At 44.0% G+C, this 72,089-nt stretch overlaps 5 non-coding genes across 5 annotated transcripts; all 5 read right to left on the bottom strand.

Moving 5' to 3' along the window:
- Positions 1-4,368: 4,368 nt before the first annotated feature.
- TRNAV-CAC (transfer RNA valine (anticodon CAC)) lies at positions 4,369-4,440 on the bottom strand. The gene has a single exon. It is a non-coding gene; the product is annotated as a tRNA-Val (tRNA).
- Positions 4,441-6,537: 2,097 nt separating this feature from the next.
- On the bottom strand, positions 6,538-6,609 carry TRNAV-CAC (transfer RNA valine (anticodon CAC)). The gene has a single exon. It is a non-coding gene; the product is annotated as a tRNA-Val (tRNA).
- A 3,048-nt stretch (positions 6,610-9,657) lies between these two features.
- TRNAV-CAC (transfer RNA valine (anticodon CAC)) lies at positions 9,658-9,729 on the bottom strand. Its single transcript has one exon. It is a non-coding gene; the product is annotated as a tRNA-Val (tRNA).
- A 1,417-nt stretch (positions 9,730-11,146) lies between these two features.
- On the bottom strand, positions 11,147-11,218 carry TRNAV-CAC (transfer RNA valine (anticodon CAC)). The gene has a single exon. It is a non-coding gene; the product is annotated as a tRNA-Val (tRNA).
- Positions 11,219-54,348: 43,130 nt separating this feature from the next.
- TRNAI-UAU (transfer RNA isoleucine (anticodon UAU)) lies at positions 54,349-54,420 on the bottom strand. The gene has a single exon. It is a non-coding gene; the product is annotated as a tRNA-Ile (tRNA).
- Between the last annotated feature and the right edge of the window lie 17,669 nt (positions 54,421-72,089).

Below are 72,089 nucleotides of genomic sequence, written 5' to 3'. Positions count from 1 at the left end.
ACCAAAATAGCAAATGCTACTTTGCATTAACATAGCAGAGCGTGGTTTTGATCCCCGGACCTCTGGGTTATGGGCCCAGCACGCTTCCACTGCGCCACTCGGCTTACATGTGCATGGTATGAACAAACTAACTTATATCAAAATAGCAAGTGATATTGTGCATTAATTTAGCAGAGCGTGGTTTCAATCCACGGACCTCTGGGTTATGGGCCCAGCACGCTTCCACTGCGCCACTCTGCTTACATGATCATAGTATGAACAAACTAACTAATATCAAAATAGCAAGTGCTATTTTGCATTAATTTAGCAGAGCGTGGTTTCGATCCACGGACCTCTGGGTTATGGGCCCAGCACGCTTCCACTGCACCACTCTGCTTACATTATCATAGTATGAACAAACTAACTAATATCAAAATAGCAAGTGCTATTTTGCATTAATTAAGCAGAGCGTGGTTTCGATCCACGGACCTCTGGGTTATGGGCCCAGCACGCTTCCACTGCGCCACTCTACTTACATCACCATTATATGAAAAACTAACTGATACCAAAATAGCAAATGCTACTTTGCATTAACATAGCAAAGAGTGGTTTCGATCCACGGACCTCTGGGTTATGGGCCCAGCACGCTTCCACTGCGCCACTCTGCTTACATTTTCATAGTATGAACAAACTAACTAATATCAAAATAGCAAGTGCTATTTTGCATTAATTAAGCAGAGCGTGGTTTCGATCCACGGACCTCTGGGTTATGGCCCAGCACGCTTCCACTGCGCCACTCTGCTTATATCACCATTATATGAAAAACTAACTGATACCAAAATAGCAAATGCTACTTTGCATAATCATAGCAGAGCGTGGTTTCGATCCACGGACCTCTGGGTTATGGGCCAAGCACGCTTCCACTGCGCCACTCTGCTTACGTGATCATGGTATGAACAAACTAACTTATATCAAAATAGCAAGTGCTATTGTGCATTAATTTAGCAGAGTGTGATCTCAATCCACGGACCTCTGAGTTATGGGCCCAGCACGCTTCCACTGAGCCACTCTGCTTACATCACCATTATATGAAAAACTAACTGATAACAAAATAGCAAATGCTACTTTGCATTAACATAGCAAAGAGTGGTTTCGATCCACGGACCTCTGGGTTATGGGCCCAGCACGCTTCCACTGCGCCACTCTGCTTACATCACCATTATATGAAAAACTAACTGATACCAAAATAGCAAATGCTACTTTGCATTAACATAGCAGAGCGTGGTTTCGATCCACGGACCTCTGGGTTATGGGCCCAGCACGCTTCCACTGCTCCACTCTGCTTACATCACCATTATATGAAAAACTAACTGATACCAAAATAGCAAATGCTACTTTGCATTAACATAGCAGAGCGTGGTTTTGATCCCCGGACCTCTGGGTTATGGGCCCAGCACGCTTCCACTGCGCCACTCGGCTTACATGTGCATGGTATGAACAAACTAACTTATATCAAAATAGCAAGTGATATTGTGCATTAATTTAGCAGAGCGTGGTTTCAATCCACGGACCTCTGGGTTATGGGCCCAGCACGCTTCCACTGCGCCACTCTGCTTACATGATCATAGTATGAACAAACTAACTAATATCAAAATAGCAAGTGCTATTTTGCATTAATTTAGCAGAGCGTGGTTTCGATCCACGGACCTCTGGGTTATGGGCCCAGCACGCTTCCACTGCACCACTCTGCTTACATTATCATAGTATGAACAAACTAACTAATATCAAAATAGCAAGTGCTATTTTGCATTAATTAAGCAGAGCGTGGTTTCGATCCACGGACCTCTGGGTTATGGGCCCAGCACGCTTCCACTGCGCCACTCTACTTACATCACCATTATATGAAAAACTAACTGATACCAAAATAGCAAATGCTACTTTGCATTAACATAGCAAAGAGTGGTTTCGATCCACGGACCTCTGGGTTATGGGCCCAGCACGCTTCCACTGCGCCACTCTGCTTACATTTTCATAGTATGAACAAACTAACTAATATCAAAATAGCAAGTGCTATTTTGCATTAATTAAGCAGAGCGTGGTTTCGATCCACGGACCTCTGGGTTATGGCCCAGCACGCTTCCACTGCGCCACTCTGCTTATATCACCATTATATGAAAAACTAACTGATACCAAAATAGCAAATGCTACTTTGCATAATCATAGCAGAGCGTGGTTTCGATCCACGGACCTCTGGGTTATGGGCCAAGCACGCTTCCACTGCGCCACTCTGCTTACGTGATCATGGTATGAACAAACTAACTTATATCAAAATAGCAAGTGCTATTGTGCATTAATTTAGCAGAGTGTGATCTCAATCCACGGACCTCTGAGTTATGGGCCCAGCACGCTTCCACTGAGCCACTCTGCTTACATCACCATTATATGAAAAACTAACTGATAACAAAATAGCAAATGCTACTTTGCATTAACATAGCAAAGAGTGGTTTCGATCCACGGACCTCTGGGTTATGGGCCCAGCACGCTTCCACTGCGCCACTCTGCTTACATGATCATGGTATGAACAAACTAACTTATATCAAAATAGCAAGTGATATTGTGCATTAATTTAGCAGAGCGTGGTTTCAATCCACGGACCTCTGGGTTATGGGCCCAGCACGCTTCCACTGCGCCACTCTGCTTATATCACCATTATATGAAAAACTAACTGATACCAAAATAGCAAATGCTACTTTGCATTAACATAGCAGAGCGTGGTTTTGATCCACGGACCTCTGGGTTATGGGCCCAGCACGCTTCCACTGCGCCACTCGGCTTACATGATCATGGTATGAACAAACTAACTTATATCAAAATAGCAAGTGATATTGTGCATTAATTTAGCAGAGCGTGGTTTCAATCCACGGACCTCTGGGTTATGGGCCCAGCACGCTTCCACTGCACCACTCTGCTTACATTATCATAGTATGAACAAACTAACTAATATCAAAATAGCAAGTGCTATTTTGCATTAATTAAGCAGAGCGTGGTTTCGATCCACGGACCTCTGGGTTATGGGCCCAGCACGCTTCCACTGCGCCACTCTACTTACATCACCATTATATGAAAAACTAACTGATACCAAAATAGCAAATGCTACTTTGCATTAACATAGCAAAGAGTGGTTTCGATCCACGGACCTCTGGGTTATGGGCCCAGCACGCTTCCACTGCGCCACTCTGCTTACATTTTCATAGTATGAACAAACTAACTAATATCAAAATAGCAAGTGCTATTTTGCATTAATTAAGCAGAGCGTGGTTTCGATCCACGGACCTCTGGGTTATGGCCCAGCACGCTTCCACTGCGCCACTCTGCTTATATCACCATTATATGAAAAACTAACTGATACCAAAATAGCAAATGCTACTTTGCATAATCATAGCAGAGCGTGGTTTCGATCCACGGACCTCTGGGTTATGGGCCAAGCACGCTTCCACTGCGCCACTCTGCTTACGTGATCATGGTATGAACAAACTAACTTATATCAAAATAGCAAGTGCTATTGTGCATTAATTTAGCAGAGTGTGATCTCAATCCACGGACCTCTGAGTTATGGGCCCAGCACGCTTCCACTGAGCCACTCTGCTTACATCACCATTATATGAAAAACTAACTGATAACAAAATAGCAAATGCTACTTTGCATTAACATAGCAAAGAGTGGTTTCGATCCACGGACCTCTGGGTTATGGGCCCAGCACGCTTCCACTGCGCCACTCTGCTTACATGATCATGGTATGAACAAACTAACTTATATCAAAATAGCAAGTGATATTGTGCATTAATTTAGCAGAGCGTGGTTTCAATCCACGGACCTCTGGGTTATGGGCCCAGCACGCTTCCACTGCGCCACTCTGCTTATATCACCATTATATGAAAAACTAACTGATACCAAAATAGCAAATGCTACTTTGCATTATCATAGCAGAGCGTGGTTTCGATCCACAGACCTATGGGTTATGGGCCAAGCACGCTTCCACTGCGCCACTCTGCTTACATTATCATAGTATGAACAAACTAACTAATATCAAAATAGCAAGTGCTATTTTGCATTAATTAAGCAGAGCGTGGTTTTGATCCCCGGACCTCTGGGTTATGGGCCCAGCACGCTTCCACTGCGCCACTCGGCTTACATGAGCATGGTATGAACAAACTAACTTATATGAAAATAGCAAGTGATATTGTGCATTAATTTAGCAGAGCGTGGTTTCAATCCACGGACCTCTGGGTTATGGGCCCAGCACGCTTCCACTGCGCCACTCTGCTTACATGATCATAGTATGAACAAACTAACTAATATCAAAATAGCAAGTGCTATTTTGCATTAATTTAGCAGAGCGTGGTTTCGATCCACGGACCTCTGGGTTGTGGGCCCAGCACGCTTCCACTGCGCCACTCTGCTTACATTATCATAGTATGAACAAACTAACTAATATCAAAATAGCAAGTGCTGTTTTGCATTAATTTAGCAGAGCGTGGTTTCGATCCACGGACCTCTGGGTTATGGGCCCAGCACGCTTCCACTGCGCCACTCTGCTTACATTATCATAGTATGAACAAACTAACTAATATCAAAATAGCAAGTGCTATTTTGCATTAATTAAGCAGAGCGTGGTTTCGATCCACGGACCTCTGGGTTATGGCCCAGCACGCTTCCACTGCGCCACTCTGCTTATATCACCATTATATGAAAAACTAACTGATACCAAAATAGCAAATGCTACTTTGCATTATCATAACAGAGCGTGGTTTCGATCCACGGACCTCTGGGTTATGGGCCAAGCACGCTTCCACTGCGCCACTCTGCTTACATGATCATGGTATGAACAAACTAACTTATATCAAAATAGCAAGTGCTATTGTGCATTAATTTAGCAGAGCGTGGTTTCAATCCACGGACCTCTGGGTTATGGGCCCAGCACGCTTCCACTGCGCCACTCTGCTTACATGATCATAGTATGAACAAACTAACTAATATCAAAATAGCAAGTGCTATTTTGCATTAATTTAGCAGAGCGTGGTTTCGATCCACGGACCTCTGGGTTATGGGCCCAGCACGCTTCCACTGCGCCACTCTGCTTACATCACCATTAGATGAAAAACTAACTGATACCATAATAGCAAATGCTACTTTGCATTAACATAGCAGAGCATGGTTTTGATCCCCGGACCTCTGGGTTATGGGCCCAGCACGCTTCCACTGCGCCACTCGGCTTACATGATCATGGTATGAACAAACTAACTTATATCAAAATAGCAAGTGATATTGTGCATTAATTTAGCAGAGCGTGGTTTCAATCCACGGACCTCTGGGTTATGGGCCCAGCACGCTTCCACTGCGCCACTCTGCTTACATGATCATGGTATGAACAAACTAACTTATATCAAAATAGCAAGTGATATTTTGCATTAATTTAGCAGAGCGTGGTTTCAATCCACGGACCTCTGGGTTATGGGCCCAGCACGCTTCCACTGCGCCACTCTGCTTACATCACCATTATATGAAAAACTAACTGATACCAAAATAGCAAATGCTACTTTGCATTAACATAGCAGAGCGTGGTTTCGATCCACGGACCTCTGGGTTATGGGCCCAGCACGCTTCCACTGCTCCACTCTGCTTACATCACCATTATATGAAAAACTAACTGATACCAAAATAGCAAATGCTACTTTGCATTAACATAGCAGAGCGTGGTTTTGATCCCCGGACCTCTGGGTTATGGGCCCAGCACGCTTCCACTGCGCCACTCGGCTTACATGAGCATGGTATGAACAAACTAACTTATATCAAAATAGCAAGTGATATTGTGCATTAATTTAGCAGAGCGTGGTTTCAATCCACGGACCTCTGGGTTATGGGCCCAGCACGCTTCCACTGCGCCACTCTGCTTACATGATCATAGTATGAACAAACTAACTAATATCAAAATAGCAAGTGCTATTTTGCATTAATTTAGCAGAGCGTGGTTTCAATCCACGGACCTCTGGGTTATGGGCCCAGCACGCTTCCACTGCGCCACTCTGCTTACATCACCATTATATGAAAAACTAACTGATACCAAAATAGCAAATGCTACTTTGCATTAACATAGCAGAGCGTGGTTTCGATCCACGGACCTCTGGGTTATGGGCCCAGCACGCTTCCACTGCTCCACTCTGCTTACATCACCATTATATGAAAAACTAACTGATACCAAAATAGCAAATGCTACTTTGCATTAACATAGCAGAGCGTGGTTTTGATCCCCGGACCTCTGGGTTATGGGCCCAGCACGCTTCCACTGCGCCACTCGGCTTACATGAGCATGGTATGAACAAACTAACTTATATGAAAATAGCAAGTGATATTGTGCATTAATTTAGCAGAGCGTGGTTTCAATCCACGGACCTCTGGGTTATGGGCCCAGCACGCTTCCACTGCGCCACTCTGCTTACATGATCATAGTATGAACAAACTAACTAATATCAAAATAGCAAGTGCTATTTTGCATTAATTTAGCAGAGCGTGGTTTCGATCCACGGACCTCTGGGTTGTGGGCCCAGCACGCTTCCACTGCGCCACTCTGCTTACATTATCATAGTATGAACAAACTAACTAATATCAAAATAGCAAGTGCTGTTTTGCATTAATTTAGCAGAGCGTGGTTTCAATCCACGGACCTCTGGGTTATGGGCCCAGCACGCTTCCACTGCGCCACTCTGCTTACATGATCATAGTATGAACAAACTAACTAATATCAAAATAGCAAGTGATATTTTGCATTAATTTAGCAGAGCGTGGTTTCAATCCACGGACCTCTGGGTTATGGGCCCAGCACGCTTCCACTGCGCCACTCTGCTTACATCACCATTAGATGAAAAACTAACTGATACCATAATAGCAAATGCTACTTTGCATTAACATAGCAGAGCATGGTTTTGATCCCCGGACCTCTGGGTTATGGGCCCAGCACGCTTCCACTGCGCCACTCGGCTTACATGATCATGGTATGAACAAACTAACTTATATCAAAATAGCAAGTGATATTGTGCATTAATTTAGCAGAGCGTGGTTTCAATCCACGGACCTCTGGGTTATGGGCCCAGCACGCTTCCACTGCGCCACTCTGCTTACATGATCATGGTATGAACAAACTAACTTATATCAAAATAGCAAGTGATATTTTGCATTAATTTAGCAGAGCGTGGTTTCAATCCACGGACCTCTGGGTTATGGGCCCAGCACGCTTCCACTGCGCCACTCTGCTTACATCACCATTATATGAAAAACTAACTGATACCAAAATAGCAAATGCTACTTTGCATTAACATAGCAGAGCGTGGTTTCGATCCACGGACCTCTGGGTTATGGGCCCAGCACGCTTCCACTGCTCCACTCTGCTTACATCACCATTATATGAAAAACTAACTGATACCAAAATAGCAAATGCTACTTTGCATTAACATAGCAGAGCGTGGTTTTGATCCCCGGACCTCTGGGTTATGGGCCCAGCACGCTTCCACTGCGCCACTCGGCTTACATGAGCATGGTATGAACAAACTAACTTATATCAAAATAGCAAGTGATATTGTGCATTAATTTAGCAGAGCGTGGTTTCAATCCACGGACCTCTGGGTTATGGGCCCAGCACGCTTCCACTGCGCCACTCTGCTTACATGATCATAGTATGAACAAACTAACTAATATCAAAATAGCAAGTGCTATTTTGCATTAATTTAGCAGAGCGTGGTTTCGATCCACGGACCTCTGGGTTATGGGCCCAGCACGCTTCCACTGCGCCACTCTGCTTACATTATCATAGTATGAACAAACTAAGTAATATCAAAATAGCAAGTGCTATTTTGCATTAATTAAGCAGAGCGTGGTTTCGATCCACGGACCTCTGGGTTATGGGCCCAGCACGCTTCCACTGCGCCACTCTACTTACATCACCATTATATGAAAAACTAACTGATACCAAAATAGCAAATGCTACTTTGCATTAACATAGCAAAGAGTGGTTTCGATCCACGGACCTCTGGGTTATGGGCCCAGCACGCTTCCACTGCGCCACTCTGCTTACATTTTCATAGTATGAACAAACTAACTAATATCAAAATAGCAAGTGCTATTTTGCATTAATTAAGCAGAGCGTGGTTTCGATCCACGGACCTCTGGGTTATGGGCCCAGCACGCTTCCACTGCGCCACTCTGCTTACGTGATCATGGTATGAACAAACTAACTTATATCAAAATAGCAAGTGCTATTGTGCATTAATTTAGCAGAGTGTGATCTCAATCCACGGACCTCTGAGTTATGGGCCCAGCACGCTTCCACTGAGCCACTCTGCTTACATCACCATTATATGAAAAACTAACTGATAACAAAATAGCAAATGCTACTTTGCATTAACATAGCAAAGAGTGGTTTCGATCCACGGACCTCTGGGTTATGGGCCCAGCACGCTTCCACTGCGCCACTCTGCTTACATGATCATGGTATGAACAAACTAACTTATATCAAAATAGCAAGTGATATTGTGCATTAATTTAGCAGAGCGTGGTTTCAATCCACGGACCTCTGGGTTATGGGCCCAGCACGCTTCCACTGCGCCACTCTGCTTACATGATCATGGTATGAACAAACTAACTTATATCAAAATAGCAAGTGATATTTTGCATTAATTTAGCAGAGCGTGGTTTCAATCCACGGACCTCTGGGTTATGGGCCCAGCACGCTTCCACTGCGCCACTCTGCTTACATGATCATGGTATGAACAAACTAACTTATATCAAAATAGCAAGTGATATTTTGCATTAATTTAGCAGAGCGTGGTTTCAATCCACGGACCTCTGGGTTATGGCCCAGCACGCTTCCACTGCGCCACTCTGCTTATATCACCATTATATGAAAAACTAACTGATACCAAAATAGCAAATGCTACTTTGCATTAACATAGCAAAGAGTGGTTTCGATCCACGGACCTCTGGGTTATGGGCCCAGCACGCTTCCACTGCGCCACTCTGCTTACATGATCATGGTATGAACAAACTAACTTATATCAAAATAGCAAGTGATATTGTGCATTAATTTAGCAGAGCGTGGTTTCAATCCACGGACCTCTGGGTTATGGGCCCAGCACGCTTCCACTGCGCCACTCTGCTTACATGATCATGGTATGAACAAACTAACTTATATCAAAATAGCAAGTGATATTTTGCATTAATTTAGCAGAGCGTGGTTTCGATCCATGGACCTCTGGGTTATGGGCCCAGCACGCTTCCACTGCTCCACTCTGCTTACATCACCATTATATGAAAAACTAACTGATACCAAAATAGCAAATGCTACTTTGCATTAACATAGCAGAGCGTGGTTTTGATCCCCGGACCTCTGGGTTATGGGCCCAGCACGCTTCCACTGCGCCACTCGGCTTACATGAGCATGGTATGAACAAACTAACTTATATGAAAATAGCAAGTGATATTGTGCATTAATTTAGCAGAGCGTGGTTTCAATCCACGGACCTCTGGGTTATGGGCCCAGCACGCTTCCACTGCGCCACTCTGCTTACATGATCATAGTATGAACAAACTAACTAATATCAAAATAGCAAGTGCTATTTTGCATTAATTTAGCAGAGCGTGGTTTCGATCCACGGACCTCTGGGTTGTGGGCCCAGCACGCTTCCACTGCGCCACTCTGCTTACATTATCATAGTATGAACAAACTAACTAATATCAAAATAGCAAGTGCTGTTTTGCATTAATTAAGCAGAGCGTGGTTTCGATCCACGGACCTCTGGGTTATGGCCCAGCACGCTTCCACTGCGCCACTCTGCTTATATCACCATTATATGAAAAACTAACTGATACCAAAATAGCAAATGCTACTTTGCATTATCATAGCAGAACGTGGTTTCGATCCACGGACCTCTGGGTTATGGGCCAAGCACGCTTCCACTGCGCCACTATGCTTACATTATCATAGTATGAACAAACTAACTAATATCAAAATAGCAAGTGCTATTTTGCATTAATTAAGCAGAGCGTGGTTTCGATCCACGGACCTCTGGGTTATGGCCCAGCACGCTTCCACTGCGCCACTCTGCTTATATCACCATTATATGAAAAACTAACTGATACCAAAATAGCAAATGCTACTTTGCATTATCATAGCAGAGCGTGGTTTCGATCCACGGACCTCTGGGTTATGGGCCAAGCACGCTTCCACTGCGCCACTCTTCTTACATGATCATGGTATGAACAAACTAACTTATATCAAAATAGCAAGTGCTATTGTGCATTAATTTAGCAGAGTGTGGTCTCAATCCACGGACCTCTGAGTTATGGGCCCAGCACGCTTCCACTGAGCCACTCTGCTTACATCACCATTATATGAAAAACTAACTGATACCAAAATAGCAAATGCTACTTTGCATTAACATAGCAGAGCGTGGTTTCGATCCACGGACCTCTGGGTTATGGGCCCAGCACGCTTCCACTGCTCCACTCTGCTTACATCACCATTATATGAAAAACTAACTGATACCAAAATAGCAAATGCTACTTTGCATTAACATAGCAGAGCGTGGTTTTGATCCCCGGACCTCTGGGTTATGGGCCCAGCACGCTTCCACTGCGCCACTCGGCTTACATGATCATGGTATGAACAAACTAACTTATATCAAAATAGCAAGTGATATTGTGCATTAATTTAGCAGAGCGTGGTTTCAATCCACGGACCTCTGGGTTATGGGCCCAGCACGCTTCCACTGCGCCACTCTGCTTACATGATCATAGTATGAACAAACTAACTAATATCAAAATAGCAAGTGCTATTTTGCATTAATTTAGCAGAGCGTGGTTTCGATCCACGGACCTCTGGGTTATGGGCCCAGCACGCTTCCACTGCGCCACTCTGCTTACATCACCATTATATGAAAAACTAACTGATACCATAATAGCAAATGCTACTTTGCATTAACATAGCAGAGCGTGGTTTTGATCGCCGGACCTCTGGGTTATGGGCCCAGCACGCTTCCACTGCGCCACTCGGCTTACATGATCATAGTATGAACAAACTAACTAATATCAAAATAGCAAGTGCTATTTTGCATTAATTTAGCAGAGCGTGGTTTCGATCCACGGACCTCTGGGTTGTGGGCCCAGCACGCTTCCACTGCGCCACTCTGCTTACATTATCATAGTATGAACAAACTAACTAATATCAAAATAGCAAGTGCTGTTTTGCATTAATTAAGCAGAGCGTGGTTTCGATCCACGGACCTCTGGGTTATGGCCCAGCACGCTTCCACTGCGCCACTCTGCTTATATCACCATTATATGAAAAACTAACTGATACCAAAATAGCAAATGCTACTTTGCATTATCATAGCAGAACGTGGTTTCGATCCACGGACCTCTGGGTTATGGGCCAAGCACGCTTCCACTGCGCCACTATGCTTACATTATCATAGTATGAACAAACTAACTAATATCAAAATAGCAAGTGCTATTTTGCATTAATTAAGCAGAGCGTGGTTTCGATCCACGGACCTCTGGGTTATGGCCCAGCACGCTTCCACTGCGCCACTCTGCTTATATCACCATTATATGAAAAACTAACTGATACCAAAATAGCAAATGCTACTTTGCATTATCATAGCAGAGCGTGGTTTCGATCCACGGACCTCTGGGTTATGGGCCAAGCACGCTTCCACTGCGCCACTCTTCTTACATGATCATGGTATGAACAAACTAACTTATATCAAAATAGCAAGTGCTATTGTGCATTAATTTAGCAGAGTGTGGTCTCAATCCACGGACCTCTGAGTTATGGGCCCAGCACGCTTCCACTGAGCCACTCTGCTTACATCACCATTATATGAAAAACTAACTGATACCAAAATAGCAAATGCTACTTTGCATTAACATAGCAGAGCGTGGTTTCGATCCACGGACCTCTGGGTTATGGGCCCAGCACGCTTCCACTGCTCCACTCTGCTTACATCACCATTATATGAAAAACTAACTGATACCAAAATAGCAAATGCTACTTTGCATTAACATAGCAGAGCGTGGTTTTGATCCCCGGACCTCTGGGTTATGGGCCCAGCACGCTTCCACTGCGCCACTCGGCTTACATGATCATGGTATGAACAAACTAACTTATATCAAAATAGCAAGTGATATTGTGCATTAATTTAGCAGAGCGTGGTTTCAATCCACGGACCTCTGGGTTATGGGCCCAGCACGCTTCCACTGCGCCACTCTGCTTACATGATCATAGTATGAACAAACTAACTAATATCAAAATAGCAAGTGCTATTTTGCATTAATTTAGCAGAGCGTGGTTTCGATCCACGGACCTCTGGGTTATGGGCCCAGCACGCTTCCACTGCGCCACTCTGCTTACATCACCATTATATGAAAAACTAACTGATACCATAATAGCAAATGCTACTTTGCATTAACATAGCAGAGCGTGGTTTTGATCGCCGGACCTCTGGGTTATGGGCCCAGCACGCTTCCACTGCGCCACTCGGCTTACATGATCATGGTATGAACAAACTAACTTATATCAAAATAGCAAGTGATATTGTGCATTAATTTAGCAGAGCGTGGTTTCAATCCACGGACCTCTGGGTTATGGGCCCAGCACGCTTCCACTGCGCCACTCTGCTTACATGATCATAGTATGAACAAACTAACTAATATCAAAATAGCAAGTGCTATTTTGCATTAAATTAGCAGAGCGTGGTTTCGATCCACGGACCTCTGGGTTATGGGCCCAGCACGCTTCCACTGCGCCACTCTGCTTACATCACCATTATATGAAAAACTAACTGATACCAAAATAGCAAATGCTACTTTGCATTAACATAGCAGAGCGTGGTTTCGATCCACGGACCTCTGGGTTATGGGCCCAGCACGCTTCCACTGCTCCACTCTGCTTACATCACCATTATATGAAAAACTAACTGATACCAAAATAGCAAATGCTACTTTGCATTAACATAGCAGAGCGTGGTTTTGATCCCCGGACCTCTGGGTTATGGGCCCAGCACGCTTCCACTGCGCCACTCGGCTTACATGATCATGGTATGAACAAACTAACTTATATCAAAATAGCAAGTGATATTGTGCATTAATTTAGCAGAGCGTGGTTTCAATCCACGGACCTCTGGGTTATGGGCCCAGCACGCTTCCACTGCGCCACTCTGCTTACATCACCATTATATGAAAAAACTAACTAATATCAAAATAGCAAGTGCTATTTTGCATTAATTTAGCAGAGCGTGGTTTCGATCCACGGACCTCTGGGTTATGGGCCCAGCACGCTTCCACTGCGCCACTCTGCTTACATCACCATTATATGAAAAACTAACTGATACCACAATAGCAAATGCTACTTTGCATTAACATAGCAGAGCGTGCTTTTGATCGTTGGACCTCTGGGTTATGGGCCCAGCACGCTTCCACTGCGCCACTCGGCTTACATGATCATGGTATGAACAAACTAACTTATATCAAAATAGCAAGTGATATTGTGCATTAATTTAGCAGAGCGTGGTTTCAATCCACGGACCTCTGGGTTATGGGCCCAGCACGCTTCCACTGCGCCACTCTGCTTACATGATCATAGTATGAACAAACTAACTAATATCAAAATAGCAAGTGCTATTTTGCATTAAATTAGCAGAGCGTGGTTTCGATCCACGGACCTCTGGGTTATGGGCCCAGCACGCTTCCACTGCGCCACTCTGCTTACATTATCATAGTATGAACAAACTAACTAATATCAAAATAGCAAGTGCTATTTTGCATTAATTAAGCAGAGCGTGGTTTCGATCCACGGACCTCTGGGTTATGGCCCAGCACGCTTCCACTGCGCCACTCTGCTTATATCACCATTATATGAAAAACTAACTGATACCAAAATAGCAAATGCTACTTTGCATTATCATAGCACAGCGTGGTTTCGATCCACGGACCTCTGGGTTATGGGCCAAGCACGCTTCCACTGCGCCACTCTGCTTACATGATCATGGTATGAACAAACTAACTTATATCAAAATAGCAAGTGCTATTGTGCATTAATTTAGCAGAGTGTGGTCTCAATCCACGGACCTCTGAGTTATGGGCCCAGCACGCTTCCACTGAGCCACTCTGCTTACATCACCATTATATGAAAAACTAACTGATACCAAAATAGCAAATGCTACTTTGCATTAACATAGCAAAGAGTGGTTTCGATCCACGGACCTCTGGGTTATGGGCCCAGCACGCTTCCACTGCGCCACTCTGCTTACATGATCATGGTATGAACAAACTAACTTATATCAAAATAGCAAGTGATATTGTGCATTAATTTAGCAGAGCGTGGTTTCAATCCACGGACCTCTGGGTTATGGGCCCAGCACGCTTCCACTGCGCCACTCCGCTTACATGATCATGGTATGAACAAACTAACTTATATCAAAATAGCAAGTGATTTTTGGATTAATTTAGCAGAGCGTGGTTTCAATCCACGGACCTCTGGGTTATGGGCCCAGCACGCTTCCACTGCGCCACTCTGCTTACATCACCATTATATGAAAAACTAACTGATACCAAAATAGCAAATGCTACTTTGAATTAACATAGCAGAGCGTGGTTTCGATCCACGGACCTCTGGGTTATGGGCCCAGCACGCTTCCACTGCTCCACTCTGCTTACATCACCATTATATGAAAAACTAACTGATACCAAAATAGCAAATGCTACTTTGCATTAACATAGCAGAGCGTGGTTTTGATCCCCGGACCTCTGGGTTATGGGCCCAGCACGCTTCCACTGCTCCACTCGGCTTACATGATCATGGTATGAACAAACTAACTTATATCAAAATAGCAAGTGATATTGTGCATTAATTTAGCAGAGCGTGGTTTCAATCCACGGACCTCTGGGTTATGGGCCCAGCACGCTTCCACTGCGCCACTCTGCTTACATGATCATAGTATGAACAAACTAACTAATATCAAAATAGCAAGTGCTATTTTGCATTAATTTAGCAGAGCGTGGTTTCGATCCACGGACCTCTGGGTTATGGGCCCAGCACGCTTCCACTGCGCCACTCTGCTTACATCACCATTATATGAAAAACTAACTGATACCATAATAGCAAATGCTACTTTGCATTAACATAGCAGAGCGTGGTTTTGATCCACGGACCTTCGGGTTATGGGCCCAGCACGCTTCCACTGCGCCACTTTGCTTACATGATCATGGTATGAACAAACTAACTTATATCAAAATAGCAAGTGATATTGTGCATTAATTTAGCAGAGCGTGGTTTCAATCCACGGACCTCTGGGTTATGGGCCCAGCACGCTTCCACTGCGCCACTCTGCTTACATGATCATAGTATGAACAAACTAACTAATATCAAAATAGCAAGTGCTATTTTGCATTAATTTAGCAGAGCGTGGTTTCGATCCACGGACCTCTGGGTTATGGGCCCAGCACGCTTCCACTGCGCCACTCTGCTTACACCACCATTATATGAAAAACTAACTGATACCAAAATAGCAAATGCTACTTTGCATTAACATAGCAGAGCGTGGTTTCGATCCACGGACCTCTGGGTTATGGGCCCAGCACGCTTCCACTGCTCCACTCTGCTTACATCACCATTATATGAAAAACTAACTGATACCAAAATAGCAAATGCTACTTTGCATTAACATAGCAAAGAGTGGTTTCGATCCACGGACCTCTGGGTTATGGGCCCAGCACGCTTCCACTGCGCCACTCTGCTTACATGATCATAGTATGAACAAACTAACTAATATCAAAATAGCAAGTGCTATTTTGCATTAATTTAGCAGAGCGTGGTTTCGATCCACGGACCTCTGGGTTATGGGCCCAGCACGCTTCCACTGCGCCACTCTGCTTACATGATCATGGTATGAACAAACTAACTTATATCAAAATAGCAAGTGCTATTTTGCATTAATTTAGCAGAGCGTGGTTTCGATCCACGGACCTCTGGGTTATGGGCCCAGCACGCTTCCACTGCGCCACTCTGCTTACATCACCATTATATGAAAAACTAACTGATCCCAAATTAGCAAATGCTACTTTGCATTAACATAGCAAAGAGTGGTTTCGATCCACGGACCTCTGGGTTATGGGCCCAGCACGCTTCCACTGCGCCACTCTGCTTACATGATCATAGTATGAACATACTAACTAATATCAAAATAGCAAGTGCTATTTTGCATTAATTTAGCAGAGCGTGGTTTCGATCCACGGACCTCTGGGTTATGGCCCAGCACGCTTCCACTGCGCCACTCTGCTTATATCACCATTATATGAAAAACTAACTGATACCAAAATAGCAAATGCTACTTTGCATTATCATAGCAGAGCGTGGTTTCGATCCACGGACCTCTGGGTTATGGGCCAAGCACGCTTCCACTGCGCCACTCTGCTTACAGGATCATGGTATGAACAAACTAACTTATATCAAAATAGCAAGTGCTATTGTGCATTAATTTAGCAGAGTGTGGTCTCAATCCACGGACCTCTGGGTTATGGGCCCAGCACGCTTCCACTGAGCCACTCTGCTTAAATCACCATTATATGAAAAACTAACTGATACCAAAATAGCAAATGCTACCTTGCATTATCATAGCAGAGCGTGGTTTCGATCCACGGACCTCTGGGTTATGGGCCAAGCACGCTTCCACTGCGCCACTCTGCTTACATTATCATAGTATGAACAAACTAACTAATATCAAAATAGCAAGTGCTATTTTGCATTAATTAAGCAGAGCGTGGTTTCGATCCACGGACCTCTGGGTTATGGCCCAGCACGCTTCCACTGCGCCACTCTGCTTATATCACCATTATATGAAAAACTAACTGATACCAAAATAGCAAATGCTACTTTGCATTATCATAGCAGAGCGTGGTTTCGATCCACGGACCTCTGGGTTATGGGCCAAGCACGCTTCCACTGCGCCACTCTGCTTACATGATCATGGTATGAACAAACTAACTTATATCAAAATAGCAAGTGCTATTGTGCATTAATTTAGCAGAGTGTGGTCTCAATCCACGGACCTCTGAGTTATGGGCCCAGCACGCTTCCACTGAGCCACTCTGCTTACATCACCATTATATGAAAAACTAACTGATACCAAAATAGCAAATGCTACTTTGCATTATCATAGCAGAGCGTGGTTTCGATCCACGGACCTCTGGGTTATGGGCCAAGCACGCTTCCACTGCGCCACTCTGCTTACATTATCATAGTATGAACAAACTAACTAATATCAAAATAGCAAGTGCTATTTTGCATTAATTAAGCAGAGCGTGGTTTCGATCCACGGACCTCTGGGTTATGGCCCAGCACGCTTCCACTGCGCCACTCTGCTTATATCACCATTATATGAAAAACTAACTGATACCAAAATAGCAAATGCTACTTTGCATTAACATAGCAAAGAGTGGTTTCGATCCACGGACCTCTGGGTTATGGGCCCAGCACGCTTCCACTGCTCCACTCTGCTTACATCACCATTATATGAAAAACTAACTGATACCAAAATAGCAAATGCTACTTTGCATTAACATAGCAGAGCGTGGTTTTGATCCCCGGACCTCTGGGTTATGGGCCCAGCACGCTTCCACTGCTCCACTCGGCTTACATGATCATGGTATGAACAAACTAACTTATATCAAAATAGCAAGTGATATTGTGCATTAATTTAGCAGAGCGTGGTTTCAATCCACGGACCTCTGGGTTATGGGCCCAGCACGCTTCCACTGCGCCACTCTGCTTATATCACCATTATATGAAAAACTAACTGATACCAAAATAGCAAATGCTACTTTGCATTATCATAGCAGAGCGTGGTTTCGATCCACGGACCTCTGGGTTATGGGCCAAGCACGCTTCCACTGCGCCACTCTATTTACATCACCATTATATGAAAAACTAACTGATCCCAAATTAGCAAATGCTACTTTGCATTAACATAGCAAAGAGTGGTTTCGATCCACGGACCTCTGGGTTATGGGCCCAGCACGCTTCCACTGCGCCACTCTGCTTACATGATCATAGTATGAACATACTAACTAATATCAAAATAGCAAGTGCTATTTTGCATTAATTTAGCAGAGCGTGGTTTCGATCCACGGACCTCTGGGTTATGGCCCAGCACGCTTCCACTGCGCCACTCTGCTTATATCACCATTATATGAAAAACTAACTGATACCAAAATAGCAAATGCTACTTTGCATTATCATAGCAGAGCGTGGTTTCGATCCACGGACCTCTGGGTTATGGGCCAAGCACGCTTCCACTGCGCCACTCTGCTTACATTATCATAGTATGAACAAACTAACTAATATCAAAATAGCAAGTGCTATTTTGCATTAATTAAGCAGAGCGTGGTTTCGATCCACGGACCTCTGGGTTATGGCCCAGCACGCTTCCACTGCGCCACTCTGCTTATATCACCATTATATGAAAAACTAACTGATACCAAAATAGCAAATGCTACTTTGCATTAACATAGCAAAGAGTGGTTTCGATCCACGGACCTCTGGGTTATGAGCCCAGCACGCTTCCACTGCGCCACTCTGCTTACATGATCATGGTATGAACAAACTAACTTATATCAAAATAGCAAGTGATATTGTGCATTAATTTAGCAGAGCGTGGTTTCAATCCACGGACCTCTGGGTTATGGGCCCAGCACGCTTCCACTGCGCCACTCTGCTTACATGATCATGGTATGAACAAACTAACTTATATCAAAATAGCAAGTGATTTTTGGATTAATTTAGCAGAGCGTGGTTTCAATCCACGGACCTCTGGGTTATGGGCCCAGCACGCTTCCACTGCGCCACTCTGCTTACATCACCATTATATGAAAAACTAACTGATACCAAAATAGCAAATGCTACTTTGAATTAACATAGCAGAGCGTGGTTTCGATCCACGGACCTCTGGGTTATGGGCCCAGCACGCTTCCACTGCTCCACTCTGCTTACATCACCATTATATGAAAAACTAACTGATACCAAAATAGCAAATGCTACTTTGCATTAACATAGCAGAGCGTGGTTTTGATCCCCGGACCTCTGGGTTATGGGCCCAGCACGCTTCCACTGCTCCACTCGGCTTACATGATCATGGTATGAACAAACGAACTTATATCAAAATAGCAAGTGATATTGTGCATTAATTTAGCAGAGCGTGGTTTCAATCCACGAACCTCTGGGTTATGGGCCCAGCACGCTTCCACTGCGCCACTCTGCTTACATGATCATAGTATGAACAAACTAACTAATATCAAAATAGCAAGTGCTATTTTGCATTAATTTAGCAGAGCGTGGTTTCAATCCACGGACCTCTGGGTTATGGGCCCAGCACGCTTCCACTGCGCCACTCTGCTTACATCACCATTATATGAAAAACTAACTGATACCAAAATAGCAAATGCTACTTTGCATTAACATAGCAGAGCGTGGTTTCGATCCACGGACCTCTGGGTTATGGGCCCAGCACGCTTCCACTGCGCCACTCTGCTTACATGATCATGGTATGAACAAACTAACTTATATCAAAATAGCAAGTGCTATTGTGCATTAATTTAGCAGAGCGTGGTTTCAATCCACGGACCTCTGGGTTATGGGCCCAGCACGCTTCCACTGCGCCACTCTGCTTACATGATCATGGTATGAACAAACTAACTTATATCAAAATAGCAAGTGATTTTTGGATTAATTTAGCAGAGCGTGGTTTCAATCCACGGACCTCTGGGTTATGGGCCCAGCACGCTTCCACTGCGCCACTCTGCTTATATCACCATTATATGAAAAACTAACTGATACCAAAATAGCAAATGCTACTTTGCATTATCATAGCAGAGCGTGGTTTCGATCCACGGACCTCTGGGTTATGGGCCAAGCACGCTTCCACTGCGCCACTCTATTTACATCACCATTATATGAAAAACTAACTGATCCCAAATTAGCAAATGCTACTTTGCATTAACATAGCAAAGAGTGGTTTCGATCCACGGACCTCTGGGTTATGGGCCCAGCACGCTTCCACTGCGCCACTCTGCTTATATCACCATTATATGAAAAACTAACTGATACCAAAATAGCAAATGCTACTTTGCATTAACATAGCAAAGAGTGGTTTCGATCCACGGACCTCTGGGTTATGGGCCCAGCACGCTTCCACTGCGCCACTCTGCTTACATGATCATGGTATGAACAAACTAACTTATATCAAAATAGCAAGTGATATTGTGCATTAATTTAGCAGAGCGTGGTTTCAATCCACGGACCTCTGGGTTATGGGCCCAGCACGCTTCCACTGCGCCACTCTGCTTACATGATCATGGTATGAACAAACTAACTTATATCAAAATAGCAAATGCTACTTTGAATTAACATAGCAGAGCGTGGTTTCGATCCACGGACCTCTGGGTTATGGGCCCAGCACGCTTCCACTGCTCCACTCTGCTTACATCACCATTATATGAAAAACTAACTGATACCAAAATAGCAAATGCTACTTTGCATTAACATAGCAGAGCGTGGTTTCGATCCACGGACCTCTGGGTTATGGGCCCAGCACGCTTCCACTGCTCCACTCTGCTTACATCACCATTATATGAAAAACTAACTGATACCAAAATAGCAAATGCTACTTTGCATTAACATAGCAAAGAGTGGTTTCGATCCACGGACCTCTGGGTTATGGGCCCAGCACGCTTCCACTGCGCCAATCTGCTTACATGATCATAGTATGAACATACTAACTAATATCAAAATAGCAAGTGCTATTTTGCATTAATTTAGCAGAGCGTGGTTTCGATCCACGGACCTCTGGGTTATGGCCCAGCACGCTTCCACTGCGCCACTCTGCTTATATCACCATTATATGAAAAACTAACTGATACCAAAATAGCAAATGCTACTTTGCATTAACATAGCAAAGAGTGGTTTCGATCCACGGACCTCTGGGTTATGGGCCCAGCACGCTTCCACTGCGCCACTCTGCTTACATGATCATGGTATGAACAAACTAACTTATATCAAAATAGCAAGTGATATTGTGCATTAATTTAGCAGAGCGTGGTTTCAATCCACGGACCTCTGGGTTATGGGCCCAGCACGCTTCCACTGCGCCACTCTGCTTACATGATCATGGTATGAACAAACTAACTTATATCAAAATAGCAAATGCTACTTTGAATTAACATAGCAGAGCGTGGTTTCGATCCACGGACCTCTGGGTTATGGGCCCAGCACGCTTCCACTGCTCCACTCTGCTTACATCACCATTATATGAAAAACTAACTGATACCAAAATAGCAAATGCTACTTTGCATTAACATAGCAGAGCGTGGTTTCGATCCACGGACCTCTGGGTTATGGGCCCAGCACGCTTCCACTGCTCCACTCTGCTTACATCACCATTATATGAAAAACTAACTGATACCAAAATAGCAAATGCTACTTTGCATTAACATAGCAAAGAGTGGTTTCGATCCACGGACCTCTGGGTTATGGGCCCAGCACGCTTCCACTGCGCCAATCTGCTTACATGACCATAGTATGAACATACTAACTAATATCAAAATAGCAAGTGCTATTTTGCATTAATTTAGCAGAGCGTGGTTTCGATCCACGGACCTCTGGGTTATGGCCCAGCACGCTTCCACTGCGCCACTCTGCTTATATCACCATTATATGAAAAACTAACTGATACCAAAATAGCAAATGCTACTTTGCATTATCATAGCAGAGCGTGGTTTCGATCCACGGACCTCTGGGTTATGGGCCAAGCACGCTTCCACTGCGCCACTCTGCTTACAGGATCATGGTATGAACAAACTAACTTATATCAAAATAGCAAGTGCTATTGTGCATTAATTTAGCAGAGTGTGGTCTCAATCCACGGACCTCTGGGTTATGGGCCCAGCACGCTTCCACTGAGCCACTCTGCTTACATCACCATTATATGAAAAACTAACTGATACCAAAATAGCAAATGCTACTTTGCATTATCATAGCAGAGCGTGGTTTCGATCCACGGACCTCTGGGTTATGGGCCAAGCACGCTTCCACTGCGCCACTCTGCTTACATTATCATAGTATGAACAAACTAACTAATATCAAAATAGCAAGTGCTATTTTGCATTAATTAAGCAGAGCGTGGTTTCGATCCACGGACCTCTGGGTTATGGCCCAGCACGCTTCCACTGCGCCACTCTGCTTATATCACCATTATATGAAAAACTAACTGATACCAAAATAGCAAATGCTACTTTGCATTAACATAGCAAAGAGTGGTTTCGATCCACGGACCTCTGGGTTATGGGCCCAGCACGCTTCCACTGCGCCACTCTGCTTACATGATCATGGTATGAACAAACTAACTTATATCAAAATAGCAAGTGATATTGTGCATTAATTTAGCAGAGCGTGGTTTCAATCCACGGACCTCTGGGTTATGGGCCCAGCACGCTTCCACTGCGCCACTCTGCTTACATGATCATGGTATGAACAAACTAACTTATATCAAAATAGCAAATGCTACTTTGAATTAACATAGCAGAGCGTGGTTTCGATCCACGGACCTCTGGGTTATGGGCCCAGCACGCTTCCACTGCTCCACTCTGCTTACATCACCATTATATGAAAAACTAACTGATACCAAAATAGCAAATGCTACTTTGCATTAACATAGCAGAGCGTGGTTTCGATCCACGGACCTCTGGGTTATGGGCCCAGCACGCTTCCACTGCTCCACTCTGCTTACATCACCATTATATGAAAAACTAACTGATACCAAAATAGCAAATGCTACTTTGCATTAACATAGCAAAGAGTGGTTTCGATCCACGGACCTCTGGGTTATGGGCCCAGCACGCTTCCACTGCGCCAATCTGCTTACATGATCATAGTATGAACATACTAACTAATATCAAAATAGCAAGTGCTATTTTGCATTAATTTAGCAGAGCGTGGTTTCGATCCACGGACCTCTGGGTTATGGCCCAGCACGCTTCCACTGCGCCACTCTGCTTATATCACCATTATATGAAAAACTAACTGATACCAAAATAGCAAATGCTACTTTGCATTAACATAGCAAAGAGTGGTTTCGATCCACGGACCTCTGGGTTATGGGCCCAGCACGCTTCCACTGCGCCACTCTGCTTACATGATCATGGTATGAACAAACTAACTTATATCAAAATAGCAAGTGATATTGTGCATTAATTTAGCAGAGCGTGGTTTCAATCCACGGACCTCTGGGTTATGGGCCCAGCACGCTTCCACTGCGCCACTCTGCTTACATGATCATGGTATGAACAAACTAACTTATATCAAAATAGCAAATGCTACTTTGAATTAACATAGCAGAGCGTGGTTTCGATCCACGGACCTCTGGGTTATGGGCCCAGCACGCTTCCACTGCTCCACTCTGCTTACATCACCATTATATGAAAAACTAACTGATACCAAAATAGCAAATGCTACTTTGCATTAACATAGCAGAGCGTGGTTTCGATCCACGGACCTCTGGGTTATGGGCCCAGCACGCTTCCACTGCTCCACTCTGCTTACATCACCATTATATGAAAAACTAACTGATACCAAAATAGCAAATGCTACTTTGCATTAACATAGCAAAGAGTGGTTTCGATCCACGGACCTCTGGGTTATGGGCCCAGCACGCTTCCACTGCGCCAATCTGCTTACATGATCATAGTATGAACATACTAACTAATATCAAAATAGCAAGTGCTATTTTGCATTAATTTAGCAGAGCGTGGTTTCGATCCACGGACCTCTGGGTTATGGCCCAGCACGCTTCCACTGCGCCACTCTGCTTATATCACCATTATATGAAAAACTAACTGATACCAAAATAGCAAATGCTACTTTGCATTATCATAGCAGAGCGTGGTTTCGATCCACGGACCTCTGGGTTATGGGCCAAGCACGCTTCCACTGCGCCACTCTGCTTACAGGATCATGGTATGAACAAACTAACTTATATCAAAATAGCAAGTGCTATTGTGCATTAATTTAGCAGAGTGTGGTCTCAATCCACGGACCTCTGGGTTATGGGCCCAGCACGCTTCCACTGAGCCACTCTGCTTACATCACCATTATATGAAAAACTAACTGATACCAAAATAGCAAATGCTACTTTGCATTATCATAGCAGAGCGTGGTTTCGATCCACGGACCTCTGGGTTATGGGCCAAGCACGCTTCCACTGCGCCACTCTGCTTACATTATCATAGTATGAACAAACTAACTAATATCAAAATAGCAAGTGCTATTTTGCATTAATTAAGCAGAGCGTGGTTTCGATCCACGGACCTCTGGGTTATGGCCCAGCACGCTTCCACTGCGCCACTCTGCTTATATCACCATTATATGAAAAACTAACTGATACCAAAATAGCAAATGCTACTTTGCATTAACATAGCAAAGAGTGGTTTCGATCCACGGACCTCTGGGTTATGGGCCCAGCACGCTTCCACTGCGCCACTCTGCTTACATGATCATGGTATGAACAAACTAACTTATATCAAAATAGCAAGTGATATTGTGCATTAATTTAGCAGAGCGTGGTTTCAATCCACGGACCTCTGGGTTATGGGCCCAGCACGCTTCCACTGCGCCACTCTGCTTACATGATCATGGTATGAACAAACTAACTTATATCAAAATAGCAAATGCTACTTTGAATTAACATAGCAGAGCGTGGTTTCGATCCACGGACCTCTGGGTTATGGGCCCAGCACGCTTCCACTGCTCCACTCTGCTTACATCACCATTATATGAAAAACTAACTGATACCAAAATAGCAAATGCTACTTTGCATTAACATAGCAGAGCGTGGTTTCGATCCACGGACCTCTGGGTTATGGGCCCAGCACGCTTCCACTGCTCCACTCTGCTTACATCACCATTATATGAAAAACTAACTGATACCAAAATAGCAAATGCTACTTTGCATTAACATAGCAGAGCGTGGTTTCGATCCACGGACCTCTGGGTTATGGGCCCAGCACGCTTCCACTGCTCCACTCTGCTTACATCACCATTATATGAAAAACTAACTGATACCAAAATAGCAAATGCTACTTTGCATTAACATAGCAAAGAGTGGTTTCGATCCACGGACCTCTGGGTTATGGGCCCAGCACGCTTCCACTGCGCCAATCTGCTTACATGATCATAGTATGAACATACTAACTAATATCAAAATAGCAAGTGCTATTTTGCATTAATTTAGCAGAGCGTGGTTTCGATCCACGGACCTCTGGGTTATGGCCCAGCACGCTTCCACTGCGCCACTCTGCTTATATCACCATTATATGAAAAACTAACTGATACCAAAATAGCAAATGCTACTTTGCATTATCATAGCAGAGCGTGGTTTCGATCCACGGACCTCTGGGTTATGGGCCAAGCACGCTTCCACTGCGCCACTCTGCTTACAGGATCATGGTATGAACAAACTAACTTATATCAAAATAGCAAGTGCTATTGTGCATTAATTTAGCAGAGTGTGGTCTCAATCCACGGACCTCTGGGTTATGGGCCCAGCACGCTTCCACTGAGCCACTCTGCTTACATCACCATTATATGAAAAACTAACTGATACCAAAATAGCAAATGCTACTTTGCATTATCATAGCAGAGCGTGGTTTCGATCCACGGACCTCTGGGTTATGGGCCAAGCACGCTTCCACTGCGCCACTCTGCTTACATTATCATAGTATGAACAAACTAACTAATATCAAAATAGCAAGTGCTATTTTGCATTAATTAAGCAGAGCGTGGTTTCGATCCACGGACCTCTGGGTTATGGCCCAGCACGCTTCCACTGCGCCACTCTGCTTATATCACCATTATATGAAAAACTAACTGATACCAAAATAGCAAATGCTACTTTGCATTAACATAGCAAAGAGTGGTTTCGATCCACGGACCTCTGGGTTATGGGCCCAGCACGCTTCCACTGCGCCACTCTGCTTACATGATCATGGTATGAACAAACTAACTTATATCAAAATAGCAAGTGATATTGTGCATTAATTTAGCAGAGCGTGGTTTCAATCCACGGACCTCTGGGTTATGGGCCCAGCACGCTTCCACTGCGCCACTCTGCTTACATGATCATGGTATGAACAAACTAACTTATATCAAAATAGCAAATGCTACTTTGAATTAACATAGCAGAGCGTGGTTTCGATCCACGGACCTCTGGGTTATGGGCCCAGCACGCTTCCACTGCTCCACTCTGCTTACATCACCATTATATGAAAAACTAACTGATACCAAAATAGCAAATGCTACTTTGCATTAACATAGCAGAGCGTGGTTTCGATCCACGGACCTCTGGGTTATGGGCCCAGCACGCTTCCACTGCTCCACTCTGCTTACATCACCATTATATGAAAAACTAACTGATACCAAAATAGCAAATGCTACTTTGCATTAACATAGCAAAGAGTGGTTTCGATCCACGGACCTCTGGGTTATGGGCCCAGCACGCTTCCACTGCGCCACTCTGCTTACATGATCATAGTATGAACAAACTAACTAATATCAAAATAGCAAGTGCTATTTTGCATTAATTTAGCAGAGCGTGGTTTCGATCCACGGACCTCTGGGTTATGGGCCCAGCACGCTTCCACTGCGCCACTCTGCTTACATGATCATGGTATGAACAAACTAACCTATATCAAAATAGCAAGTGCTATTTTGCATTAATTTAGCAGAGCGTGGTTTCGATCCACGGACCTCTGGGTTATGGGCCCAGCACGCTTCCACTGCGCCACTCTGCTTACATCACCATTATATGAAAAACTAACTGATCCCAAATTAGCAAATGCTACTTTGCATTAACATAGCAAAGAGTGGTTTCGATCCACGGACCTCTGGGTTATGGGCCCAGCACGCTTCCACTGCGCCACTCTGCTTACATGATCATAGTATGAACATACTAACTAATATCAAAATAGCAAGTGCTATTTTGCATTAATTTAGCAGAGCGTGGTTTCGATCCACGGACCTCTGGGTTATGGCCCAGCACGCTTCCACTGCGCCACTCTGCTTATATCACCATTATATGAAAAACTAACTGATACCAAAATAGCAAATGCTACTTTGCATTATCATAGCAGAGCGTGGTTTCGATCCACGGACCTCTGGGTTATGGGCCAAGCACGCTTCCACTGCGCCACTCTGCTTACAGGATCATGGTATGAACAAACTAACTTATATCAAAATAGCAAGTGCTATTGTGCATTAATTTAGCAGAGTGTGGTCTCAATCCACGGACCTCTGGGTTATGGGCCCAGCACGCTTCCACTGAGCCACTCTGCTTACATCACCATTATATGAAAAACTAACTGATACCAAAATAGCAAATGCTACTTTGCATTAACATAGCAAAGAGTGGTTTCGATCCACGGACCTCTGGGTTATGGGCCCAGCACGCTTCCACTGCGCCACTCTGCTTACATGATCTTGGTATGAACAAACTAACTTATATCAAAATAGCAAGTGATATTGTGCATTAATTTAGCAGAGCGTGGTTTCAATTCACGGACCTCTGGGTTATGGGCCCAGCACGCTTCCATTGCGCCACTCTGCTTACATCACCATTATATGAACAAGTTGGGAAAGCCAAAATATTACCTCTCCGAGTGGAGATGACTATCACTACCCCTTAAACAACCTAAATATATGCATCTATCGCTTTTTTTAATTCTTTGCAAGTGCAGGAATTCAATTTTAAAATAGTCAATTGTTCAAGCCTTTTCAATATCTCTCAATTGCTGGGGAAACTCTACTCTCTTGCTATACCTCAACCGTATTCTTAGTCTACCAGTATGATTTGTAACATTTGTCCATATCAAAGCTGAATCATACATCGCCACACAAAAAGCAAATGTCCCCAAAACATGGAAGCCACAACCCAATCACACATAAGCTAGGCTCGTACTTGTTCATCGCTTTCGATGATTTCACTAATATTAGCATTAACATTTTGTACATTATTGGGTTCCTTATTAATAGATATGCCTACGCCTACAGTACTTTCAATAGAACATTTATTTAATGCATTATCTTTCGTACGATCATGGCCAACTGGCCTCGTGGTAGGACCAACATTTTGCGTGCTAGAACCTGTTCCAGAAACAGCCTTTTTTCCGCGGCTAACGCTCTTCTCCTTTCATTTTCTCGTTTCCTAAATTCAGGATCTGACCTTTTTGCCCTCATTCTTTCCCTTGCCTTTCGTTTTCTGATTTCCTCTTTACTTAAATTATTATCTTCCTCCATTTACTTATTAATCAGTTAAATACTCACAAAGGTTGGCAAAATCAATCTCCTTAAATACTCACACAGGTTGGCAAAATCAATCTCCTTCAGTAATACGTAAGGCTTAATTATATTATTTGCCGAACAAAATTAATCAAGCAAATTTAACACTTAACTTCTTCCTTCGAAATTCTATCAAAGAATGAATCAACTGTTTAAAAAAAGGATTTTTTCGCGAATAGGGCGCTATCATACCAACAGCAATTCCGTCATATTTAAAAAATATACATCGCCAACACTATTTTTCAAATAAAGAATGATAAAAGTGCGTAAAAAAGGTCTTTCACAAATAGGCCTAGGGGGCGTATAAACTAAACAGCAACAATGCTCTACAGCTACACTAATCTTACACAAACAAGGAGTACTATAAACCCACTACTGGAAGCGGTATTTTTATTCAAACGTAAAACAATTTCGCTTAAGCTTAACATCTCTAGACATCGGTAAAAATGTCTCTATCACTCCTAGACATTATAACTCAAATTCATCTGATTATGTTTTAACAAGGTTAAATCTAACTGGGAGTAAGATGAAAGGAGTAGAAGCTTATCTGTCTAAGGAAATATGAAATTTTATCTTAACAGTTCGTTAAATCATAAGTTTATAACGAAAAAACGCGGAAGGGGAAAACGAGCAGACAACTGCGATTTTTGGGGGTAGAAGGTTAAGAGCGCCATCTGTAGTCCGTGTCAAAGTTGAACTTCCACTCGAAACGCAATGAGAAAGTGGATAAAATAATGCCATCAGCTATTTAACTGCGTCGATATATTTAACGACTTGACCCATGACATGCCCATAACACTGGCTTCTATGAATCCTATTTATTCTTGGATGCTAGGAAACTTGGTAGACGTAACAGTCTGTACCAAGTACCCAAGCATCCTTCAATAAACGCCTGGCAACATTGTGGTACGCATGGTACAACTAAAAAATAGGATGTGTATCTATCTTTCCAGTCACTCCAAGTCGTTAAGCCCTCATTACAGAGGATTTGAAACACTATCGTAATTCCAAGTGTCTCGAATCTCTAAGTTCCTGTCCATTATGAACAGTGCTGAGAGAATGATACATCAGAAAGAGCCATTCAAATCGAATTGCCGAAAATATTATCCATATTTTCATTTCATATAACAGAGAAAACAAATTATTATGGTTCTGAGAGGAGCTTCCCATTTTGGTTGTTGTTCTCAAAAATATATCGCAATGCACGGGCCTAGATAGATACAGGAGGCAATGTAGGAAATATAACGCAATGCACGGGCCTAAAAAGATATAAGAGACAATGTACGAAATATAACGCAATGCACGGGCCTTGATAGATATAGGAGGCAATGATTTAACGACTTCGGTACTTGGGTTTATCTTTAATATTTAAATAAATATAATTATTTTTAATTATTTTAATCGCCAGTAAATAACTTTAAAAATAGTTAAATCGTTTAAAATAAAGTTGTTCCTATTATCTTTCGAAACTTTGCTAATATTGACGTTTAAAATGAAGGGTACCCCTCTTGCCCGCTTTTTTCAAATTTTGGGGTATATATACGTTTCGTTTCCATTATAATAATAGATAAAAACGCATTCGCGTGAACCTTTGGTGGAAGCCCTGCCATTGGGAGGCTAGACGTTTCTCGTAACCCTAGCCCATCGCCGCGTATATCTTAAAACCAAATAATAGATAAAAACGCATTTGCGTGAACCGATGGTGGAAGCCCTGCCATTGTGAGGCTAGACGTTTCTCGTAACCCTAGCCGATCGCCGCGTATATCTTGGAACCAAACGATGACGGAGGAAAAGAAGCCAGAATGTACTGACTGGCGTCCATGTGGAATGGACAAAAGACCTGAAGATGGTGGTGCATTGAAGCTGGTGTCAATGTGGAATTGACGAAGAACAGAAGATGGTGGTGCATAGAACCTGGTGTCAATGTGGAATTGACGAAGAACAGAAGATGGTGGTGCATAGAAGCTGGTGTCAAGGTGAAATTGACGAAGAACAGAAGATGGTGGTGCTTAGAAGCTAGCAAGTACAGACTAGTGTCCATGTGGGATGGACAAAGACTAGCAGATTGTGGTCCTTAGAAGCCAGTTAGTAAAGACTTGTGTTGGTAGATGAATGGCCAAATTTCCGTGAACCGCGAACGCGTTCCGGAAATCGGGTATTTGTTTGCTCCAATACGCAAACTGCGAACGCGGTCACGTGGGGTCTGACAGACACACAGACACACAGACACGGCCGGTGTAATACCTCTCCGTGACATACGTCACCCGGAGAGGTAAAAACTAACTGATACCAAAATAGCAAATGCTACTTTGCATTAACATAGCAGAGCGTGGTTTCGATCCACGGACCTCTGGGTTATGGGCCCATCACGCTTCCACTGCTCCACTCTGCTTACATCACCACAATATGAAAAACTAACTGATACCAAAATAGCAAATGCTACTTTGCATTAACATAGCAGAGCGTGGTTTTGATCCCCGGACCTCTGGGTTATGGGCCCAGCACGCTTCCACTGCGCCACTCGGCTTACATGATCATGGTATGAACAAACTAACTTATATCAAAATAGCAAGTGATAACGTGCATTAATTTAGCAGAGCGTGGTTTCGATCCACGGACCTCTGGGTTATGGGCCCAGCACGCTTCCACTGCGCCACTCTGCTTACATCACCATTATATGAAAAACTAACTGATACCATAATAGCAAATGCTACTTTGCATTAACATAGCAGAGCGTGGTTTTGATCCACGGACCTTCGGGTTATGGGCCCAGCACGCTTCCACTGCGCCACTCTGCTTACATGATCATAGTATGAACAAACTAACTAATATCAAAATAGCAAGTGCTATTTTGCATTAATTTAGCAGAGCGTGGTTTCGATCCACGGACCTCTGGGTTATGGGCCGAGCACGCTTCCACTGCGCCACTCTGCTTACATCACCATTATATGAAAAACTAACTGATACCAAAATAGCAAATGCTACTTTCCATTAACATAGCAGAGCGTGGTTTCGATCCACGGACCTCTGGGTTATGGGCCCAGCACGCTTCCACTGCTCCACTCTGCTTACACAATCATGGTATGAACAAACTAACTTATATCAAAATAGCAAGTGCTATTGTGCATTAATTTAGCAGAGCGTGGTTTCAATCCACGGACCTCTGGGTTATGGGCCCAGCACGCTTCCACTGCGCCACTCTGCTTACATCACCATTATATGAAAAACTAACTGATACCATAATAGCAAATGCTACTTTGCATTAACATAGCAGAGCGTGGTTTTGATCCACGGACCTCTGGGTTATGGGCCCAGCACGCTTCCACTGCGCCACTCTGCTTACATCACCATTATATGAAAAACTAACTGATACCAAAATAGCAAATGCTACTTTGCATTAACATAGCAGAGCGTGGTTTCGATCCACGGACCTCTGGATTATGGGCCCAGCACGCTTCCACTGCTCCACTCTGCTTACATCACCATTATATGAAGAACTAACTGATACCATAATAGCAAATGCTACTTTGCATTAACATAGCAGAGCGTGGTTTTGATCCACGGACCTCTGGGTTATGGGCCCAGCACGCTTCCACTGCGCCACTCTGCTTACATGGTCATGGTATGAACAAACCATCTTATATCAAAATAGCAAGTGCTATTGTGCATTAATTTAGCAGAGCGTGGTTTCAATCCACGGACCTCTGGGTTATGGGCCCAGCACGCTTCCACTGCGCCACTCTGCTTACATGTTCATGGTATGAACAAACTAACTTATATCAAAATAGCAAGTGATATTGTGCATTAATTTAGCAGAGCGTGGTTTCAATCCACGGACCTCTGGGTTATGGGACCAGCACGCTTCCACTGCGCCACTCTGCTTACATCACCATTATATGAAAAACTAACTGATACCAAAATAGCAAATGCTACTTTGCATTAACATAGCAAAGAGTGGTTTCGATCCACGGACCTCTGGGTTATGGGCCCTGCACGCTTCCACTGCGCCACTCTGCTTACATGATCATGGTATGAACAAACTAACTTATATCAAAATAGCAAGTGCTATTGTGCATTAATTTAGCAGAGCTTGGTTTCAATCCACGGACCTCTGGGTTATGGGCCCAGCACGCTTCCACTGCGCCACTCTGCTTACATGATCATGGTATGAACAAACTAACTTATATCAAAATAGCAAGTGATATTGTGCATTAATTTAGCAGAGCGTGGTTTCAATCCACGGACCTCTGGGTTATGGGCCCAGCACGCTTCCACTGCGCCACTCTGCTTACATGATCATAGTATGAACAAACTAACTTATATCAAAATAGCAAGTGCTATTTTGCATTAATTTAGCAGAGCGTGGTTTCGATCCACGGACCTCTGGGTTATGGGCCGAGCACGCTTCCACTGCGCCACTCTGCTTACATCACCATTATATGAAAAACTAACTGATACCAAAATAGCAAATGCTACTTTCCATTAACATAGCAGAGCGTGGTTTCGATCCACGGACCTCTGGGTTATGGGCCCAGCACGCTTCCACTGCTCCACTCTGCTTACACAATCATGGTATGAACAAACTAACTTATATCAAAATAGCAAGTGCTATTGTGCATTAATTTAGCAGAGCGTGGTTTCAATCCACGGACCTCTGGGTTATGGGCCCAGCACGCTTCCACTGCGCCACTCTGCTTACATCACCATTATATGAAAAACTAACTGATACCATAATAGCAAATGCTACTTTGCATTAACATAGCAGAGCGTGGTTTTGATCCACGGACCTCTGGGTTATGGGCCCAGCACGCTTCCACTGCGCCACTCTGCTTACATCACCATTATATGAAAAACTAACTGATACCAAAATAGCAAATGCTACTTTGCATTAACATAGCAGAGCGTGGTTTCGATCCACGGACCTCTGGATTATGGGCCCAGCACGCTTCCACTGCTCCACTCTGCTTACATCACCATTATATGAAGAACTAACTGATACCATAATAGCAAATGCTACTTTGCATTAACATAGCAGAGCGTGGTTTTGATCCACGGACCTCTGGGTTATGGGCCCAGCACGCTTCCACTGCGCCACTCTGCTTACATGGTCATGGTATGAACAAACCATCTTATATCAAAATAGCAAGTGCTATTGTGCATTAATTTAGCAGAGCGTGGTTTCAATCCACGGACCTCTGGGTTATGGGCCCAGCACGCTTCCACTGCGCCACTCTGCTTACATGTTCATGGTATGAACAAACTAACTTATATCAAAATAGCAAGTGATATTGTGCATTAATTTAGCAGAGCGTGGTTTCAATCCACGGACCTCTGGGTTATGGGACCAGCACGCTTCCACTGCGCCACTCTGCTTACATCACCATTATATGAAAAACTAACTGATACCAAAAGCTACTTTGCATTAACATAGCAAAGAGTGGTTTCGATCCACGGACCTCTGGGTTATGGGCCCAGCACGCTTCCACTGCGCCACTCTGCTTACATAATCATGGTATGAACAAACTAACTTATATCAAAATAGCAAGTGCTATTGTGCATTAATTTAGCAGAGCGTGGTTTCAATCCACGGACCTCTGGGTTATGGGCCCAGCACGCTTCCACTGCGCCACTCTGCTTACATGATCATGGTATGAACAAACTAACTTATATCAAAATAGCAAGTGATATTGTGCATTAATTTAGCAGAACGTGGTTTCAATCCACGGACCTCTGGGTTATGGGCCCAGCACGCTTCCACTGCGCCACTCTGCTTACATGATCATAGTATGAACAAACTAACTAATATCAAAATAGCAAGTGCTATTTTGCATTAACTTAGCAGAGCGTGGTTTCGATCCACGGACCTCTGGGTTATGGGCCGAGCACGCTTCCACTGCGCCACTCTGCTTACATCACCATTATATGAAAAACTAACTGATACCAAAATAGCAAATGCTACTTTCCATTAACATAGCAGAGCGTGGTTTCGATCCACGGACCTCTGGGTTATGGGCCCAGCACGCTTCCACTGCTCCACTCTGCTTACACAATCATGGTATGAACAAACTAACTTATATCAAAATAGCAAGTGCTATTGTGCATTAATTTAGCAGAGCGTGGTTTCAATCCACGGACCTCTGGGTTATGGGCCCAGCACGCTTCCACTGCGCCACTCTGCTTACATCACCATTATATGAAAAACTAACTGATACCATAATAGCAAATGCTACTTTGCATTAACATAGCAGAGCGTGGTTTTGATCCACGGACCTCTGGGTTATGGGCCCAGCACGCTTCCACTGCGCCACTCTGCTTACATCACCATTATATGAAAAACTAACTGATACCAAAATAGCAAATGCTACTTTGCATTAACATAGCAGAGCGTGGTTTCGATCCACGGACCTCTGGATTATGGGCCCAGCACGCTTCCACTGCTCCACTCTGCTTACATCACCATTATATGAAGAACTAACTGATACCATAATAGCAAATGCTACTTTGCATTAACATAGCAGAGCGTGGTTTTGATCCACGGACCTCTGGGTTATGGGCCCAGCACGCTTCCACTGCGCCACTCTGCTTACATGGTCATGGTATGAACAAACCATCTTATATCAAAATAGCAAGTGCTATTGTGCATTAATTTAGCAGACCGTGGTTTCAATCCACGGACCTCTGGGTTATGGGCCCAGCACGCTTCCACTGCGCCACTCTGCTTACATGTTCATGGTATGAACAAACTAACTTATATCAAAATAGCAAGTGATATTGTGCATTAATTTAGCAGAGCGTGGTTTCAATCCACGGACCTCTGGGTTATGGGACCAGCACGCTTCCACTGCGCCACTCTGCTTACATCACCATTATATGAAAAACTAACTGATACCAAAAGCTACTTTGCATTAACATAGCAAAGAGTGGTTTCGATCCACGGACCTCTGGGTTATGGGCCCAGCACGCTTCCACTGCGCCACTCTGCTTACATGATCATGGTATGAACAAACTAACTTATATCAAAATAGCAAGTGATATTGTGCATTAATTTAGCAGAGCGTGGTTTCAATCCACGGACCTCTGGGTTATGGGCCCAGCACGCTTCCACTGCGCCACTCTGCTTACATGATCATAGTATGAACAAACTAACTAATATCAAAATAGCAAGTGCTATTTTGCATTAACTTAGCAGAGCGTGGTTTCGATCCACGGACCTCTGGGTTATGGGCCCAGCACGCTTCCACTGCGCCACTCTGCTTACATGATCATAGTATGAACAAACTAACTTATATCAAAATAGCAAGTGCTATTTTGCATTAATTTAGCAGAGCGTGGTTTCGAACCACGGACCTCTGGGTTATGGGACCAGCACGCTTCCACTGCGCTACTCTGCTTACATCACCATTATATGAAAAACTAACTGATACCAAAATAGCAAATGCTACTTTGCATTAACATAGCAAAGAGTGGTTTCGATCCACGGACCTCTGGGTTATGGGCCCAGCACGCTTCCACTGCGCCACTCTGCTTACATCACCATTATATGAAAAACTAACTGATACCAAAATAGCAAATGCTACTTTGCATTAACATAGCAGAGCGTGGTTTTGATCCACGGACCTTTGGGTTATGGGCCCAGCACGCTTCCACTACGCCACTCTGCTTACATGATCATGGTATTAACAAACTAACTTATATCAAAATAGCAAGTGATATTGTGCATTAATTTAGCAGAGCGTGGTTTCAATCCACGGACCTCTGGGTTATGGGACCAGCACGCTTCCACTGCGCCACTCTGCTTACATCACCATTATATGAAAAACTAACTGATACCAAAATAGCAAATGCTACTTTGCATTAACATAGCAAAGAGTGGTTTCGATCCACGGACCTCTGGGTTATGGGCCCTGCACGCTTCCACTGCGCCACTCTGCTTACATGATCATGGTATGAACAAACTAACTTATATCAAAATAGCAAGTGCTATTGTGCATTAATTTAGCAGAGCTTGGTTTCAATCCACGGACCTCTGGGTTATGGGCCCAGCACGCTTCCACTGCGCCACTCTGCTTACATGATCATGGTATGAACAAACTAACTTATATCAAAATAGCAAGTGATATTGTGCATTAATTTAGCAGAGCGTGGTTTCAATCCACGGACCTCTGGGTTATGGGCCCAGCACGCTTCCACTGCGCCACTCTGCTTACATGATCATAGTATGAACAAACTAACTTATATCAAAATAGCAAGTGCTATTTTGCATTAATTTAGCAGAGCGTGGTTTCGATCCACGGACCTCTGGGTTATGGGCCGAGCACGCTTCCACTGCGCCACTCTGCTTACATCACCATTATATGAAAAACTAACTGATACCAAAATAGCAAATGCTACTTTCCATTAACATAGCAGAGCGTGGTTTCGATCCACGGACCTCTGGGTTATGGGCCCAGCACGCTTCCACTGCTCCACTCTGCTTACACAATCATGGTATGAACAAACTAACTTATATCAAAATAGCAAGTGCTATTGTGCATTAATTTAGCAGAGCGTGGTTTCAATCCACGGACCTCTGGGTTATGGGCCCAGCACGCTTCCACTGCGCCACTCTGCTTACATCACCATTATATGAAAAACTAACTGATACCATAATAGCAAATGCTACTTTGCATTAACATAGCAGAGCGTGGTTTTGATCCACGGACCTCTGGGTTATGGGCCCAGCACGCTTCCACTGCGCCACTCTGCTTACATCACCATTATATGAAAAACTAACTGATACCATAATAGCAAATGCTACTTTGCATTAACATAGCAGAGCGTGGTTTTGATCCACGGACCTCTGGGTTATGGGCCCAGCACGCTTCCACTGCGCCACTCTGCTTACATCACCATTATATGAAAAACTAACTGATACCAAAATAGCAAATGCTACTTTGCATTAACATAGCAGAGCGTGGTTTCGATCCACGGACCTCTGGATTATGGGCCCAGCACGCTTCCACTGCTCCACTCTGCTTACATCACCATTATATGAAGAACTAACTGATACCATAATAGCAAATGCTACTTTGCATTAATTTAGCAGAGCGTGGTTTCAATCCACGGACCTCTGGGTTATGGGCCCAGCACGCTTCCACTGCGCCACTCTGCTTACATCACCATTATATGAAAAACTAACTGATACCATAATAGCAAATGCTACTTTGCATTAACATAGCAGAGCGTGGTTTTGATCCACGGACCTCTGGGTTATGGGCCCAGCACGCTTCCACTGCGCCACTCTGCTTACATCACCATTATATGAAAAACTAACTGATACCAAAATAGCAAATGCTACTTTGCATTAACATAGCAGAGCGTGGTTTCGATCCACGGACCTCTGGATTATGGGCCCAGCACGCTTCCACTGCTCCACTCTGCTTACATCACCATTATATGAAGAACTAACTGATACCATAATAGCAAATGCTACTTTGCATTAACATAGCAGAGCGTGGTTTTGATCCACGGACCTCTGGGTTATGGGCCCAGCACGCTTCCACTGCGCCACTCTGCTTACATGGTCATGGTATGAACAAACCATCTTATATCAAAATAGCAAGTGCTATTGTGCATTAATTTAGCAGAGCGTGGTTTCAATCCACGGACCTCTGGGTTATGGGCCCAGCACGTTTCCACTGCGCCACTCTGCTTACATGTTCATGGTATGAACAAACTAACTTATATCAAAATAGCAAGTGATATTGTGCATTAATTTAGCAGAGCGTGGTTTCTATTCACGGACCTCTGGGTTATGGGACCAGCACGCTTCCACTGCGCCACTCTGCTTACATCACCATTATATGAAAAACTAACTGATACCAAAAGCTACTTTGCATTAACATAGCAAAGAGTGGTTTCGATCCACGGACCTCTGGGTTATGGGCCCAGCACGCTTCCACTGCGCCACTCTGCTTACATGATCATGGTATGAACAAACTAACTTATATCAAAATAGCAAGTGCTATTGTGCATTAATTTAGCAGAGCGTGGTTTCAATCCACGGACCTCTGGGTTATGGGCCCAGCACGCTTCCACTGCGCCACTCTGCTTACATGATCATGGTATGAACAAACTAACTTATATCAAAATAGCAAGTGCTATTGTGCATTAATTTAGCAGAGCGTGGTTTCAATCCACGGACCTCTGGGTTATGGGCCCAGCACGCTTCCACTGCGCCACTCTGCTTACATGATCATAGTATGAACAAACTAACTAATATCAAAATAGCAAGTGCTATTTTGCATTAACTTAGCAGAGCGTGGTTTCGATCCACGGACCTCTGGGTTATGGGCCCAGCACGCTTCCACTGCGCCACTCTGCTTACATGATCATAGTATGAACAAACTAACTTATATCAAAATAGCAAGTGCTATTTTGCATTAATTTAGCAGAGCGTGGTTTCGATCCACGGACCTCTGGGTTATGGGCCGAGCACGCTTCCACTGCGCCACTCTGCTTACATCACCATTATATGAAAAACTAACTGATACCAAAATAGCAAATGCTACTTTCCATTAACATAGCAGAGCGTGGTTTCGATCCACGGACCTCTGGGTTATGGGCCCAGCACGCTTCCACTGCGCCACTCTGCTTACATGATCATGGTATTAACAAACTAACTTATATCAAAATAGCAAGTGCTATTGTGCATTAATTTAGCAGAGCGTGGTTTCAATCCACGGACCTCTGCGTTATGGGCCCTGCACGCTTCCACTGCGCCACTCTGCTTACATGATCATGGTATGAACAAACTAACTTATATCAAAATAGCAAGTGATATTGTGCATTAATTTAGCAGAGCGTGGTTTCAATCCACGGACCTCTGGGTTATGGGCCCAGCACGCTTCCACTGCGCCACTCTGCTTACATGATCATAGTATGAACAAACTAACTTATATCAAAATAGCAAGTGATATTGTGCATTAATTTAGCAGAGCGTGGTTTCAATCCACGGACCTCTGGGTTATGGGCCCAGCACGCTTCCACTGCGCCACTCTGCTTACATCACCATTATATGAAAAACTAACTGATACCATAATAGCAAATGCTACTTTGCATTAACATAGCAGAGCGTGGTTTTGATCCACGGACCTCTGGGTTATGGGCCCAGCACGCTTCCACTGCGCCACTCTGCTTACATCACCATTATATGAAAAACTAACTGATACCAAAATAGCAAATGCTACTTTGCATTAACATAGCAGAGCGTGGTTTCGATCCACGGACCTCTGGATTATGGGCCCAGCACGCTTCCACTGCTCCACTCTGCTTACATCACCATTATATGAAGAACTAACTGATACCATAATAGCAAATGCTACTTTGCATTAACATAGCAGAGCGTGGTTTTGATCCACGGACCTCTGGGTTATGGGCCCAGCACGCTTCCACTGCGCCACTCTGCTTACATGGTCATGGTATGAACAAACCATCTTATATCAAAATAGCAAGTGCTATTGTGCATTAATTTAGCAGAGCGTGGTTTCAATCCACGGACCTCTGGGTTATGGGCCCAGCACGCTTCCACTGCGCCACTCTGCTTACATGTTCATGGTATGAACAAACTAACTTATATCAAAATAGCAAGTGATATTGTGCATTAATTTAGCAGAGCGTGGTTTCAATCCACGGACCTCTGGGTTATGGGACCAGCACGCTTCCACTGCGCCACTCTGCTTACATCACCATTATATGAAAAACTAACTGATACCAAAAGCTACTTTGCATTAACATAGCAAAGAGTGGTTTCGATCCACGGACCTCTGGGTTATGGGCCCAGCACGCTTCCACTGCGCCACTCTGCTTACATGATCATGGTATGAACAAACTAACTTATATCAAAATAGCAAGTGCTATTGTGCATTAATTTAGCAGAGCGTGGTTTCAATCCACGGACCTCTGGGTTATGGGCCCAGCACGCTTCCACTGCGCCACTCTGCTTACATGATCATGGTATGAACAAACTAACTTATATCAAAATAGCAAGTGATATTGTGCATTAATTTAGCAGAGCGTGGTTTCAATCCACGGACCTCTGGGTTATGGGCCCAGCACGCTTCCACTGCGCCACTCTGCTTACATGATCATAGTATGAACAAACTAACTAATATCAAAATAGCAAGTGCTATTTTGCATTAACTTAGCAGAGCGTGGTTTCGATCCACGGACCTCTGGGTTATGGGCCCAGCACGCTTCCACTGCGCCACTCTGCTTACATGATCATAGTATGAACAAACTAACTTATATCAAAATAGCAAGTGCTATTTTGCATTAATTTAGCAGAGCGTGGTTTCGAACCACGGACCTCTGGGTTATGGGACCAGCACGCTTCCACTGCGCTACTCTGCTTACATCACCATTATATGAAAAACTAACTGATACCAAAATAGCAAATGCTACTCTGCATTAACATAGCAAAGAGTGGTTTCGATCCACGGACCTCTGGGTTATGGGCCCAGCACGCTTCCACTGCGCCACTCTGCTTACATCACCATTATATGAAAAACTAACTGATACCAAAATAGCAAATGCTACTTTGCATTAACATAGCAGAGCGTGGTTTTGATCCACGGACCTTTGGGTTATGGGCCCAGCACGCTTCCACTACGCCACTCTGCTTACATGATCATGGTATTAACAAACTAACTTATATCAAAATAGCAAGTGCTATTGTGCATTAATTTAGCAGAGCGTGGTTTCAATCCACGGACCTCTGCGTTATGGGCCCTGCACGCTTCCACTGCGCCACTCTGCTTACATGATCATGGTATGAACAAACTAACTTATATCAAAATAGCAAGTGATATTGTGCATTAATTTAGCAGAGCGTGGTTTCAATCCACGGACCTCTGGGTTATGGGCCCAGCACGCTTCCACTGCGCCACTCTGCTTACATGATCATAGTATGAACAAACTAACTTATATCAAAATAGCAAGTGATATTGTGCATTAATTTAGCAGAGCGTGGTTTCAATCCACGGACCTCTGGGTTATGGGCCCAGCACGCTTCCACTGCGCCACTCTGCTTACATCACCATTATATGAAAAACTAACTGATACCAAAATAGCAAATGCTACTTTCCATTAACATAGCAGAGCGTGGTTTCGATCCACGGACCTCTGGGTTATGGGCCCTGCACGCTTCCACTGCGCCACTCTGCTTACATGATCATGGTATGAACAAACTAACTTATATCAAAATAGCAAGTGATATTGTGCATTAATTTAGCAGAGCGTGGTTTCAATCCACGGACCTCTGGGTTATGGGCCCAGCACGCTTCCACTGCGCCACTCTGCTTACATGATCATAGTATGAACAAACTAACTTATATCAAAATAGCAAGTGATATTGTGCATTAATTTAGCAGAGCGTGGTTTCAATCCACGGACCTCTGGGTTATGGGCCCAGCACGCTTCCACTGCGCCACTCTGCTTACATCACCATTATATGAAAAACTAACTGATACCAAAATAGCAAATGCTACTTTCCATTAACATAGCAGAGCGTGGTTTCGATCCACGGACCTCTGGGTTATGGGCCCAGCACGCTTCCACTGCTCCACTCTGCTTACATCACCACAATATGAAAAACTAACTGATACCAAAATAGCAAATGCTACTTTGCATTAACATAGCAGAGCGTGGTTTTGATCCCCGGACCTCTGGGTTATGGGCCCAGCACGCTTCCACTGCGCCACTCGGCTTACATGATCATGGTATGAACAAATTAACTTATATCAAAATAGCAAGTGATATTGTGCATTAATTTAGCAGAGCGTGGTTTCAATCCACGGACCTCTGGGTTATGGGCCCAGCACGCTTCCACTGCGCCACTCTGCTTACATGATCATAGTATGAACAAACTAACTAATATCAAAATAGCAAGTGCTATTTTGCATTAATTTAGCAGAGCGTGGTTTCGATCCACGGACCTCTGGGTTATGGGACCAGCACGCTTCCACTGCGCTACTCTGCTTACATCACCATTATATGAAAAACTAACTGATACCAAAATAGCAAATGCTACTTTGCATTAACATAGCAAAGAGTGGTTTCGATCCACGGACCTCTGGGTTATGGGCCCAGCACGCTTCCACTGCGCCACTCTGCTTACATCACCATTATATGAAAATCTAACTGATACCAAAATAGCAAATGCTACTTTGCATTAACATAGCAGAGCGTGGTTTTGATCCACGGACCTTTGGGTTATGGGCCCAGCACGCTTCCACTACGCTACTCTGCTTACATGATCATGGTATTAACAAACTAACTTATATCAAAATAGCAAGTGCTATTGTGCATTAATTTAGCAGAGCGTGGTTTCAATCCACGGACCTCTGCGTTATGGGCCCAGCACGCTTCCACTGCGCCACTCTGCTTACATGATCATAGTATGAACAAACTAACTTATATCAAAATAGCAAGTGATATTGTGCATTAATTTAGCAGAGCGTGGTTTCAATCCACGGACCTCTGGGTTATGGGCCCAGCACGCTTCCACTGCGCCACTCTGCTTACATCACCATTATATGAAAAACTAACTGATACCAAAATAGCAAATGCTACTTTCCATTAACATAGCAGAGCGTGGTTTCGATCCACGGACCTCTGGGTTATGGGCCCAGCACGCTTCCACTGCTCCACTCTGCTTACATCACCACAATATGAAAAACTAACTGATACCAAAATAGCAAATGCTACTTTGCATTAACATAGCAGAGCGTGGTTTTGATCCCCGGACCTCTGGGTTATGGGCCCAGCACGCTTCCACTGCGCCACTCGGCTTACATGATCATGGTATGAACAAATTAACTTATATCAAAATAGCAAGTGATATTGTGCATTAATTTAGCAGAGCGTGGTTTCGATCCACGGACCTCTGGGTTATGGGCCCAGCACGCTTCCACTGCGCCACTCTGCTTACATCACCATTATATGAAAAACTAACTGATACCATAATAGCAAATGCTACTTTGCATTAACATAGCAGAGCGTGGTTTTGATCCACGGACCTCTGGGTTATGGGCCCAGCACGCTTCCACTGCGCCACTCTGCTTACATCACCATTATATGAAAAACTAACTGATACCAAAATAGCAAATGCTACTTTGCATTAACATAGCAGAGCGTGGTTTCGATCCACGGACCTCTGGATTATGGGCCCAGCACGCTTCCACTGCTCCACTCTGCTTACATCACCATTATATGAAGAACTAACTGATACCATAATAGCAAATGCTACTTTGCATTAACATAGCAGAGCGTGGTTTTGATCCACGGACCTCTGGGTTATGGGCCCAGCACGCTTCCACTGCGCCACTCTGCTTACATGGTCATGGTATGAACAAACCATCTTATATCAAAATAGCAAGTGCTATTGTGCATTAATTTAGCAGAGCGTGGTTTCAATCCACAGACCTCTGGGTTATGGGACCAGCACGCTTCCACTGCGCCACTCTGCTTACATCACCATTATATGAAAAACTAACTGATACCAAAATAGCAAATGCTACTTTGCATTAACATAGCAAAGAGTGGTTTCGATCCACGGACCTCTGGGTTATGGGCCCAGCACGCTTCCACTGCGCCACTCTGCTTACATGATCATGGTATGAACAAACTAACTTATATCAAAATGGCAAGTGATATTGTGCATTAATTTAGCAGAGCGTGGTTTCAATCCACGGATCTCTGCGTTATGGGCCCTGCACGCTTCCACTGCGCCACTCTGCTTACATGATCATGGTATGAACAAACTAACTTATATCAAAATGGCAAGTGATATTGTGCATTAATTTAGCAGAGCGTGGTTTCAATCCACGGACCTCTGGGTTATGGGCCCAGCACGCTTCCACTGCGCCACTCTGCTTACATGATCATAGTATGAACAAACTAACTTATATCAAAATAGCAAGTGATATTGTGCATTAATTTAGCAGAGCGTGGTTTCAATCCACGGCCCTCTGGGTTATGGGACCAGCACGCTTCCACTGCGCCACTCTGCTTACATCACCATTATATGAAAAACTAACTGATACCAAAATAGCAAATGCTACTTTGCATTAACATAGCAAAGAGTGGTTTCGATCCACGGACCTCTGGGTTATGGGCCCAGCACGCTTCCACTGCGCCACTCTGCTTACATGATCATGGTATGAACAAACTAACTTATATCAAAATAGCAAGTGCTATTGTGCATTAATTTAGCAGAGCGTGGTTTCAATCCACGGACCTCTGGGTTATGGGCCCAGCACCCTTCCACTGCGCCACTCTGCTTACATGATCATGGTATGAACAAACTAACTTATATCAAAATAGCAAGTGATATTGTGCATTAATTTAGCAGAGCGTGGTTTCAATCCACGGACCTCTGGGTTATGGGCCCAGCACGCTTCCACTGCGCCACTCTGCTTACATGATCATAGTATGAACAAACTAACTAATATCAAAATAGCAAGTGCTATTTTGCATTAATTTAGCAGAGCGTGGTTTCGAACCACGGACCTCTGGGTTATGGGACCAGCACGCTTCCACTGCGCTACTCTGCTTACATAACCATTATATGAAAAACTAACTGAAACCAAAATAGCAAATGCTACTTTGCATTAACATAGCAAAGAGTGGTTTCGATCCACGGACCTCTGGGTTATGGGCCCAGCACGCTTCCACTGCGCCACTCTGCTTACATCACCATTATATGAAAAACTAACTGATACCAAAATAGCAAATGCTACTTTGCATTAACATAGCAGAGCGTGGTTTTGATCCACGGACCTTTGGGTTATGGGACCAGCACGCTTCCACTGCGCCACTCTGCTTACATGATCATGGTATTAACAAACTAACTTATATCAAAATAGCAAGTGCTATTGTGCATTAATTTAGCAGAGCGTGGTTTCAATCCACGGACCTCTGCGTTATGGGCCCTGCACGCTTCCACTGCGCCACTCTGCTTACATGATCATGGTATGAACAAACTAACTTATATCAAAATAGCAAGTGATATTGTGCATTAATTTAGCAGAGCGTGGTTTCAATCCACGGACCTCTGGGTTATGGGCCCAGCACGCTTCCACTGCGCCACTCTGCTTACATCACCATTATATGAAAAACTAACTGATACCAAAATAGAAATTGCTACTTTCCATTAACATAGCAGAGCGTGGTTTCGATCCACGGACCTCTGGGTTATGGGCCCAGCACGCTTCCACTGCTCCACTCTGCTTACACAATCATGGTATGAACAAACTAACTTATATCAAAATAGCAAGTGCTATTGTGCATTAATTTAGCAGAGCGTGGTTTCAATCCACGGACCTCTGGGTTATGGGCCCAGCACGCTTCCACTGCGCCACTCTGCTTACATGATCATAGTATGAACAAACTAACTTATATCAAAATAGCAAGTGATATTGTGCATTAATTTAGCAGAGCGTGGTTTCAATCCACGGACCTCTGGGTTATGGGCCCAGCACGCTTCCACTGCGCCACTCTGCTTACATCACCATTATATGAAAAACTAACTGATACCATAATAGCAAATGCTACTTTGCATTAACATAGCAGAGCGTGGTTTTGATCCACGGACCTTTGGGTTATGGGCCCAGCACGCTTCCACTGCGCCACTCTGCTTACATGATCATGGTATGAACAAACTAACTTATATCAAAATAGCAAGTGATATTGTGCATTAATTTAGCAGAGCGTGGTTTCAATCCACGGACCTCTGGGTTATGGGCCCAGCACGCTTCCACTGCGCCACTCTGCTTACATGATCATGGTATGAAGGAACTAACTGATACCATAATAGCAAATGCTACTTTGCATTAACATAGCAGAGCGTGGTTTTGATCCACGGACCTCTGGGTTATGGGCCCAGCACGCTTCCACTGCGCCACTCTGCTTACATCACCATTATATGAAAAACTAACTGATACCAAAATTGCAAATGCTACTTTGCATTAACATAGCAGAGCGTGGTTTCGATCCACGGACCTCTGGATTATGGGCCCAGCACGCTTCCACTGCTCCACTCTGCTTACATCACCATTATATGAAAAACTAACTGATACCATAATAGCAAATGCTACTTTGCATTAACATAGCAGAGCGTGGTTTTGATCCACGGACTTCTGGGTTATGGGCCCAGCACGCTTCCACTGCGCCACTCTGCTTACATGGTCATGGTATGAACAAACCATCCTATATCAAAATAGCAAGTGCTATTGTGCATTAATTTAGCAGAGCGTGGTTTCAATCCACGGACCTCTGGGTTATGGGCCCAGCACGCTTCCACTGCGCCACTCTGCTTACATGGTCATGGTATGAACAAACCATCTTATATCAAAATAGCAAGTGCTATTTTGCATTAATTTAGCAGAGCGTGGTTTCGAACCACGGACCTCTGGGTTATGGGACCAGCACGCTTCCACTGCGCCACTCTGCTTACATCACCATTATATGAAAAACTAACTGATACCAAAATAGCAAATGCTACTTTGCATTAACATAGCAAAGAGTGGTTTCGATCCACAGACCTCTGGGTTATGGGCCCAGCACGCTTCCACTGCGCCACTCTGCTTACATCACCATTATATGAAAAACTAACTGATACCAAAATAGCAAATGCTATTTTGCATTAATTTAGCAGAGCGTGGTTTCGATCCACGGACCTCTGGGTTATGGGCCCAGCACGCTTCCACTGCGCCACTCTGCTTACATCACCATTATATGAAAAACTAACTGATACCAAAATAGCAAATGCTACTTTGCATTAACATAGCAGAGCGTGGTTTTGATCCACGGACCTTTGGGTTATGGGCCCAGCACGCTTCCACTGCGCCACTCTGCTTACATGATCATGGTATGAACAAACTAACTTATATCAAAATAGCAAGTGCTATTGTGCATTAATTTAGCAGAGCGTGGTTTCAATCCACGGACCTCTGGGTTATGGGCCCAGCACGCTTCCACTGCGCCACTCTGCTTACATGATCATGGTATGAACAAACTAACTTATATCAAAATAGCAAGTGATATTGTGCATTAATTTAGCAGAGCGTGGTTTCAATCCACGGACCTCTGGGTTATGGGCCCTGCACGCTTCCACTGCGCCACTCTGCTTACATGATCATGGTATGAACAAACTAACTTATATCAAAATAGCAAGTGATATTGTGCATTAATTTAGCAGAGCGTGGTTTCAATCCACGGACCTCTGGGTTATGGGCCCAGCACGCTTCCACTGCGCCACTCTGCTTACATGATCATGGTATGAACAAACTAACTTATATCAAAATAGCAAGTGATATTGTGCATTAATTTAGCAGAGCGTGGTTTCAATCCACGGACCTCTGGGTTATGGGCCCAGCACGCTTCCACTGCGCCACTCTGCTTACATGATCATAGTATGAACAAACTAACTTATATCAAAATAGCAAGTGATATTGTGCACTAATTTAGCAGAGCGTGGTTTCAATCCACGGACCTCTGGGTTATGGGCCCAGCACGCTTCCACTGCGCCACTCTGCTTACATCACCATTATATGAAAAACTAAATGATACCATAATAGCAAATGCTACTTTGCATTAACATAGCAGAGCGTGGTTTTGATCCACGGACCTTTGGGTTATGGGCCCAGCACGCTTCCACTGCGCCACTCTGCTTACATGATCATGGTATGAACAAACTAACTTATATCAAAATAGCAAGTGATATTGTGCATTAATTTAGCAGAGCGTGGTTTCAATCCACGGACCTCTGGGTTATGGGCCCAGCACGCTTCCACTGCGCCACTCTGCTTACATGATCATGGTATGAAGGAACTAACTTATATCAAAATAGCAAGTGCTATTGTGCATTAATTTAGCAGAGCGTGGTTTCAGTCCACGGACCTCTGGGTTATGGGCCCTGCACGCTTCCACTGCGCCACTCTGCTTACATGATCATGGTATGAACAAACTAACTTATATCAAAATAGCAAGTGATATTGTGCATTAATTTAGCAGAGCGTGGTTTCAATCCACGGACCTCTGGGTTATGGGCCCAGCACGCTTCCACTGCGCCACTCTGCTTACATGATCTTAGTATGAACAAACTAACTTATATCAAAATAGCAAGTGATATTGTGCATTAATTTAGCAGAGCGTAGTTTCAATCCACGGACCTCTGGGTTATGGGCCCAGCACGCTTCCACTGCGCCACTCTGCTTACATGATCATGGTATGAACAAACTAACTTATATCAAAATAGCAAGTGATATTGTGCATTAATTTAGCAGAGCGTGGTTTCAATCCACGGACCTCTGGGTTATGGGCCCAGCACGCTTCCACTGCGCCACTCTGCTTACATGATCATGGTATGAACAAACTAACTTATATCAAAATAGCAAGTGATATTGTGCATTAATTTAGCAGAACGTGGTTTCAATCCACGGACCTCTGGGTTATGGGCCCAGCACGCTTCCACTGCGCCACTCTGCTTACATCACCATTATATGAAAAACTAACTGATACCATAATAGCAAATGCTACTTTGCATTAACATAGTGAAGCGTGGTTTTGATCCACGGACCTTTGGGTTATGGGCCCAGCACGCTTTCACTACGCCACTCTGCTTACATGATCATGGTATGAACAAACTAACTTATATCAAAATAGCAAGTGCTATTGTGCATTAATTTAGCAGAGCGTGGTTACAATCCACGGACCTCTGGGTTATGGGCCCAGCACGCTTCCACTGCGCCACTCTGCTTACATGATCATAGTATGAAAAAACTAACTTATATCAAAATAGCAAGTGATATTGTGCATTAATTTAGCAGAGCGTGGTTTCAATCCACGGACCTCTGGGTTATGGGCCCAGCACGCTTCCACTGCGCCACTCTGCTTACATGATCATGGTATGAACAAACTAACTTATATCAAAATAGCAAGTGATATTGTGCATTAATTTAGCAGAGCGTGGTTTCAATCCACGGACCTCTGGGTTATGGGCCCAGCACGCTTCCACTGCGCCACTCTGCTTACATGATCATGGTATGAACAAACTAACTTATATCAAAATAGCAAGTGATATTGTGCATTAATTTAGCAGAGCGTGGTTTCAATCCACGGACTTCTGGGTTATGGGCCCAGCACGCTTCCACTGCGCCACTCTGCTTACATCACCATTATATGAAAAACTAACTGATACCATAATAGCAAATGCTACTTTGCATTAACATAGTGAAGCGTGGTTTTGATCCACGGACCTTTGGGTTATGGGCCCAGCACGCTTCCACTACGCCACTCTGCTTACATGATCATGGTATGAACAAACTAACTTATATCAAAATAGCAAGTGCTATTGTGCATTAATTTAGCAGAGCGTGGTTACAATCCACGGACCTCTGGGTTATGGGCCCAGCACGCTTCCACTGCGCCACTCTGCTTACATGATCATAGTATGAACAAACTAACTTATATCAAAATAGCAAGTGATATTGTGCATTAATTTAGCAGAGCGTGGTTTCAATCCACGGACCTCTGGGTTATGGGCCCAGCACGCTTCCACTGCGCCACTCTGCTTACATGATCATGGTATGAACAAACTAACTTATATCAAAATAGCAAGTGATATTGTGCATTATTTTAGCAGAGCGTGGTTTCAATCCACGGACCTCTGGGTTATGGGCCCAGCACGCTTCCACTGCGCCACTCTGCTTACATGATCATGGTATGAACAAACTAACTTATATCAAAATAGCAAGTGATATTGTGCATTAATTTAGCAGAGCGTGGTTTCAATCCACGGACTTCTGGGTTATGGGCCCAGCACGCTTCCACTGCGCCACTCTGCTTACATCACCATTATATGAAAAACTAACTGATACCATAATAGCAAATGCTACTTTGCATTAACATAGTGAAGCGTGGTTTTGATCCACGGACCTTTGGGTTATGGGCCCAGCACGCTTCCACTACGCCACTCTGCTTACATGATCATGGTATGAACAAACTAACTTATATCAAAATAGCAAGTGCTATTGTGCATTAATTTAGCAGAGCGTGGTTACAATCCACTGACCTCTGGGTTATGGGCCCAGCACGCTTCCACTGCGCCACTCTGCTTACATGATCATGGTATGAACAAACTAACTTATATCAAAATAGCAAGTGATATTGTGCATTAATTTAGCAGAGCGTGGTTTCAATCCACGGACCTCTGGGTTATGGGCCCAGCACGCTTCCACTGCGCCACTCTGCTTACATGATCATTATATGAAAAACTAACTGATACCATAATAGCAAATGCTACTTTGCATTAACATAGTGAAGCGTGGTTTTGATCCACGGACCTTTGGGTTATGGGCCCAGCACGCTTCCACTACGCCACTCTGCTTACATGATCATGGTATGAACAAACTAACTTATATCAAAATAGCAAGTGCTATTGTGCATTAATTTAGCAGAGCGTGGTTACAATCCACTGACCTCTGGGTTATGGGCCCAGCACGCTTCCACTGCGCCACTCTGCTTACATGATCATGGTATGAACAAACTAACTTATATCAAAATAGCAAGTGATATTGTGCATTAATTTAGCAGAGCGTGGTTTCAATCCACGGACCTCTGGGTTATGGGCCCAGCACGCTTCCACTGCGCCACTCTGCTTACATGATCATTATATGAAAAACTAACTGATACCATAATAGCAAATGCTACTTTGCATTAACATAGTGAAGCGTGGTTTTGATCCACGGACCTTTGGGTTATGGGCCCAGCACGCTTCCACTACGCCACTCTGCTTACATGATCATGGTATGAACAAACTAACTTATATCAAAATAGCAAGTGCTATTGTGCATTAATTTAGCAGAGCGTGGTTACAATCCACTGACCTCTGGGTTATGGGCCCAGCACGCTTCCACTGCGCCACTCTGCTTACATGATCATGGTATGAACAAACTAACTTATATCAAAATAGCAAGTGATATTGTGCATTAATTTAGCAGAGCGTGGTTTCAATCCACGGACCTCTGGGTTATGGGCCCAGCACGCTTCCACTGCGCCACTCTGCTTACATCACCATTATATGAAAAACTAACTGATACCATAATAGCAAATGCTACTTTGCATTAACATAGTGAAGCGTGGTTTTGATCCACGGACCTTTGGGTTATGGGCCCAGCACGCTTTCACTACGCCACTCTGCTTACATGATCATGGTATGAACAAACTAACTTATATCAAAATAGCAAGTGCTATTGTGCATTAATTTAGCAGAGCGTGGTTACAATCCACGGACCTCTGGGTTATGGGCCCAGCACGCTTCCACTGCGCCACTCTGCTTACATGATCATGGTATGAACAAACTAACTTATATCAAAATAGCAAGTGATATTGTGCATTAATTTAGCAGAGCGTGGTTTCAATCCACGGACCTCTGGGTTATGGGCCCAGCACGCTTCCACTGCGCCACTCTGCTTACATGATCATAGTATGAACAAACTAACTTATATCAAAATAGCAAGTGATATTGTGCATTAATTTAGCAGAGCGTGGTTTCAATCCACGGACCTCTGGGTTATGGGCCCAGCACGCTTCCACTGCGCCACTCTGCTTACATGATCATGGTATGAACAAACTAACTTATATCAAAATAGCAAGTGATATTGTGCATTAATTTAGCAGAGCGTGGTTTCAATCCACGGACCTCTGGGTTATGGGCCCAGCACGCTTCCACTGCGCCACTCTGCTTACATGATCATGGTATGAACAAACTAACTTATATCAAAATAGCAAGTGATAGTGTGCATTAATTTAGCAGAGCGTGGTTTCAATCCACGGACTTCTGGGTTATGGGCCCAGCACGCTTCCACTGCGCCACTCTGCTTACATCACCATTATATGAAAAACTAACTGATACCATAATAGCAAATGCTACTTTGCATTAACATAGTGAAGCGTGGTTTTGATCCACGGACCTTTGGGTTATGGGCCCAGCACGCTTCCACTACGCCACTCTGCTTACATGATCATGGTATGAACAAACTAACTTATATCAAAATAGCAAGTGCTATTGTGCATTAATTTAGCAGAGCGTGGTTACAATCCACTGACCTCTGGGTTATGGGCCCAGCACGCTTCCACTGCGCCACTCTGCTTACATGATCATGGTATGAACAAACTAACTTATATCAAAATAGCAAGTGATATTGTGCATTAATTTAGCAGAGCGTGGTTTCAATCCACGGACCTCTGGGTTATGGGCCCAGCACGCTTCCACTGCGCCACTCTGCTTACATGATCATTATATGAAAAACTAACTGATACCATAAAAGCAAATGCTACTTTGCATTAACATAGTGAAGCGTGGTTTTGATCCACGGACCTTTGGGTTATGGGCCCAGCACGCTTCCACTACGCCACTCTGCTTACATGATCATGGTATGAACAAACTAACTTATATCAAAATAGCAAGTGCCATTGTGCATTAATTTAGCAGAGCGTGGTTACAATCCACTGACCTCTGGGTTATGGGCCCAGCACGCTTCCACTGCGCCACTCTGCTTACATGATCATGGTATGAACAAAACTAACTTATATCAAAATAGCAAGTGATATTGTGCATTAATTTAGCAGAGCGTGGTTTCAATCCACGGACCTCTGGGTTATGGGCCCAGCACGCTTCCACTGCGCCACTCTGCTTACATCACCATTATATGAAAAACTAACTGATACCATAATAGCAAATGCTACTTTGCATTAACATAGTGAAGCGTGGTTTTGATCCACGGACCTTTGGGTTATGGGCCCAGCACGCTTTCACTACGCCACTCTGCTTACATGATCATGGTATGAACAAACTAACTTATATCAAAATAGCAAGTGCTATTGTGCATTAATTTAGCAGAGCGTGGTTACAATCCACGGACCCCTGGGTTATGGGCCCAGCACGCTTCCACTGCGCCACTCTGCTTACATGATCATGGTATGAACAAACTAACTTATATCAAAATAGCAAGTGCTATTGTGCATTAATTTAGCAGAGCGTGGTTACAATCCACTGACCTCTGGGTTATGGGCCCAGCACGCTTCCACTGCGCCACTCTGCTTACATGATCATGGTATGAACAAAACTAACTTATATCAAAATAGCAAGTGATATTGTGCATTAATTTAGCAGAGCGTGGTTTCAATCCACGGACCTCTGGGTTATGGGCCCAGCACGCTTCCACTGCGCCACTCTGCTTACATCACCATTATATGAAAAACTAACTGATACCATAATAGCAAATGCTACTTTGCATTAACATAGTGAAGCGTGGTTTTGATCCACGGACCTTTGGGTTATGGGCCCAGCACGCTTTCACTACGCCACTCTGCTTACATGATCATGGTATGAACAAACTAACTTATATCAAAATAGCAAGTGCTATTGTGCATTAATTTAGCAGAGCGTGGTTACAATCCACGGACCCCTGGGTTATGGGCCCAGCACGCTTCCACTGCGCCACTCTGCTTACATGATCATGGTATGAACAAACTAACTTATATCAAAATAGCAAGTGATATTGTGCATTAATTTAGCAGAGCGTGGTTTCAATCCACGGACCTCTGGGTTATGGGCCCAGCACGCTTCCACTGCGCCACTCTGCTTACATGATCATAGTATGAACAAACTAACTTATATCAAAATAGCAAGTGATATTGTGCATTAATTTAGCAGAGCGTGATTTCAATCCACGGACCTCTGGGTTATGGGCCCAGCACGCTTCCACTGCGCCACTCTGCTTACATGATCATGGTATGAACAAACTAACTTATATCAAAATAGCAAGTGATATTGTGCATTAATTTAGCAGAGCGTGGTTTCAATCCACGGACCTCTGGGTTATAGGCCCAGCACGCTTCCACTGCGCCACTCTGCTTACATGATCATGGTATGAACAAACTAACTTATATCAAAATAGCAAGTGATATTGTGCATTAATTTAGCAGAGCGTGGTTTCAATCCACGGACTTCTGGGTTATGGGCCCAGCACGCTTCCACTGCGCCACTCTGCTTACATCACCATTATATGAAAAACTAACTGATACCATAATAGCAAATGCTACTTTGCATTAACATAGTGAAGCGTGGTTTTGATCCACGGACCTTTGGGTTATGGGCCCAGCACGCTTCCACTACGCCACTCTGCTTACATGATCATAGTATGAACAAACTAACTTATATCAAAATAGCAAGTGATATTGTGCATTAATTTAGCAGAGCGTGGTTTCAATCCACGGACCTCTGGGTTATGGGCCCAGCACGCTTCCACTGCGCCACTCTGCTTACACGATCATGGTATGAACAAACTAACTTATATCAAAATAGCAAGTGATATTGTGCATTAATTTAGCAGAGCGTGGTTTCAATCCACGGAACTCTGGGTTATGGGCCCAGCACGCTTCCACTGCGCCACTCTGCTTACATGATCATAGTATGAACAAACTAACTAATATCAAAATAGCAAGTGCTATTTTGCATTAATTTAGCAGAGCGTGGTTTCGATCCACGGATCTCTAGGTTATGGGCCCAGCACGCTTCCACTGCGCCACTCTGCTTACATGATCATAGTATGAACAAACTAACTTATATCAAAATAGCAAGTGCTATTTTGCATTAATTTAGCAGAGCGTGGTTTCGATCCACGGACCTCTGGGTTATGGGCCCATCACGCTTCCACTGCGCCACTCTGCTTACATGATCATAGTATGAACAAACTAACTTATATCAAAATAGCAAGTGCTATTTTGCATTAATTTAGCAGAGCGTGGTTTCGATCCACGGACCTCTGGGTTATGGGACCAGCACGCTTCCACTGCGCCACTCTGCTTACATCACCATTATATGAAAAACTAACTGATACCAAAATAGCAAATGCTACTTTGCATTAACATAGCAAAGAGTGGTTTCGATCCACGGACCTCTGGGTTATGGGCCCAGCACGCTTCCACTGCGCCACTCTGCTTACATCACCATTATATGAAAAACTAACTGATACCAAAATAGCAAATGCTATTTTGCATTAATTTAGCAGAGCGTGGTTTCGATCCACGGACCTCTGGGTTATGGGCCCAGCACGCTTCCACTGCGCCACTCTGCTTACATCACCATTATATGAAAAACTAACTGATACCAAAATAGCAAATGCTACTTTGCATTAACATAGCAGAGCGTGGTTTTGATCCACGGACCTTTGGGTTATGGGCCCAGCACGCTTCCACTGCGCCACTCTGCTTACATGATCATGGTATGAACAAACTAACTTATATCAAAATAGCAAGTGCTATTGTGCATTTATTTAGCAGAGCGTGGTTTCAATCCACGGACCTCTGGGTTATGGGCCCAGCACGCTTTCACTGCGCCACTCTGCTTACATGATCATGGTATGAACAAACTAACTTATATCAAAATAGCAAGTGCTATTGTGCATTAATTTAGCAGAGCGTGGTTTCAATCCACGGACCTCTGGGTTATGGGCCCAGCACGCTTCCACTGCGCCACTCTGCTTACATGATCATGGTATGAACAAACTAACTTATTTCAAAATAGCAAGTGATATTGTGCATTAATTTAGCAGAGCGTGGTTTCAATCCACGGACCGCTGGGTTATTTTCCCAGCACGCTTCCACTGCGCCACTCTGCTTACATGATCATAGTATGAACAAACTAACTAATATCAAAATAGCAAGTGCTATTTTGCATTAATTTAGCAGAGCGTGGTTTCGATCCACGGACCTCTGGGTTATGGGCCCAGCACGCTTCCACTGCGCCACTCTGCTTACATGATCATAGTATGAACAAACTAACTTATATCAAAATAGCAAGTGCTATTTTGCATTAATTTAGCAGAGCGTGGTTTCGAACCACGGACCTCTGGGTTATGGGACCATCACGCTTCCACTGCGCCACTCTGCTTACATCACCGTTATATGAAAAACTAACTGATACCATAATAGCAAATGCTACTTTGCATTAACATAGTGAAGCGTGGTTTTGATCCACGGACCTTTGGGTTATGGGCCCAGGACGCTTCCACTACGCCACTCTGCTTACATGGTCATGGTATGAACAAACTAACTTATATCAAAATAGCAAGTGCTATTATGCATTAATTTAGCAGAGCGTGGTTTCAATCCACGGACCTCTGGGTTATGGGCCCAGCACGCTTCCACTGCGCCACTCTGCTTACATGATCATGGTATGAACAAACTAACTTATATCAAAATAGCAAGTGATATTGTGCATTAATTTAGCAGAGCGTGGTTTCAATCCACGGCCCTCTGGGTTATGGGCCCAGCACGCTTCCACTGCGACACTCTGCTTACATGATCATAGTATGAACAAACTAACTTATATCAAAATAGCAAGTGCTATTTTGCATTAATTTAGCAGAGCGTGGTTTCGATCCACGGACCTCTGGGTTATGGGACCAGCACGCTTCCACTGCGCCACTCTGCTTACATCACCATTATATGAAAAACTAACTGATACCAAAATAGCAAATGCTACTTTGCATTAACATAGCAAAGAGTGGTTTCGATCCACGGACCTCTGGGTTATGGGCCCAGCACGCTTCCACTGCGCCACTCTGCTTACATCACCATTATATGAAAAACTAACTGATACCAAAATAGCAAATGCTATTTTGCATCAATTTAGCAGAGCGTGGTTTCGATCCACGGACCTCTGGGTTATGGGCCCAGCACGCTTCCACTGCGCCACTCTGCTTACATCACCATTATATGAAAAACTAACTGATACCAAAATAGCAAATGCTACTTTGCATTAACATAGCAGAGCGTGGTTTTGATCCACGGACCTTTGGGTTATGGGCCCAGCACGCTTCCACTGCGCCACTCTGCTTACATGATCATGGTATGAACAAACTAACTTATATCAAAATAGCAAGTGCTATTGTGCATTAATTTAGCAGAGCGTGGTTTCAATCCACGGACCTCTGGGTTATGGGCCCAGCACGCTTCCACTGCGCCACTCTGCTTGCATGATCATGGTATGAACAAACTAACTTATTTCAAAATAGCAAGTGATATTGTGCATTAATTTAGCAGAGCGTGGTTTCAATCCACGGACCGCTGGGTTATTTTCCCAGCACGCTTCCACTGCGCCACTCTGCTTACATGATCATAGTATGAACAAACTAACTAATATCAAAATAGCAAGTGCTATTTTGCATTAATTTAGCAGAGCGTGGTTTCGATCCACGGACCTCTGGGTTATGGGCCCAGCACGCTTCCACTGCGCCACTCTGCTTACATGATCATAGTATGAACAAACTAACTTATATCAAAATAGCAAGTGCTATTGTGCATTTATTTAGCAGAGCGTGGTTTCAATCCACGGACCTCTGGGTTATGGGCCCAGCACGCTTCCACTGCGCCACTCTGCTTACATGATCATGGTATGAACAAACTAACTTATATCAAAATAGCAAGTGCTATTGTGCATTAATTTAGCAGAGCGTGGTTTCAATCCACGGACCTCTGGGTTATGGGCCCAGCACGCTTCCACTGCGCCACTCTGCTTGCATGATCATGGTATGAACAAACTAACTTATTTCAAAATAGCAAGTGATATTGTGCATTAATTTAGCAGAGCGTGGTTTCAATCCACGGACCGCTGGGTTATTTTCCCAGCACGCTTCCACTGCGCCACTCTGCTTACATGATCATAGTATGAACAAACTAACTAATATCAAAATAGCAAGTGCTATTTTGCATTAATTTAGCAGAGCGTGGTTTCGATCCACGGACCTCTGGGTTATGGGCCCAGCACGCTTCCACTGCGCCACTCTGCTTACATGATCATAGTATGAACAAACTAACTTATATCAAAATAGCAAGTGCTATTGTGCATTAATTTAGCAGAGCGTGGTTTCAATCCACGGACCTCTGGGTTATGGGCCCAGCACGCTTCCACTGCGCCACTCTGCTTACATGATCATAGTATGAACAAACTAACTAATATCAAAATAGCAAGTGCTATTTTGCATTAATTTAGCAGAGCGTGGTTTCGATCCACGGACCTCTAGGTTATGGGCCCAGCACGCTTCCACTGCGCCACTCTGCTTACATGATCATAGTATGAACAAACTAACTTATATCAAAATAGCAAATGCTACTTTGCATTAACATAGCAGAGCGTGGTTTTGATCCACGGACCTTTGGGTTATGGGCCCAGCACGCTTCCACTGCGCCACTCTGCTTACATGATCATGGTATGAACAAACTAACTTATATCAAAATAGCAAGTGCTATTGTGCATTTATTTAGCAGAGCGTGGTTTCAATCCACGGACCTCTGGGTTATGGGCCCAGCACGCTTCCACTGCGCCACTCTGCTTACATGATCATGGTATGAACAAACTAACTTATATCAAAATAGCAAGTGCTATTGTGCATTAATTTAGCAGAGCGTGGTTTCAATCCACGGACCTCTGGGTTATGGGCCCAGCACGCTTCCACTGCGCCACTCTGCTTGCATGATCATGGTATGAACAAACTAACTTATTTCAAAATAGCAAGTGATATTGTGCATTAATTTAGCAGAGCGTGGTTTCAATCCACGGACCGCTGGGTTATTTTCCCAGCACGCTTCCACTGCGCCACTCTGCTTACATGATCATAGTATGAACAAACTAACTAATATCAAAATAGCAAGTGCTATTTTGCATTAATTTAGCAGAGCGTGGTTTCGATCCACGGACCTCTGGGTTATGGGCCCAGCACGCTTCCACTGCGCCACTCTGCTTACATGATCATAGTATGAACAAACTAACTTATATCAAAATAGCAAGTGCTATTGTGCATTAATTTAGCAGAGCGTGGTTTCAATCCACGGACCTCTGGGTTATGGGCCCAGCACGCTTCCACTGCGCCACTCTGCTTACATGATCATAGTATGAACAAACTAACTAATATCAAAATAGCAAGTGCTATTTTGCATTAATTTAGCAGAGCGTGGTTTCGATCCTCGGACCTCTAGGTTATGGGCCCAGCACGCTTCCACTGCGCCACTCTGCTTACATGATCATAGTATGAACAAACTAACTTATATCAAAATAGCAAGTGCTATTTTGCATTAATTTAGCAGAGCGTGGTTTCGATCCACGGACCTCTGGGTTATGGGCCCAGCACGCTTCCACTGCGCCACTCTGCTTACATGATCATAGTATGAACAAACTAACTTATATCAAAATAGCAAGTGCTATTTTGCATTAATTTAGCAGAGCGTGGTTTCGATCCACGGACCTCTGGGTTATGGGACCAGCACGCTTCCACTGCGCCACTCTGCTTACATCACCATTATATGAAAAACTAACTGATACCAAAATAGCAAATGCTACTTTGCATTAACATAGCAAAGAGTGGTTTCGATCCACGGACCTCTGGGTTATGGGCCCAGCACGCTTCCACTGCGCCACTCTGCTTACATCACCATTATATGAAAAACTAACTGATACCAAAATAGCAAATGCTATTTTGCATTAATTTAGCAGAGCGTGGTTTCGATCCACGGACCTCTGGGTTATGGGCCCAGCACGCTTCCACTGCGCCACTCTGCTTACATCACCATTATATGAAAAACTAACTGATACCAAAATAGCAAATGCTACTTTGCATTAACATAGCAGAGCGTGGTTTTGATCCACGGACCTTTGGGTTATGGGCCCAGCACGCTTCCACTGCGCCACTCTGCTTACATGATCATGGTATGAACAAACTAACTTATATCAAAATAGCAAGTGCTATTGTGCATTAATTTAGCAGAGCGTGGTTTCAATCCACGGACCTCTGGGTTATGGGCCCAGCACGCTTCCACTGCGCCACTCTGCTTACATGGTCATGGTATGAACAAACTAACTTATTTCAAAATAGCAAGTGATATTGTGCATTAATTTAGCAGAGCGTGGTTTCAATCCACGGACCGCTGGGTTATTTTCCCAGCACGCTTCCACTGCGCCACTCTGCTTACATGATCATAGTATGAACAAACTAACTAATATCAAAATAGCAAGTGCTATTTTGCATTAATTTAGCAGAGCGTGGTTTCGATCCACGGACCTCTGGGTTATGGGCCCAGCACGCTTCCACTGCGCCACTCTGCTTACATGATCATGGTATGAACAAACTAACTTATATCAAAATAGCAAGTGCTATTGTGCATTAATTTAGCAGAGCGTGGTTTCAATCCACGGACCTCTGGGTTATGGGCCCAGCACGCTTCCACTGCGCCACTCTGCTTACATGGTCATGGTATGAAAAAACTAACTTATTTCAAAATAGCAAGTGATATTGTGCATTAATTTAGCAGAGCGTGGTTTCAATCCACGGACCGCTGGGTTATTTTCCCAGCACGCTTCCACTGCGCCACTCTGCTTACATGATCATAGTATGAACAAACTAACTAATATCAAAATAGCAAGTGCTATTTTGCATTAATTTAGCAGAGCGTGGTTTCGATCCACGGACCTCTGGGTTATGGGCCCAGCACGCTTCCACTGCGCCACTCTGCTTACATGATCATAGTATGAACAAACTAACTTATATCAAAATAGCAAGTGCTATTTTGCATTAATTTAGCAGAGCGTGGTTTCGAACCACGGACCTCTGGGTTATGGGACCATCACGCTTCCACTGCGCCACTCTGCTTACATCACCGTTATATGAAAAACTAACTGATACCATAATAGCAAATGCTACTTTGCATTAACATAGTGAAGCGTGGTTTTGATCCACGGACCTTTGGGTTATGGGCCCAGGACGCTTCCACTACGCCACTCTGCTTACATGGTCATGGTATGAACAAACTAACTTATATCAAAATAGCAAGTGCTATTGTGCATTAATTTAGCAGAGCGTGGTTTCAATCCACGGACCTCTGGGTTATGGGCCCAGCACGCTTCCACTGCGCCACTCTGCTTACATGATCATGGTATGAACAAACTAACTTATATCAAAATAGCAAGTGATATTGTGCATTAATTTAGCAGAGCGTGGTTTCAATCCACGGCCCTCTGGGTTATGGGCCCAGCACGCTTCCACTGCGACACTCTGCTTACATGATCATAGTATGAACAAACTAACTTATATCAAAATAGCAAGTGCTATTTTGCATTAATTTAGCAGAGCGTGGTTTCGATCCACGGACCTCTGGGTTATGGGACCAGCACGCTTCCACTGCGCCACTCTGCTTACATCACCATTATATGAAAAACTAACTGATACCAAAATAGCAAATGCTACTTTGCATTAACATAGCAAAGAGTGGTTTCGATCCACGGACCTCTGGGTTATGGGCCCAGCACGCTTCCACTGCGCCACTCTGCTTACATCACCATTATATGAAAAACTAACTGATACCAAAATAGCAAATGCTATTTTGCATCAATTTAGCAGAGCGTGGTTTCGATCCACGGACCTCTGGGTTATGGGCCCAGCACGCTTCCACTGCGCCACTCTGCTTACATCACCATTATATGAAAAACTAACTGATACCAAAATAGCAAATGCTACTTTGCATTAACATAGCAGAGCGTGGTTTTGATCCACGGACCTTTGGGTTATGGGCCCAGCACGCTTCCACTGCGCCACTCTGCTTACATGATCATGGTATGAACAAACTAACTTATATCAAAATAGCAAGTGCTATTGTGCATTAATTTAGCAGAGCGTGGTTTCAATCCACGGACCTCTGGGTTATGGGCCCAGCACGCTTCCACTGCGCCACTCTGCTTGCATGATCATGGTATGAACAAACTAACTTATTTCAAAATAGCAAGTGATATTGTGCATTAATTTAGCAGAGCGTGGTTTCAATCCACGGACCGCTGGGTTATTTTCCCAGCACGCTTCCACTGCGCCACTCTGCTTACATGATCATAGTATGAACAAACTAACTAATATCAAAATAGCAAGTGCTATTTTGCATTAATTTAGCAGAGCGTGGTTTCGATCCACGGACCTCTGGGTTATGGGCCCAGCACGCTTCCACTGCGCCACTCTGCTTACATGATCATAGTATGAACAAACTAACTTATATCAAAATAGCAAGTGCTATTGTGCATTTATTTAGCAGAGCGTGGTTTCAATCCACGGACCTCTGGGTTATGGGCCCAGCACGCTTCCACTGCGCCACTCTGCTTACATGATCATGGTATGAACAAACTAACTTATATCAAAATAGCAAGTGCTATTGTGCATTAATTTAGCAGAGCGTGGTTTCAATCCACGGACCTCTGGGTTATGGGCCCAGCACGCTTCCACTGCGCCACTCTGCTTGCATGATCATGGTATGAACAAACTAACTTATTTCAAAATAGCAAGTGATATTGTGCATTAATTTAGCAGAGCGTGGTTTCAATCCACGGACCGCTGGGTTATTTTCCCAGCACGCTTCCACTGCGCCACTCTGCTTACATGATCATAGTATGAACAAACTAACTAATATCAAAATAGCAAGTGCTATTTTGCATTAATTTAGCAGAGCGTGGTTTCGATCCACGGACCTCTGGGTTATGGGCCCAGCACGCTTCCACTGCGCCACTCTGCTTACATGATCATAGTATGAACAAACTAACTTATATCAAAATAGCAAGTGCTATTGTGCATTAATTTAGCAGAGCGTGGTTTCAATCCACGGACCTCTGGGTTATGGGCCCAGCACGCTTCCACTGCGCCACTCTGCTTACATGATCATAGTATGAACAAACTAACTAATATCAAAATAGCAAGTGCTATTTTGCATTAATTTAGCAGAGCGTGGTTTCGATCCACGGACCTCTAGGTTATGGGCCCAGCACGCTTCCACTGCGCCACTCTGCTTACATGATCATAGTATGAACAAACTAACTTATATCAAAATAGCAAATGCTACTTTGCATTAACATAGCAGAGCGTGGTTTTGATCCACGGACCTTTGGGTTATGGGCCCAGCACGCTTCCACTGCGCCACTCTGCTTACATGATCATGGTATGAACAAACTAACTTATATCAAAATAGCAAGTGCTATTGTGCATTTATTTAGCAGAGCGTGGTTTCAATCCACGGACCTCTGGGTTATGGGCCCAGCACGCTTCCACTGCGCCACTCTGCTTACATGATCATGGTATGAACAAACTAACTTATATCAAAATAGCAAGTGCTATTGTGCATTAATTTAGCAGAGCGTGGTTTCAATCCACGGACCTCTGGGTTATGGGCCCAGCACGCTTCCACTGCGCCACTCTGCTTGCATGATCATGGTATGAACAAACTAACTTATTTCAAAATAGCAAGTGATATTGTGCATTAATTTAGCAGAGCGTGGTTTCAATCCACGGACCGCTGGGTTATTTTCCCAGCACGCTTCCACTGCGCCACTCTGCTTACATGATCATAGTATGAACAAACTAACTAATATCAAAATAGCAAGTGCTATTTTGCATTAATTTAGCAGAGCGTGGTTTCGATCCACGGACCTCTGGGTTATGGGCCCAGCACGCTTCCACTGCGCCACTCTGCTTACATGATCATAGTATGAACAAACTAACTTATATCAAAATAGCAAGTGCTATTGTGCATTAATTTAGCAGAGCGTGGTTTCAATCCACGGACCTCTGGGTTATGGGCCCAGCACGCTTCCACTGCGCCACTCTGCTTACATGATCATAGTATGAACAAACTAACTAATATCAAAATAGCAAGTGCTATTTTGCATTAATTTAGCAGAGCGTGGTTTCGATCCTCGGACCTCTAGGTTATGGGCCCAGCACGCTTCCACTGCGCCACTCTGCTTACATGATCATAGTATGAACAAACTAACTTATATCAAAATAGCAAGTGCTATTTTGCATTAATTTAGCAGAGCGTGGTTTCGATCCACGGACCTCTGGGTTATGGGCCCAGCACGCTTCCACTGCGCCACTCTGCTTACATGATCATAGTATGAACAAACTAACTTATATCAAAATAGCAAGTGCTATTTTGCATTAATTTAGCAGAGCGTGGTTTCGATCCACGGACCTCTGGGTTATGGGACCAGCACGCTTCCACTGCGCCACTCTGCTTACATCACCATTATATGAAAAACTAACTGATACCAAAATAGCAAATGCTACTTTGCATTAACATAGCAAAGAGTGGTTTCGATCCACGGACCTCTGGGTTATGGGCCCAGCACGCTTCCACTGCGCCACTCTGCTTACATCACCATTATATGAAAAACTAACTGATACCAAAATAGCAAATGCTATTTTGCATTAATTTAGCAGAGCGTGGTTTCGATCCACGGACCTCTGGGTTATGGGCCCAGCACGCTTCCACTGCGCCACTCTGCTTACATCACCATTATATGAAAAACTAACTGATACCAAAATAGCAAATGCTACTTTGCATTAACATAGCAGAGCGTGGTTTTGATCCACGGACCTTTGGGTTATGGGCCCAGCACGCTTCCACTGCGCCACTCTGCTTACATGATCATGGTATGAACAAACTAACTTATATCAAAATAGCAAGTGCTATTGTGCATTAATTTAGCAGAGCGTGGTTTCAATCCACGGACCTCTGGGTTATGGGCCCAGCACGCTTCCACTGCGCCACTCTGCTTACATGGTCATGGTATGAACAAACTAACTTATTTCAAAATAGCAAGTGATATTGTGCATTAATTTAGCAGAGCGTGGTTTCAATCCACGGACCGCTGGGTTATTTTCCCAGCACGCTTCCACTGCGCCACTCTGCTTACATGATCATAGTATGAACAAACTAACTAATATCAAAATAGCAAGTGCTATTTTGCATTAATTTAGCAGAGCGTGGTTTCGATCCACGGACCTCTGGGTTATGGGCCCAGCACGCTTCCACTGCGCCACTCTGCTTACATGATCATGGTATGAACAAACTAACTTATATCAAAATAGCAAGTGCTATTGTGCATTAATTTAGCAGAGCGTGGTTTCAATCCACGGACCTCTGGGTTATGGGCCCAGCACGCTTCCACTGCGCCACTCTGCTTACATGATCATAGTATGAACAAACTAACTAATATCAAAATAGCAAGTGCTATTTTGCATTAATTTAGCAGAGCGTGGTTTCGATCCTCGGACCTCTAGGTTATGGGCCCAGCACGCTTCCACTGCGCCACTCTGCTTACATGATCATAGTATGAACAAACTAACTTATATCAAAATAGCAAGTGCTATTTTGCATTAATTTAGCAGAGCGTGGTTTCGATCCACGGACCTCTGGGTTATGGGCCCAGCACGCTTCCACTGCGCCACTCTGCTTACATGATCATAGTATGAACAAACTAACTTATATCAAAATAGCAAGTGCTATTTTGCATTAATTTAGCAGAGCGTGGTTTCGATCCACGGACCTCTGGGTTATGGGACCAGCACGCTTCCACTGCGCCACTCTGCTTACATCACCATTATATGAAAAACTAACTGATACCAAAATAGCAAATGCTACTTTGCATTAACATAGCAAAGAGTGGTTTCGATCCACGGACCTCTGGGTTATGGGCCCAGCACGCTTCCACTGCGCCACTCTGCTTACATCACCATTATATGAAAAACTAACTGATACCAAAATAGCAAATGCTATTTTGCATTAATTTAGCAGAGCGTGGTTTCGATCCACGGACCTCTGGGTTATGGGCCCAGCACGCTTCCACTGCGCCACTCTGCTTACATCACCATTATATGAAAAACTAACTGATACCAAAATAGCAAATGCTACTTTGCATTAACATAGCAGAGCGTGGTTTTGATCCACGGACCTTTGGGTTATGGGCCCAGCACGCTTCCACTGCGCCACTCTGCTTACATGATCATGGTATGAACAAACTAACTTATATCAAAATAGCAAGTGCTATTGTGCATTAATTTAGCAGAGCGTGGTTTCAATCCACGGACCTCTGGGTTATGGGCCCAGCACGCTTCCACTGCGCCACTCTGCTTACATGGTCATGGTATGAACAAACTAACTTATTTCAAAATAGCAAGTGATATTGTGCATTAATTTAGCAGAGCGTGGTTTCAATCCACGGACCGCTGGGTTATTTTCCCAGCACGCTTCCACTGCGCCACTCTGCTTACATGATCATAGTATGAACAAACTAACTAATATCAAAATAGCAAGTGCTATTTTGCATTAATTTAGCAGAGCGTGGTTTCGATCCACGGACCTCTGGGTTATGGGCCCAGCACGCTTCCACTGCGCCACTCTGCTTACATGATCATGGTATGAACAAACTAACTTATATCAAAATAGCAAGTGCTATTGTGCATTAATTTAGCAGAGCGTGGTTTCAATCCACGGAAATCTGGGTTATGGGCCCAGCACGCTTCCACTGCGCCACTCTGCTTACATGGTCATGGTATGAAAAAACTAACTTATTTCAAAATAGCAAGTGATATTGTGCATTAATTTAGCAGAGCGTGGTTTCAATCCACGGACCGCTGGGTTATTTTCCCAGCACGCTTCCACTGCGCCACTCTGCTTACATGATCATAGTATGAACAAACTAACTAATATCAAAATAGCAAGTGCTATTTTGCATTAATTTAGCAGAGCGTGGTTTCGATCCACGGACCTCTGGGTTATGGGCCCAGCACGCTTCCACTGCGCCACTCTGCTTACATGATCATAGTATGAACAAACTAACTTATATCAAAATAGCAAGTGCTATTTTGCATTAATTTAGCAGAGCGTGGTTTCGAACCACGGACCTCTGGGTTATGGGACCATCACGCTTCCACTGCGCCACTCTGCTTACATCACCGTTATATGAAAAACTAACTGATACCATAATAGCAAATGCTACTTTGCATTAACATAGTGAAGCGTGGTTTTGATCCACGGACCTTTGGGTTATGGGCCCAGGACGCTTCCTCTACGCCACTCTGCTTACATGATCATGGTATGAACAAACTAACTTATATCAAAATAGCAAGTGCTATTGTGCATTAATTTAGCAGAGCGTGGTTTCAATTCACGGACCTCTGGGTTATGGGCCCAGCACGCTTCCACTGCGCCACTCTGCTTACATGATCATGGTATGAACAAACTAACTTATATCAAAATAGCAAGTGATATTGTGCATTAATTTAGCAGAGCGTGGTTTCAATCCACGGACCTCTGGGTTATGGGCCCAGCACGCTTCCACTGCGACACTCTGCTTACATGATCATAGTATGAACAAACTAACTTATATCAAAATAGCAAGTGCTATTTTGCATTACATTAATTTAGCAGAGCGTGGTTTCGATCCACGGACCTCTGGGTTATGGGCCCAGCACGCTTCCACTGCGCCACTCTGCTTACATGATCATAGTGTGAACAAACTAACTTATATCAAAATAGCAAGTGCTATTTTGCATTAATTTAGCAGAGCGTGGTTTCGATCCACGGACCTCTGGGTTATGGGACCAGCACGCTTCCACTGCGCCACTCTGCTTACAACACCATTATATGAAAAACTAACTGATACCAAAATAGCAAATGCTACTTTGCATTAACATAGCAAAGAGTGGTTTCGATCCACGGACCTCTGGGTTATGGGCCCAGCACGCTTCCACTGCGCCACTCTGCTTACATCACCATTATATGAAAAACTAACTGATACCAAAATAGCAAATGCTATTTTGCATTAATTTAGCAGAGCGTGGTTTCGATCCACGGACCTCTGGGTTATGGGCCCAGCACGCTTCCACTGCGCCACTCTGCTTACATCACCATTATATGAAAAACTAACTGATACCAAAATAGCAAATGCTACTTTGCATTAACATAGCAGAGCGTGGTTTTGATCCACGGACCTTTGGGTTATGGGCCCAGCACGCTTCCACTGCGCCACTCTGCTTACATGATCATGGTATGAACAAACTAACTTATATCAAAATAGCAAGTGCTATTGTGCATTTATTTAGCAGAGCGTGGTTTCAATCCACGGACCTCTGGGTTATGGGCCCAGCACGCTTTCACTGCGCCACTCTGCTTACATGATCATGGTATGAACAAACTAACTTATATCAAAATAGCAAGTGCTATTGTGCATTAATTTAGCAGAGCGTGGTTTCAATCCACGGACCTCTGGGTTATGGGCCCAGCACGCTTCCACTGCGCCACTCTGCTTACATGGTCATGGTATGAACAAACTAACTTATTTCAAAATAGCAAGTGATATTGTGCATTAATTTAGCAGAGCGTGGTTTCAATCCACGGACCGCTGGGTTATTTTCCCAGCACGCTTCCACTGCGCCACTCTGCTTACATGATCATAGTATGAACAAACTAACTAATATCAAAATAGCAAGTGCTATTTTGCATTAATTTAGCAGAGCGTGGTTTCGATCCACGGACCTCTGGGTTATGGGCCCAGCACGCTTCCACTGCGCCACTCTGCTTACATGATCATGGTATGAACAAACTAACTTATATCAAAATAGCAAGTGCTATTGTGCATTAATTTAGCAGAGCGTGGTTTCAATCCACGGACCTCTGGGTTATGGGCCCAGCACGCTTCCACTGCGCCACTCTGCTTACATGGTCATGGTATGAACAAACTAACTTATTTCAAAATAGCAAGTGATATTGTGCATTAATTTAGCAGAGCGTGGTTTCAATCCACGGACCGCTGGGTTATTTTCCCAGCACGCTTCCACTGCGCCACTCTGCTTACATGATCATAGTATGAACAAACTAACTAATATCAAAATAGCAAGTGCTATTTTGCATTAATTTAGCAGAGCGTGGTTTCGATCCACGGACCTCTGGGTTATGGGCCCAGCACGCTTCCACTGCGCCACTCTGCTTACATGATCATAGTATGAACAAACTAACTTATATCAAAATAGCAAGTGCTATTTTGCATTAATTTAGCAGAGCGTGGTTTCGAACCACGGACCTCTGGGTTATGGGACCATCACGCTTCCACTGCGCCACTCTGCTTACATCACCGTTATATGAAAAACTAACTGATACCATAATAGCAAATGCTACTTTGCATTAACATAGTGAAGCGTGGTTTTGATCCACGGACCTTTGGGTTATGGGCCCAGGACGCTTCCTCTACGCCACTCTGCTTACATGATCATGGTATGAACAAACTAACTTATATCAAAATAGCAAGTGCTATTGTGCATTAATTTAGCAGAGCGTGGTTTCAATCCACGGACCTCTGGGTTATGGGCCCAGCACGCTTCCACTGCGCCACTCTGCTTACATGATCATGGTATGAACAAACTAACTTATATCAAAATAGCAAGTGATATTGTGCATTAATTTAGCAGAGCGTGGTTTCAATCCACGGACCTCTGGGTTATGGGCCCAGCACGCTTCCACTGCGACACTCTGCTTACATGATCATAGTATGAACAAACTAACTTATATCAAAATAGCAAGTGCTATTTTGCATTAATTTAGCAGAGCGTGGTTTCGATCCACGGACCTCTGGGTTATGGGACCAGCACGCTTCCACTGCGCCACTCTGCTTACATCACCATTATATGAAAAACTAACTGATACCAAAATAGCAAATGCTACTTTGCATTAACATAGCAAAGAGTGGTTTCGATCCACGGACCTCTGGGTTATGGGCCCAGCACGCTTCCACTGCGCCACTCTGCTTACATCACCATTATATGAAAAACTAACTGATACCAAAATAGCAAATGCTATTTTGCATCAATTTAGCAGAGCGTGGTTTCGATCCACGGACCTCTGGGTTATGGGCCCAGCACGCTTCCACTGCGCCACTCTGCTTACATCACCATTATATGAAAAACTAACTGATACCAAAATAGCAAATGCTACTTTGCATTAACATAGCAGAGCGTGGTTTTGATCCACGGACCTTTGGGTTATGGGCCCAGCACGCTTCCACTGCGCCACTCTGCTTACATGATCATGGTATGAACAAACTAACTTATATCAAAATAGCAAGTGCTATTGTGCATTTATTTAGCAGAGCGTGGTTTCAATCCACGGACCTCTGGGTTATGGGCCCAGCACGCTTTCACTGCGCCACTCTGCTTACATGATCATGGTATGAACAAACTAACTTATATCAAAATAGCAAGTGCTATTGTGCATTAATTTAGCAGAGCGTGGTTTCAATCCACGGACCTCTGGGTTATGGGCCCAGCACGCTTCCACTGCGCCACTCTGCTTACATGGTCATGGTATGAACAAACTAACTTATTTCAAAATAGCAAGTGATATTGTGCATTAATTTAGCAGAGCGTGGTTTCAATCCACGGACCGCTGGGTTATTTTCCCAGCACGCTTCCACTGCGCCACTCTGCTTACATGATCATAGTATGAACAAACTAACTAATATCAAAATAGCAAGTGCTATTTTGCATTAATTTAGCAGAGCGTGGTTTCGATCCACGGACCTCTGGGTTATGGGCCCAGCACTCTTCCACTGCGCCACTCTGCTTACATGATCATGGTATGAACAAACTAACTTATATCAAAATAGCAAGTGCTATTGTGCATTAATTTAGCAGAGCGTGGTTTCAATCCACGGACCTCTGGGTTATGGGCCCAGCACGCTTCCACTGCGCCACTCTGCTTACATGGTCATGGTATGAACAAACTAACTTATTTCAAAATAGCAAGTGATATTGTGCATTAATTTAGCAGAGCGTGGTTTCAATCCACGGACCGCTGGGTTATTTTCCCAGCACGCTTCCACTGCGCCACTCTGCTTACATGATCATAGTATGAACAAACTAACTAATATCAAAATAGCAAGTGCTATTTTGCATTAATTTAGCAGAGCGTGGTTTCGATCCACGGACCTCTGGGTTATGGGCCCAGCACGCTTCCACTGCGCCACTCTGCTTACATGATCATAGTATGAACAAACTAACTTATATCAAAATAGCAAGTGCTATTTTGCATTAATTTAGCAGAGCGTGGTTTCGAACCACGGACCTCTGGGTTATGGGACCATCACGCTTCCACTGCGCCACTCTGCTTACATCACCGTTATATGAAAAACTAACTGATACCATAATAGCAAATGCTACTTTGCATTAACATAGTGAAGCGTGGTTTTGATCCACGGACCTTTGGGTTATGGGCCCAGGACGCTTCCTCTACGCCACTCTGCTTACATGATCATGGTATGAACAAACTAACTTATATCAAAATAGCAAGTGCTATTGTGCATTAATTTAGCAGAGCGTGGTTTCAATCCACGGACCTCTGGGTTATGGGCCCAGCACGCTTCCACTGCGCCACTCTGCTTACATGATCATGGTATGAACAAACTAACTTATATCAAAATAGCAAGTGATATTGTGCATTAATTTAGCAGAGCGTGGTTTCAATCCACGGACCTCTGGGTTATGGGCCCAGCACGCTTCCACTGCGACACTCTGCTTACATGATCATAGTATGAACAAACTAACTTATATCAAAATAGCAAGTGCTATTTTGCATTAATTTAGCAGAGCGTGGTTTCGATCCACGGACCTCTGGGTTATGGGACCAGCACGCTTCCACTGCGCCACTCTGCTTACATCACCATTAT

Source organism: Phalangium opilio, unplaced genomic scaffold (genome assembly GCF_054372755.1).
Source record: "Phalangium opilio isolate 3A_F unplaced genomic scaffold, DU_Popi_V2 ptg000060l_1, whole genome shotgun sequence".
Taxonomy (NCBI): Eukaryota; Metazoa; Arthropoda; class Arachnida; order Opiliones; family Phalangiidae; genus Phalangium; species Phalangium opilio.
Note: the sequence above shows the minus strand (reverse complement) of the source record. Positions and strands in the feature narration are given on the sequence as shown.